This window comes from Eptatretus burgeri, chromosome 18 (genome assembly GCF_056783735.1).
Source record: "Eptatretus burgeri isolate ZD-2024b chromosome 18, Ebu_testis_v1, whole genome shotgun sequence".
Classification (NCBI taxonomy): Eukaryota; Metazoa; Chordata; class Myxini; order Myxiniformes; family Myxinidae; genus Eptatretus; species Eptatretus burgeri.
The window spans coordinates 497,864-569,952 of record NC_140978.1 but is presented as its reverse complement, the minus strand read 5'-3'; the positions used below and the strand labels follow the sequence as shown (position 1 = coordinate 569,952).

Sequence of the window (72,089 nt, the reverse complement as noted above, 5' to 3'; positions counted from 1 at the left end):
GATTCAGCCACCAAACATAGCTCCTCGCAAACGCCTTCATTCGCACCATGCGTGGGTGTGCTTTATGAAGCATTTCCAGGACTCTCGTTCTACCTGGTGAGGGAACAACGACCCTACTACCCCACAAGATCACACCATCTTGGACACTCAGTTCAGATTTGCGCGGTGAATACGCCGAGAGCCTTGTATCTGGTGAACCAGGCCAACCATTGGTTCTGCAACAGTACACGTGTGACAGAACTGGGACATGATCCATCCACTGATGAATCTCTTCAGCCGTTACTGGTGAAGAATCCAGAAATTCCATGAGTACAGTGTCTTCAGGAGTGGGCACAAATCTGGGGCTTTCCCATAAAGGCAAACAACTCGTGGGATCAGCATGCCCCATATCCTTGCCTGCCTTGTGCGAGAAAGAGTAATCATATGCTGCCATAATTAGTGCCCAGCGTTGTATCCTCAAAGAAGCTAACACAGGATCTCCGTTGGTAGCACTGAATAAGGACTGCAGTGGCTTGTGGTCGTTAGTAATTTCAAAATGCTGACCAAAAAGGTATGAATGGAATTTCTTCACCTCAAGAACCACAGCCAAGCCTTCTTTCTCGAGCTATGAGTATTTTCTCTCTGCAGATGCGAGGCTGCGTGAGGCAAATGCGATCGGTTTTTCGGTTCCATCTGGCATACGATGAGACAAAACTGCCCAAACGCCGTATGGTGAGGCGTTGCATGCAAGTAGTAGATCTTTCTTTGCATCAAGATGCACCAGAACCTTGAAAGAACTTAATAGATGTTTTGAAGCCTTGAAAGATTCATCTTGCTTTGGTCCCCAATTACAAATGGCTGCTTTAGTTAGCATCGTGTTGAGTGGTGCAAGTACTGCTGACAGGCCAGGTGGAAAACGCCCATAGTAGGTCAAGAGCCCCAGGTAAGATTTCAGTTCTGACACATTCCTGGGAACAGGAGCTTCCACCACTGCTCAAACCTTGTCAACTACAGGGTGTAGCACCTCTGCATCGATCCTGTAGCCCAGATACTCCACCTCATTGGCTTGGAAAACATATTTTTCCTTGCGAAGTCATTCCTGCATCTGAAAGTCTCCAGAGCACTTCTTCCAGATTTTTCGTATGGTCGGCCTCAGTCGCTCCCGAAATTAAGATGTCATCAATAAAGACACTGACGTGGGGAATAGCCTGCAGAAGGGTGTCCATGCTTCACTGTAAAATGGAGGGTAATGAGGAAATCCCCAGGTGGGGGGGGGGGGGAAGGGGGAGAGGGTGATATCTGAAAAGGCCATGATGAGAATTTATGGTTGTGCAATCCTTTGAAGCCTCATCCAAAGGTAATTTCAAGTAAGCACTGCTGAGATCAAGCTTCATGAAAGTCTGTCCTCCATTTAGGGTGGCATACAAGTCCTGAATCCGAGGAATCGGACAGCTGTGATGTTTTGCTGCTTGATTTACAGTAAGCTTATAATCACCACATATGCGAACTTGGCCATCACTTTTTAAGACGGGCACTATTGGTGCAGCTCAGTCTGAGAACTCTATGGGTTCTATGATTCCCTCCTTCTGTAGGCACCCAAGCTCAAGCTCGACCTTCCCCTTTGTGGCGTAGGGCACTGTCCGTGGTTTGAAAAACTTCAGCTGAGCCAATGGGTCCACATGGATTTTAGCAGTCATGTTCTTCACTCTGCCAAGTTCACTCCAAAAAAGTTCTGGGTATTGTTCCACTTCAGGTTCGTGTGATGCCGATGCTCCAATGTGACAAATCTCAGCCCATTTCAGCTTGAACACCTTCAGCCAGTCACGCCTTACAAGGCTTGGGCCGACACCGTCCACGATCATGAGAGGTACGGAGAATTTCTGGCCATCATATTGTACATCAACAGCAATCGATCCAACCACTTTCATCTCCTCACCAGTGTAAGTGTGTAAAACAGCACTGGATTTGTGCACTGCCAGGGATTTCCAGATCTCCAGATAGCCCAGATCTCCTTGTACAACTTTGCACTCATCATTGAAACAGAGGCTCCTGTATCAATCTGCATCCTGACCTTTTTACCATCTATGACAAAATCTGATACCAGAGGGTGGATTCCCCTATTCCCAGAAACAACACTGCACATGATATAAATGTCATCGGAATCCTCCACATCAACCTCAGTCACGTTGAACCACATTTGTTGCGTGTTGCCCTTTCTGCTTCCCTCCCTTGTGGAAAAACAGAGGCATTCGTTGCTTGAATATCTGTTGCATTTTTAGCAGCAACTTCCATCCCATGAGCTATTTCCATGGCTTTTTAAAAATCCAAACCTTTCTCTGACCACAACCTACATTGAACGTGCTCATCTTGGACACCGCACACAAGTCTATCCCTGAACATTTCCTCCAATGTCCCCCCAAATTCACAGTCCTCCGATATGTGCCTCAAATCAGCAACATCAGCTGTCATTGATTGTCCCGGTCTCTGAAACAAGAGTTGAATCTGAACCTTTGCACAATCGGCGATGGTTTGGGATGAAGATGTTCTTGAATGAGCACACAGAGTTTGTTGAAGGTTTTTTTTCAGAAGATTTCGCCGGTGACACCAGATTACGCATGAGACCATACGTTTTTGATCCACAAATACTGAGTAATATAGCTTGCTGTTTGTCTGCATCTACAATGTCATAGCGATGAAGTACTGGGCCAGTCGCTCTGTGTATTGCACCCAGTCTTCAACGTCCACATCAAATTCAAATTCATCTTTTCGAAAGACGCCATGATTCATACCAGAAATGAATTCACAGAAAATTCATTCACATGCCGTTTTATCCTTGTCACCAAATGTAAAATATCACTCAGAGACTCGACCTTCCAGGCAAGGAGTTTAATCACAGCTCACACAAGTGGCCTTGAGGATCACCGTCATTGTGGAACTTTCCTGACATCTACCCACCGCTTGTCCCCAGCCCGAACCACCGACGGCGATAGGGGGCGTATGCTTCAGGTATAAAAATATTTCAAAGGCCCTGAATATCCCTTGGAGTCCAGGCAAGACAATCATAAATAAGTGGAAGGCATATGGTACCACCAAGACCCTGCCTAGATCAAGCCACCCCTCAAAACTAGATGACAAAGCAAGGAGGAGTCTGATCAGAGAGGCCACCAAGAGGTCAATGGCAACTTTGAAAGAGCTACATCCCTTTATGGCAAAGACTGGTCACTGTGTGCATGTGACAACAATATTCCAAGCACTCCACAAGTCTGGCCTGTACGGTACGATGGCAAGAAGGAAGCCATTACTCAAAAAAGCACACCGTGAGTCCTGTTTGAAGTATACAAAAATACCACTCCGGAGATTCATTCTTAAGCCATGTGGCAAAACGTTTTGTTATCTGATGAAGCTAAATTGGAACTTTTTGGCCTAAATATAAAATGTTACATTTCGCACAAACCCATCACAGCACATCACTCAAAGAATACCATCCCTACAGGGAAGCATGGTGGTGGCAGCATCATGTTTTGGGGATGCTTCTCATCAGCAGGGACTGGGGCACTTGTCAGGATGGAAGGGAAAATGGATAGAGCAAAACACAGAAAAATCTGAGAGGAAAACCTGCTGCCCTCTGCAAGAAAGCTGAAATTGGGACAAGAATTCACCTTTCAGCATGACAACGACCCCAAGCACACTGCCAGAGCTGCACTGGAGTGGCTAAAGCATGAGTCACATTTGCTCTACGGCGAGGATACGGCGGCCGTACCCCCCCCCCCTGAATTGACAGAAACGTGCGGCGGCCGCAGTTTCTGAGGTGGCCTCAGGGTGGCCCTATGCCGTATGGCTATCTTTTACAGGCCGTAGGGGTCTCCGTGGAATTATAGCACGGACATAACTTTTTTCATTTCTAAGTTGGCTGCAGCAATTCGACAAGCCGTAGCCATGACATAGATGTGTTCCACGTCGACCGTACGTATGGCGTACGGTGGGCTTGCGTTATTCGTGCGGCTGCCGTAGGCTCTTTCAATGAAAAATGAATTTTGCCAACCCCCAAAAAATTACGGAGGCCGCACTATTATTGCTAGTGGCCATAAACTTTTTAGACCATATGGCTGCTGAGCCAAATTTGACTGAAGCATAAGGAACAAAAGGATAAATATCCTTGAGTGGCTCAGTCAGAGCCCTGACCTAAATCCAATCGAAAATATGTGGCATGACCTGAAAATTGTTGTCCATCAACGCTCCCCCACATAAACTTGACTGAGTTTGAACAGTTTTGTACAGAAGAATGGGAAAATATTGCCCAATCAAGGTGTGCAAAGTTGGTAAAGACCTATCCCAACAGACTCACAGCTGTAATTGCTGTCAAAGGTGCTTCCACCAAGTATTAACTCAGGGGGGTGGACACTTATCCAACCAAGATATTCAAGTTTTGTATTTTTAATTAATTTTCTGAAATTTGTGGAATTTGTTTTTCACTTGGAAGTTGTGCGTTACGATGTGTAAATAAAAGGTGGAAAAAGTCTGATATAATGCAGTTTGATTTCAGGTTACAAGGCAATAAAAGGTGAAATTTTTAAAAGGGGGGTGCAGACTTTCTATTGGCACTGGAGGCGATCAAGTGTTCCAGCAACATTTTCTCAATGCGGCGTTGTTGTTGATCAAACGCTATGAGAAACAATTTTAAAATCTGAATATCTTGCTAAGTAATTAACCAATTTTGCCGAGGTAAGGGCTCAAATGAAATGAAGATACGCATGTGGTATTTGGAGTTACATGAATATTAATGAATGCATGATGAACCAGAACTGATGAGGTGGAACCAAAAGTGACGTCAGCTGGCTGTCGAATGAGTGGAGCAGGAGTCGCCATTAAAAACGGTTGAGCTAAAGGACTTGCGTGTGGGCTGTCTTTACGACACAACATATTGGTGACGCGGATGGCTCACCTTGCTCTTATAACCACCTCCTGCATTCTTACCAAGTCCAGGTGAGCCTTCGAGACCTTTTACCTCATGGATGTGCATGTTCGAGAACTTCATGTTGGCAGTAAATGACGACGCACTTTCTGATGCGAGGAAGCGCTCATTGCTTATACACTTCCTCGGAACTGAAGGACAGCGTTTATTCTATAACCTCCTAGTTGATGGGGACACGTACTCTGCTGCTGTCGATGCATTAACAACCTTTTTCATGCCAAAGGTGAACGTTGTTTTTGAACGATATAAGTTTCGTCAACGAGCACAGAGGCCGGGTGAATCGACTGATCAGTTCGTTGCTGCTTTCCGTGAGATTGTGGTTAATTGTGAGTTCAGTGACCTCCCTGATGAAACGATACGAGATCAGCTGGTGGAAAAAGAACCCTTACAGTTCGTATACATGAACGGTTCCTTTTGGAACCGGAGCTTACATTGCAGAAAGCCCTCGTAATGGCGGGACAAATGGAATCAGCCATGGGGGAATCAAAAGCGATAACATGCGGGACGCCGACCTCCTTTCAGGATGTGAATACAATACCAGCACATACCAGCTTGGGGCAATACAAATGTGACCCATCCACAGCGACGCATCAAATGAACCTCCAAACTCAAAATTTTCACAAGCTCGACAGGTACGCCAAGAGAGTACTTGTTATCGTTGTGGATCTACAATGCACTTCGTCAATTACCCCAGATGGCCTGCAAAAGATGTAAATTGCAGGCAGTTTGGAAAATGTGGACTTTTCACGAAAGTATGTCGTAGTAAAGACCACAAATACCAAATGCAGGAAGTGACTTTTAAGGATAAACACACAAGCCTCTGAACAAATTATCGGGAACCGATTTTGTAATGTTCGTCTTTGCACACCTGATGGACAGGCATGCTCAGATAAATTGCTGGTGGACACAGGTTCAGTCGTTTCCAGACTTCCAGTCTACCTACCTCGACCATTTCAAGAATACACTTCTTACAGTACCAAAATGATACTTGGTGACTTACATTAAAAACGAAGCACTGTCGTTGGTTGTCTTCAAGTACAGGTGCAACACAACCATGTTTCTGTGCCTGCTGATTTCTTCATTGTGCCTTCTGGAACACATACTCGGCATGTACCTCTTCACTGCTCTCAGACTAAATATTGTTAATGGATGTGTTACTCCTGCATCAGTGCTAAGTACCTCTGTGCATCAAACCGGCTTGGCAAACATCTAATCCTAACGTCACTGGAACTCGAGGCTTTGTAAAAGGATTTGAACACAGAGTGAAGATAAGGCCTGATGTGGAGCCAATCAAGCAGAAGCTTTGCCGTTTACCTTTTGCTGTCTGTGATGCCGCCTCGCAAGAAGTGAAAACACTTGAAGAAGCAGGTATCACTGAGAGAATTGACTCTTCCAAATGGGTTTCACCTATTGTCGTTACTCGTAAAAAAAAGGGAGGTATACGGCTGTGCATGGATCTTCGTGAACCCAATAAGGCGATTGTAATAGACAATCATCCACTCCGACATATTGAGGAGGTATTCACAGAATTTCAGGGAGCGAGAATGTTTTCTCCTCTTGATCTTCAGTGCATTCAATCAAGTGCCCTTGCATGAGGAAAGCAGAGACCTTACGGCTTTCATAACACATGAGAGACTTTTCCCTTTTTGCCGTGTTCCTTATGGGCTTGCTTCTGCTCGCAGTGCATTCCAGCGAATGACGACACAGATCTTAGCTGGCCAGGAGGGTGTCCAGTGTTACCGAGATGACATAATTGTGTACGCTTCGTCTCCTGAGAAACATCTTCAAGCTGTTTTGAATCGTATAAATCAAGCAGGCTTAAAACTGCATTATGACAAAATAATGTCATTTCAGGAAGGCTGAACTTTCTTTTCTGGGTCACGTGATCTTAGAAAAGAGCAGGAGCCCAAACACCGACCATGTGGTGGCAGTAACACAAGCACCACCCCCAAAGGATGCATCTGCTCTGCATTCTTTTCTGGGTTTAACTTCTTAGTACTCCAAATTCATTCCAAATCATGCAACAGTCGTGGAACTGTGGAACCCCTTCATGCCTTACTGTGCAAGGATGCTGATTTCTCCAGGACCGAGGCTGCACACACTCAATTTAAAAGGTTAAAAATTGATTGCTAACAGTCCTGCACTTGCTTTGTTTGACCCTACTCTGACCACCATTGTGACCACAGACGCATTTGATTATGGACTCTGAGCAGTGCTCACTCAACTTCATGAGGACTTAACAGCCGAAACAGGAGCATTTGCCTCACGTACGCTCACACAATGCGAACGAGAACTCTACAGTAGAGAAGGAAGCACTTCCCTGTGTCTGGGCAACTGAGAAATGGCATAGTTAACCTGTGAGGTGGGAAATTTATCCTGCTTATAGATCACAGTCCACTGACCGCACTACTGTCTTCAAAAGGTCTCAGTCAAGCTGGAATGAGAATTGCATGTTGGCCTGCATGCTTACTGTCGTTTAACTATGAAATTGTGTACAACCTGGCCATCAAAATGTGACTGCAGACTGTTTATCGCAGTTGCCACTCCCCATGACACAACCTGCCCATGAACCGGATGTAGAAATGGTGGCTTTAGTGTCTGGTGACTGCGATGCTGTTCCTGTGGAACAATTCAAGGAAACTTGCAATAGATGCCCTTTTCTACAGATGGTGTGAGGATCCGTCTCCAGAGGATGACCTTGCACTGCGAAGGGCATTGACCCAAATGTACTTCCCTACTTTCACATTCGGAATGAACTCGCTGTGCAGGAGGATTACTTGCTTCGGGGCACTCACCCTGTGATAGTGCCGACAGAACTTCAACCCAAGTTAATCCAGTTAATAATATAGTGAGGCCACTTGATAATGGCCAAATGGACTGTCGCTGTGCCATTACCTTAATTGATTACTTCAGCAAATGGCCAGAGGTAGCATGTATGTCCCAAGTAACATCTGCTGCAGTTATCAAGTTCCTGACTCCAGTATTCAGTCGTGATGGAAATCCGCAGGAACTTATCTCTGACAAAGGATATCAGTTTGTTTCAACCGAGTTTGAAACATTCCTGCAGGAAAGAAACATCAAACACTGCCGTAGTTCTATATAATACCCACAAGCCAGCGGGGAGATAGAACACTTCAGAGTGTTTAAGGACTGTCTACATCATGCAAATCTCTAAGGTAAGCCCTGAAAATCATTCGGACCCAACTTCTTGTAAACGTTTCGAGCTACAAGACATGCAACAACTCATCAGACCCCTGCTGAACTTCTACATGGGCATACATTGTACACCTGCTGCAAGACTCGAGGTTGTGAGACACTGTGTTCGACAGAAACCTGAGACATCTAAACAATACACAGACAAGCGTCGGGGAGCGAAACCTTCCACCTTCCAATGTGGTTCTTTCGTGCGAGTTCGGAAACCTGGACTTCACCACAAAGGACAAAACAAGTTTACCCAACCCCTCACGATCAGTGAACAGAGAGCTCCTGCTACCTTCAGACTCTCTGATGGGAAAGTGTGGAATGCAATTCATCTGGCACCTGCAATTGAGACCTCAAATGGACTTTCTGCTGAAAGTTCGACAGGTTCTGAGGACTATAGGTTGCATAGACCTGTCCAACAAATCCCACCACAAGTTTTTTATCCCAGGTGTTTGTCGTGGGATGAGATATCGTCAAGCCCCTGAATGGACCAAGGACATTGTCATGTGACTTGTTATCTTGCATTACATGCTTACTATTTTTTGGGGGGAGCGGGGGGTGGTGGATGTGGGGGGAGGGAGGGATTTCATTACCAGTTGGTATTTTCACGAAAAAAGGAATAAGTGGTATTGGGAGTTGCATGAACATTAATGAATGCATGACAATTACATGCTTACGATGTTCTTTGTTTTTTTCATTATTAGTTATTATTTTCACGAAAAAGGAAGATATTATTGGGAGTTACATGGATATTAATGAATGCATGATGAACCAGAACTGAGGAGGCGGAACCGAGAGTGATGTCAGCAGGCTGTTGAGTGAGTGGAGCAGGAAACACCATTAAAATGGATGAACGAAAGGACTTAAATGTGGGCTGACTTTACCACACAAAACATGTTCTTTCATTTTGTGAAGTTATTTCATCGTTTTCTCTATTAGGTCAAAAAATGAAGAATGACCACGTATTGCATTATAATTTCCATTATATTTTATTTGACAATGTCATTCTTATATCCATCAGTAATTTTCCTGATGTGTAATCTCTTATTTTGGATTGCAGATTTCCCAGGGGCAACCCAGCGCTCATGAAAGAATGGCTGGTGAAGATGAGGAGAGACTATTGGACACCACACTCATACTCTACCATCTGCTCAGATCACTTTGAAGAGAGGTGCTTTGATCGTACTGGCCAAACAACACGTCTTTACAAAGATGCTGTACCAACAGTATTCAACTTCCCTGTACATCTACTGAAGGTATGGACTTGTGCTTGAACAAATATTTTACTGAATTGATGGCAGATTAAGAGATGTTATGGAGAGAGTTCAGGAATAATTTGAATCAGGATACTGATACAAGAGAAGTACAATTGGAGATCTGTGCAAAAAACAAAATGACTTCCTCAGATACATACAGTACATGTCCCATATGTGCCTACTCAAGCAATTTCTGTAATTTGCATAGGTAAGTATGATAAGCATGTAACATTCATATTTCAATGCATTGAATTTGAAAATACATGTAACTGGAAATTTGCTGGAAATGTGTAGTATTTTGTGTTTTCATTAATTGTTTCAGATGAAAGGAAACTGTATTGAGGAGGCATGGATGATGATGCATTTCAACCAGTCATTTCAAGTCTACTGCCATTTTAAAGCCAAAGTATAGTTATGGGAAGGGCGTTGAAATCAGTGGAATCATCTACTTTTCAATGTGGCTTTGTGATCACAAGTCTTCAGGACTATTTCTGGCTTCAAAATCCAAACGCTTAAAAGGACACTTAATACTTACAATGACTAGCAAGTTGCCCGGGCCCACGTGGGATTCGAATGGGGTAGGGATGAAGGCAGTAAAACTGCAAATTCCATCTTCTATAATCGAGCTGACAATCTGGGAGCACCAATTCACATTTTTGCCAGATCTGATGCAATTCAACTGCTCTAATGGCAGTGAGGTGCTACAGTTGAAACTGTTAGTTTGATATATGTAGCCTTTTGATGCTGAGTGTCCATAATAAAAAAAATTGGATTGGTGTCAAAGCCAATGACCAATTACAAATTAATAATAGGATTACAAAACAACATGATCAATTTATTTTTAACAATGGTAAACTTGAAATGCATTTGATACTGATCTGTTGATTTGGGGAAATAAACACTCACATGGGTTCTTTTTTCTTTACTTTCAATATCTAACTGTCTATCGATCTATCTCGATCTCTCTTTCTTTCTTTCCCTCTCTGATCATCATTTCCGTGACATTTAGATAAGTACAATTTTATTTCAGCAAAATTAAATCTCACATCCATTATTGAAAAAGAAAAGATGTTGGAGTTGAAATAGTTCACAGAAAGAACGTTTAAACAAATCCATACAAAAACAAAACGTATGCAGTAATAATTCCTTGTGTTTAAAGTTTTTTTCTGAAGGGTTTGATTAAGCTATAAATTAGATGTTAGTGTTACTTATCCAGATGTTCAAGGCTCCATGAATATAAGTCAATCTGTAACATTAACAGTGATTTTCTTCTCATTGTTTATCTTTTCAGACTGTAAGCCATCGCAAGCCTCCGTTTCCTCGAGACCTCTCGTCAAATGGCAAGAAACCTTTCCAGGCACCTTCTAGTGAAGTTACCCAACCAAAGAACCAAGAGCTAGGCAGCCAGCACCAAACTACGTCTAAATCTGAATCTTCAAATCACAACTCATCACAAAGAGATGGCAATAAACCTCCCCAGGCACCATCTTCTGATGTCACCCATACAAAGAAGCAAGAGCAAGGCATCCATCAAACTACATCAGAATCTGGATCTTCGAATCACAACTCATCACAACGAGATGGCAATAAACCTCCCCAGGCACCATCTTCTGATGTCACCCATACAAAGAAGCAAGAACAAAGCATCCATCAAACTACATCAGAATCTGGATCTTCGAATCACAACTCATCGCATCAGAAATGCCTGCCTCACATGGTGTCAACAAGAATGGACATGGAAGAAATGGAGGATACCAACCACCTTCCTGATGATTCTACACTCCTTCCTGGTGACAAATGCATTAACAAGCACCCCAACACACAAAATTTTAAAACTTCACATCAAGCAACACCAAGGAGACAGACCGCACTGGAAGACATTACCCACTCCAACATAAATGTGCCAATAACCCCAGCAAAGAAAAGTGCAACAATCCATGATCACACATACAGCATTAACGAGAGTCCCAGAAGTGTAAAACGCAAACTTGACAGGATGTTTGACCACACCACCACACTTAAAAAACGTTTGAAGAGTTCTCAATCAAAGTCAAGGCATCTACGCAAGAAAGTTGACACATTAGAAAATATAGTGAAGACACTACAATATAATAATCTTCTGACCGAGAGTGGCCTGGAAATGGTTAAAAAAACCTGTGAGGTGCCAATTGAAATCATGAAGAGGATGGTGAAGTCAAGGAATGCAAACAAGACATCTAGGGAAACGTGTCACCCTGCACTCCGTGCATTTGCCCTCACACTTCATTTCTATTCTCCTGAGGCATATAGATATGTGCGGAAGACATTTGACATCTGGCTGCCCCACCCCACTGCCATCCGCAACTGGTACAGTGCCACTGATGGCAAACCAGGGTTTACAGAAGAAGCATTCAAGACTCTGGAAATGAAAGCAAAAGAGGCGAAAGAGAGCGGCCATGAGCTTGTTTGTTCCTTGATGCTTGATGAGATGACCATTAAGAAGGATGTTCAGTGGGATGGGAACAAGATTCATGGTTATGTCGATATTGGCACAGAGTGTTCCGATGACAGCAACCCAGTTGCATCACATACCTTGGTCTTCATGGTCATTCCACTAAACTCGAATTGGAAAATTCCTGTGGGCTACTTCCTAATCAGTGGAATGTCAGGAGCAGAGCGGGCGAACCTCATCCAGCATTGTCTCAGTAAGTTAGCAGATATTGGTGTGTGGATCAGGTCACTAACTTGCGATGGCCCGTCATGCCATTTCACAATGTTAGATACATTAGGAGCAACCATGAGAATGCCTGACCTCATCCCTTCCTTCCCTCACCCTCTGGATCACAACCACCAGGTGAGTGTGTTTCTTGACATCTGCCACATGCTTAGGCTGATGAAGAATACTCTTGCATCGAATGGCATCCTGAAAGATGGTAAGGGGGGCTTCATCAAATGGGAATACATCAAGGAAATACACAAACTGCAGGAGGAAGAGCGACTAACATTAGGTAACAAACTATGCAATTCTCCCATTGAATGGCAGAAACAAAAGATGAAGATGAATTTGTCAGCTCAGACACTTAGCCAGAGTGTTGCAGATGCCCTTGAATTTCTACGTGATCAAGGACTACCTCAGTTTAGGGGCTCTGATGCCACAATTGATTTCATCAGAACAATAGACCATCTCTTTGATGTGCTGAATTCCCGCAGTCTTTTTGCTCGGAACTTAAAAGCTCCCCTACGACCTGTGAATGAATGTGTGTGGAGGCCTTTCTTGACTGAAGCATTCGACTATCTCAGCTCACTCATGAATGCTCAAGGACAGAAAATGTGCATGACCAGCCACAAGACACCCTTCATTGGCTTTCTTGCCAGCATCAAAAGTGTAGAGAACATGTATGACAAGCTGGTTGCTGGAGATTTTCCCAAGCTGAAATATCTCCTCACTTATAAGATGAGTCAGGATCACCTTGAACTTTTTTTTCAGACCATGAGGTCATGCTTTGGCTGCAATAGCAACCCTACTGCTTGTGAGTTTTCAACAGCGTACAAGAAGCTGCTTATCAGGCATGAAATTCCAGGTGTAGGTGGTAATTGCTCATCTCAAGACAAGACCATCATCCTGCATGCATCAAGTAGCAACGTAGACACTGATACATACACCAGCGACGACATGCTCTTAATAAGGAAGTATGACCTGTCTACACAGAGTCTTGCCATCTCTGACCACGAATATGCAGATATCCCTCATGTCTATCAACTGTCTTCTTACAAGAAAGCAGGAATCTCTTTCTTGGCTAGATACGTTGTACACATTGCAAGAAAATGCCAATCTTGTGAGGAGTGTGTTGGTGCCCTGGCAACTGGTGAAGTCGTAGAGGGAAGTTTCCTGGCAAAGAAAAACAGAGGTGGTTTGGTGAGACCTGCTCCAGATGTAGTGAAGGTTTGCGAAACAACTGAACAATGTCTCCAAATATCGTTGAAAACCACAGGACGTGAGCTATCACAGTCAGTAGGAGTTATTCATGCTATGTGCACTGCTGTCCTGGGTGAGGTTGGTCATCTCAACATTTTCAGCAGTCTGTCAGACCACATGCTTGATTGCCCACCGGACCAAAATCATGTCTTCATGCTCATCAAGTGTCTCGCAGCTTCCTACCTGAAGATTCGCATGTATCACCTCGCCAGGGAGTTAAATGAAAAAGTATGTGGACCAGTTGTTTGCAAACAGATGATGCAGCTGGTCTTGTTAAAACATTAGTAATCACTGCTGTAGGAGGTGATGTGCATATTGTGAAATATGATGTACATTAGGTTTTGAGAGCACAATATTACTGTCAAAACACTTTTTACACATGTGCTGTAATATGTAATTCAGTCATTAAAGGTGCCATGCAGATACATTAAATTGATAGGGTATCTCCCATGTAAAGAAACACTGTAACAACCTGAAATAGCAAACAATTTGAACATTCACCCAGTATAAATTGAGATTTGGTCATTGCAAGTGAACACTCTCAGTGGATATCGAAAGTGGCATCTTCTAATGTAATGAAGCTCCCACTTCCTTTGGATGGAGTATTAATGTAATAAAAACAAAATATTGACTACGTGCTGGTTTACGCTTAAATGCTTAATTCGTACTGACTCAATGTGTACTTAAATCAGTCAGCTGATCAATTTATTGGATTAGCTTATTGCATTTCACTTTGAATGCATGCCACACATCTTGCCACTTGAAAAGATACTTGCCATGATTGCTCGTTTTGTTTTGTTTTTATTGAAGTTCACCCTAAACAAGGCTGAAAGCCACTGTTTGTAAAGGGCTGCAAAGAAGAAGAAGAAGAAGAAGAAGAAAAACTTGCAAAACCTTGTCCTAGTCCCGAAACAAGGAAACCTCTTCACATGACCACTGTGCAAGAGGTGGTAACTAGGCCAGACGGAAAAATACGTTTTCCTACCCCCATTGAATATTTTTTTAGGAGACACCATCTCTGTGCTGGATGGCCGTTGACTCCCAAAGGGAGCTCATGCGCCCTTTAGCAGGTGTTGCTTTTCATCCTTGCAGGGTGTCACAGTCACCCTCCCCACTAGCAAAGCCAGTGAGGGGTATCGGCTTAGTCACTGACAACCTGACCAAGTGCCAGGTAGCACTTGGTTACTTGTTAGCAGTGGCAGTCCCAAAAGACTGACCTGACAAAAACTCGTAAACCTACAAATATCAAGCCTGTTCCAGTGCAGCAGTAAATAAATAATTTGAGGTAATGTGGAATACACTATGATAATGACTTGGAAAGTTGAGCTTTTTATTACCTCTATCACCGAAGGTGGACGGAGGTTCATATGTTTTAATCCCTGTCTGTTTTTCTGTCTGGGAGCAGGATACCTCAAAAAGTTATTGCCAGATTCGGACGACATTTGGTGGGCAGGTTGGGTGTGTGTGACAAATACGAATTGATTAGATTTTGGCTGAAGATCCGGATTTGGATCTGAATCCGAGAATTTTCAGTGCTTCGTCATGCATTGAGTTATCGTGCCAAAAACGATGTATAGCGCAATATCTCAAAAAGTTTTGAACGGATTCGGACCAAACTTTATGGGCAAGTTGGTTGTGTGATGAGGACAAATCTATTTGATTTTGTTGAAGATCCGGATCTGGATATGAGAATTTTTTTTAATTTGCAAGTGATTCTACACCATTGAGAGATGGGGTTAAAAACGATATATAGCATGAGATTTCAAAAAGTTGTGGACGGATAATGACAAAACTTGGTGGATGAGTTGGGTACGTGACTAAAATAATTAGGTAATCCAGTGAATCAGGACAAGAACAGGTGGGTATGAATAGGTGGGTAAGAATGGGTGGTAAGCCGATTCAATTTTGGTTCAGGTCTGGATCAGTGTAACCACTCCTCATTTTCATAAATGCCAAGGTGAGCCACCGAAAAAAGCCAAGAATTCACAAGGTTTCGGAAAAGCGATGATAATAGAAAACCTATACGCCAAGAAAACCTATAGAAAACCAAGACGCCAAGGTGAACAACGAATAGCCAAGATCTTGTGAAAAAAGCCAAGGAGTGGTCACACTGGTCCGGATCCAAATCAGGAATACAAATTCCTATCAGTGGAATACAAATCGTAAACTGTTCAGCTTGGCGGAGGTATGCACTCTACCGAGTGCCGTTATAGTTATGTTTTATTTGTATCGCTTTGCTTTGAAGATGATTATTTGCATAAATTTTGAGACATCTCAAATAAACTCAAATACATTATCTGCATTCTGATACATGTAGACAAATGCATTCCAAATTTGTTATGCATGTGCTTGAATTTTTGGGGTGTTGAAAGGATAATATTGAATTTTCTTTCTATGTTCCACATTTTTTTGTTGTTGTTGAATTAATGTTGATGTACAATGGCATTTGTTAAGGGGAGGTGTTTTCCAGAATTGAATTAAATGTATTGCACAGTTGAACATCCCCACAAAAAATTGGGGGGTATTGTAATCGGGTCTGTCTGTCCGTCCATAAAGCTCGCTCCTCATTTTAAAATTTTATTTTTTGTGTACATTGTCGAGACTAGTATGACAGCTAAACAATGCACAATAAGGGGGGAGAGGGAAGGACAAAACAGTTGCGAACAGAGACATTAGGACAGTGGTTCCCAACCATTTCTATGCCCCACACCCCCAGGAAATGTTCGATTAATGTTCGCACCCCCACAAAAGTAATATCACATTTGAAGATGAAGAAGTCTAATTTATAATTTTTGAACCACAAATTGAACCACATACAATGCTGCGGGTGAACAAATTCAACTTAAAAAATAAGCGTTTAATCAGTGCATAAAATGCAAGTATAAATTGAGCAATTAGATTCTAATTTATTCAGAAAAAATTGAAAACAGTAAAATCAATCCCAATTGTGAACATAAAATTCAATGACTTCTTTGCTCCTGCTTCTCATTCACGATTTTGTCAAAACGTGGAACTTTATTGCTGACAGCGATCCATAGGTCTCCTCAGCGACCCTCTCATCCTTGAGCTTGCCAACTTCCAGCCTCGGCTGGGATGGTACCATCCTCCTGGATTCAAGCTGCAACTTCAGAGTTGCTGCAACAAGCCTGTGGTCAGTGTTGAGGAACTGAGCACTCAGTAGACCCTGCAATTCCAGATCATCCTCCAGCCACTATCAACTAGCACATAGTCCATCTCCTTTGCCACACCACCAGCGTTGGAATGCCAAGTCGAGCCTATGGGTGCTGAGACCATGAACCAGCCACCCTAAGTCCATGACTTCTTGCAAAGTCAAGGAAATTAGTGCTATTCTGGTTCACAGTTCCAGACCCATGGGGACCAACACATGTCTCATAACCATCCCTATCAGTTCCAGTCGATGCATTGAAATCCCCGAAGACTAGAAGAGTATCTCGCCTGGGGCACTGATCAATGACAGACTCGAGCATGGTACAGAACACGTCCTTCGTGGTGAGATCACTCGCCTTAGTCGGAGCACACACAGAGACAAGGGAAATGACACCCAAAGAGTGATGAATCCTTAGTCTCATAATACGCTTGTTGACCGGTGTTACCTCAATTATCATGGGAGTCAGCTTATTGGACACAGCAACTCCTTGGGCATGGTCACCATCAGAGCGACCAGACCAATAGTAGGTGTAACCACCCACCATGATCTCGCCGCAATCCGGTCTCTGAACCTCAGAGAGTGCTGCAATAACGATGTCCAAACGCTTGAGCTCAGATGATAACAGACAGGTGGTCATCCTCTCTTGGGGATAAGACATTCCAGGCATCCACCCAAAGGGACCACCTCAGGTTAACCCAAGGAGACCACCGTCTGGTGGACGACACCTCAGCACCACCCCGACACACACTACCACAGTCTGACCTGGAGCCTGTGGTTTCCCTCCTATTATTGAAGATTTGGGGTCCCGAAAGCTTTGCCCCAATCCCGTCATCTGATGAGCTGCCCTGCAAAGGTACTCCCATGGAGTGGGTTTTCAGATTTTTGCATTTGCATGCAAACTAAGAAACTTTGCATGCAAACTAAGAAAACTCAAAGGATGTGCCTGACTGAAAATTGGGTGTTTGGGTTAATTAAAACACCCCTTATGAAGAGAATTAACGGCCTTATTTTATTATATCCTATATCAGGCGCATCCTCGGACACCTCGATAGGGGTTCCTAATTCGCCATTTTGTTCAGCCTATTCAAACATGCCTCGATTTGGAAACACGATCTTCTCTCATGAACTAATGAAAGTATATAATCGAAATATTTTGTCAAATTTGAGAATCGGATCTGGTGGACAAAATAAGTGTCGAAATGTGGAGTGAAATCCGAAAATTTTAACAAGTTCGCGATTTTTTAACTTCGTGTATTTATTCAAGCAAAGCATTAAACTTAACTTTTCTACTGTTCGTACGATTCTATTGAGTGAAGAAAACATTATGGAATGTGCAGAAAGTGTAACTTCATTGAGTGAAACGCCGTGCTTCATAACCTGCTTTTGTAATCTATGAATTAGTCCACAGTCCACAGGGGTCCTTTTTTTGCAATTACATACGCAGTTTGCTATTTCTGTTTTGGGCGATTTGCTTACATTTCAAAATATTAATATAAATATACTATTATAGTTCCACCAATATATTAATAGTCGGTAGTTTCTGCAAGCAAAGAGGTACTTTTTTGTTGCTCCAGGTGAAGAGGCATTTTTTTTGCTTTCCACCGTTTTGTGCATGCTCTCATGACAAAATATTATATCAATATACTGATAGCTACTGCAATATATGACTAGTCAGTAGTTTCTGCAAGCGAAGAGGTACATCGACAGCACACATGGATGTGGTAGAAATGGGCACAAATAACTCCGTGGGGTGTGTGCGTGCCTGTTCTTGGTTATGTGTGCGGTGTGCGGGTTTCGCGGGCGTGCGATCTGCACTCGAATTCCGGGCCTATAGTGCATGGCACTGTGGAGGATGTTATGCGGCTGTCTCACGAACCATGTGAGTCTGCAGTGCTGAAGCCTTGTAGAGAGCAGACGTGCTGCGGCATCAAAGCCACGCGGGACATGCCACTGTGCAGTGCGGGTGTGGGGAAATCCGTGTGAGTGAAAGGTTGAGTATATCGCTGCTGCTCGTGCACATTTACCATAGACAGTGAGGAGATTGGGAGAATGTGTGTGTGTGTGTGTGTGTGGGGGGGGGGGGGACCAGGTGCAAGCAGGCCTTTACCAAATAGCATTCGTTTTGATTACCTCCACCACCGAAGGTGAAGGCGGTCATGTTTTCACCCCCTTTCTCTCTGTTTGTTTGTGTACAGGATATCTCAAAAAGTTGTTGATGGATTCGGACGAAACGTGGACATGTTGGGTGTGTGACAAGGAAGAAATGATTCAATTTTGGTGAAAATCCGAATCCGGATCTGATCTTTCAAGTGATTCTTCACCATTGAGAGATTGGGCCAAAAACGATACAACGCTGTATTGCATGATATTTCAAACATATAATGGGCACGATATGTTCTCGTGGATCAGGCATTGTGTGGCGTAGGTATACGCTCTAATGAGTGTCCTAGTTTTAAATGCTACCGCCCGGTTTTATATAGAACACGGTGGTTAGAAAGAAAACTCTGCTGTTTGGGCGTGTGTAATGCGCACAAACCCAGGTAATGCGCTGTTATGCTGCCTTCCCCATCCCTACCCTCAAACTGCTTTCCCATGCCATTCCCTCCCACTGCCTTCTCAATTCCCTTCCCTTACGCTGCCTTCCCATTCCCTCTCCTCATGCTGTCTTCCCATTCCCTCCCTTCAAACTGCTTTCTCTTGCCATTCCTTCCCTTCAAACTGCTTTATCTTGCCATTCCCTTATGCTGCCTTCCCATTCCCTTCCCTCACACTGAATAATGTTGTATAAGTAGCATACTGTATAAGGAAACCAGGTAATACTTAATAACATATCATAAAAGGTTAAAAAAAACTCCCTAAAATATGATTAGGCCTGCCATTCATCCAGTGATGTTGATCTGCATGCCTCAAAATTAATCCTGCCTCACACTTGCCATAAAGCCTCCATCAGCGTTTGCACTTCATCAGCATTTCAAAAGCAGTGTTTGCTATACACAAAAGCAAATCAAGGCAAGGTTTTATGATTTGTTCAGCAATTTTTATAAATAGATGCACATTGCTATCAGAACAACTTCAGCGTTACTCTAGTAATGGCCTTCTATAACCTTAACATGAGAGAAAATAGGATTTTCTTTTACTTTTCTCAGATACATGGTCATATTTCACCCCATGATTACCATTACCATTTATTTACCTCTGCCACCGAAGGTGAAGGAGGTTGTTTTCACCCCCATTCTGTCTGTACTGTTTGTGTGCAGGATATCGAAAAAAAATTGTGGACGGATTCGGATGAAATTTTGTGGACAGGTTCGGTGTATTACAAGGACAAACTGCTTAGATTTTGGTGAAGATCTGGATCCGGATCCGACTACTAGAATTTTTAAAGTGATTCTTCACCATTGAGAGATAGGGCCAAAAACGATATATAGCACGATATCTCAAAAAGTTGTGAACATATTTGGATGAAACTTGGTGGACACGTTGGGTGGGCGACAAGAACGAATTGATTCGATTTTGTTAAAGATCCGAATCCGGATCTGGATACGAGAATTATTTAAGTTTTCAAGTGATTTTTCACCATTGAGAGATAGGGCGAAAAACGATATCACACTGTATAGCATGATATTTCAAACATGTAATGGAACCGATATGTTCTCGTGGATCAGGCATTGCGTGGCAAGTCCGGAGTCACTCCACCGAGTGACCTTCTAGTTTTCGGCATGAAAAGGTGTGTTTGAGATGTTGGCATGTAAAATGTTTATTTCTTGTAAATTGAGAGATACTAGCATAGGAAATGTGTATTTTTCATTCTCGTCCAGTGATGTCACAGAAAGATATAAAAAGAATAAAAAGTTTGTTGTGAATAATATTCTGTTAAAACTGAATACTGGACACACACATTATTATATACAATATATATATATATATATATATATATATATATATATATATATATATATATATATGTATATCTTCTTCTTCCTCTATATATATAATATAAATATATATATATATATATATATATATATATATATATATATATATATATATATATATATAATATAAATATAAATATATCTTTTATTTTTAATGAACAAGTAGGGGTTTCCAACCAAAAGTAAAACAAGTAGAGGTACATTCAAAGTACACCACCCTCATGCCAATTAAATAAATCCTCGAAGCACGACATTGCGGTTCCCCAGTAATGCAGCATGTGGAGACGGAATTGGGAGGGAGCGGTGTACTTCTGAGGTAAATATGGACAAATGATACTCGCCATGCAGCATAGAGAGACGGATTTGGAGTGAGCAGTGTGCAATAATTGATTGATTCAGTGATTAATTGCGTATTTAAAATAAAGTCATCATAAAATAATTGATTTCTCAATCAGTTGCATAATAGTATAACTAAACCACTATTGTTTCATCCAATACTGCAACTCTTTGAGATATATATATATATATATATATATATATATATATATATATATATATATATATATATATATATATATACACTAGGAGTAATGCCCGGCATTGCTCGTGCTAGCAATAAAGCCCGGCGTTGCCCGGGCTTTCTTGCAAATTTCCTGAATAGCTGTTAGCGGTTGGCGGTTAGGGGTTAGCGGTTAGGGTTATTGGTTAGGGTTAGGGATGCAGTTAGGGTTAGCGGTTAAAGTTAGCGGTTAGGGTTAGGGTTAGCGGTTAGGGTTAGGGTTAGGGTTGCTAACCCTAACCCTAACACTAACCCAAACCCTAACAGCTTGGCGTAGCGGAGGTAAACAGCGCCCGGGGCAAAGTGGAAATTTGAGTCCCCTGTAGGCCTTAAACTTGAGTGGATTTGAATGGAAAATCCCATAAGGGATATCGATTTATCGATTTTTTCGAATATCGGAAGTGTTATGGAAAAAATTTATAGCCAATGACCTAAGTTGGACCAAAAGCCATAATCGTACCGAATTTGAATGGAATCCGTTGGAGTTTGTGAAAATGCATCAAAACGAATTTTGAGGGGCCTCTTAACGAAGACAATAATATCATTAGTATATATGCCAAATCTTGTTTCATTTCATGTCGTAACAAAAATCTAATGGTGGAACAAAGAAAGGGGCATGCCGAAATATTAATATATATATATATATATATATATATACATATACATATACATATACATATACATATACATATACATATATATATACATATACATACATTCATATATATATACATACATACATACACACATATATATATATATATATATATATATATATATATATATATATATATATATATATATACACATATACATACATACGAGGTCCGTCGAGAAAGTAAAACGGGACTGACTTCATCGAAATTTTATTCCAAAAAAATATATTGAAATCACAGCTTGTCCCCTTCAAAATAGTTTCCCTCCAGTCTCACACTTGTCCATCCTCTTCTTCCACACTTCGATGCACCCCCGGAAGACTTCTTCTGGAATCCTCCAGAGGTCCATCGTCACGGTCCTTTTAATGGCCTCCACATCAGGAAATCGGGTCCCCTTGATCAGCCCCTTGAAGGCCCAGTCACACCTTGACGTTTTAGCCAGCTTATGCCGATTTTTGAAAAATTTGTCTAAAACGCTGGCACACGTCGAATACGTTATAGGTAAATTTTGGAAACATTGAGAGCATGCTGAAAAACACTGCCATACGTCGTAGTACGCTGGCTTTCATCGTTGTACTTTGCGGTTGTCCTCAAATTTTGGCATGCTTGAAATTTGTTAGACTTATGCCAGCGTATGACTCACAAGTTCCGCTTCGCTGGCCATAAGTTGTAGGCACGTAATGCGATCGTTGACACACGTCGACGCACATTAATTGTAAGTTAATCATAAATCGAAACACGTCGAGGTAATGTTTAGCGTACCCGAAACTTATTTCTAACCTATGAGTAACGTGTTGTTGGCACGTTACGCGATCGTTGACACACGTTACCTGTCATGTACTCATAACTCGAAACACATCAAGGTAATGGTTAGCGTCAGTGTTTCAAACTCCCTGGTTTTATTTTATTTTATTTTTTTCTGCGGTATGACAGTGATGTTGACACTTCGATTTCTCGTGTGGTTATGATTTAAATCGTTGAGGGCAGCCTATTAATTATATTATTTTATAACCGCACTAGAAATTGAAGTGTCAACATCACCGTCATACCGAAAAAAAAAAAAACCAGGGAGTCTGGAACACTGACGCTAACCATTACATTGATGTGTTTCGACTTATGAGTAACTTTCAAGTAACTTTTGTCGACGTGTGCCAACGATCGCATATCGTGCGTACAACTTATTCCCATCGCATGCGGAACGTGTGAGGCATATGGCAAGTATGTCGTAAAATGTTTAACACGTTTAAATTTTCAAGACGTACTCCACTTACTACGACGTATGATAGCGTACTTTAGCGTTCTATTCACGTATACCAAACTTACCCATACCGTATTTGACGTGCGCCAGCGTTTAAGATGCATTTTTCAGAGGTCGGCATACGCTGGCAAGATCGCCAAGGTGTGACTGCGATGTTGACACTTCTCCTTGAACACGTATTGATTCACTGTTTGACCCTGTGCTAGAAACTCGAAGTGGAAGATGCCCTTGATGTCAAAAAACACGATGAGCATCACCTTGACCTTCAACTTTGACGTCCTTGCTTTCTTTGGTCTTGTTGATGCCAGATTTTTCTAACTGACGATTCTGCCATTTGGTCTCGGGATCGTGTTCAAATATCCACGATTCATCGCCAGTAATGACTCTCCCGAGCAGGTCTGGATCGTCCTTGAGGCGCTCGATAATGTCTTGACAAACAGTGACTCTTTGCTGTTTCTGGTCCTCGGCCAACAGCTTGGGGACCATCTTTGCGCACACCTTGCGCATTTCAAGATTTTCAGTGATGATGCTCCATACAGTGTCCTTGTTGATGGAAAGTTCCTCAACAATCATCTGCACCATGAGTCGACGATCTGTGCGCACCATCTGCTTCACACGCACGATGTTGTCCACTGTTCTGCTCGTTGAAGGTCTTCCAGACCGTGGATCGTCTTCAACCTCCTCCCGTCCCTCTTTGAACCTCTTGTGCCATTCAAATGCACGTGTACGTGACATCGTTTCTTCCCCGTAGACTTGCTGCAACATTGCGAAGGATTCGGAAGGTGTTTTGCCAAGCTTGGCAAGAAACTTCAGATTGGCTCTCTGCTCACGACTCTAAGCACGATGACTCAGACTAGACAATGTGTAAAGCACGACCTGTAAATAATCACACAATGAGCACAGTCAACCATCACCAATCATATGTATTGCTGGAATGTTGCGAAAAACTGTGACGCAACCCGTTCATTCAAGTTGTGTCAGTGGAGCACACAGCAGGCTCAGTCCCGTTACTTTTTCGATGGATCTCATATATTACATATATATATATATATATATATATATATATATATATATATATATATATATACATATACATATATATACACATACACATATATACAAATACACACACACACACACACACACACACACACACACACACACACACACACACACACACACACACACACACACACACACACACACACACACACACACACACACACACAAGTTGGACTGCTCAGTGGAAAAGTTGCATTTGCTATTAAAGAGATATGTAACAAAAAAAAAAAAATTTTTTTGTTCAATTATTGAGAAATAAAATAACTACCTTTGAGTTGTCGAGTCTGGATGCAATTCCTGACCCGACTATATAACTTTTGGGTTAGTGCTTCACTCGTAAGGGTTGCATCACAAAGTGACCGTCCCTGGGATGGACGTTAAATGTGGTGTCTATTCTGCTAGTAGCAGAAGAAGGATGTTAACTCCAAGTTACCACTCAATTCACCTCCAGTCAAATATCCAGCCTGCCCATCTGGTTCATAAAAGACTTGGGCCAAACATAACCCAAAGCCGACTTCACAAGGAGAGATTAATTGTGGTCATAAAACTAGCAGTAGTGGTGGTGGTAGAAGTAGTGGTTGTATAGTTACCTCCATCACCTAAGGTGGATGGAGGTTATGTTATACCCATCCCACCTGTAGTCTTTCAGACTTTTTCCCCCCATACCCCTTAACACATTCAACTGAAACTTGATACTTGGCTTTATTATGATATGTTCCAGATCAAGTTTGAGTTCCAGGGCGTTTCATCAATTTTTCACAGAGTTATGCCCTTTTTCAACTTCGAAAATATCACATTGGTAGGGGACATGCATTGCAAAGCAATTCTTGCTCTTGTTGATTACATGGTATGTGAAGCCACTGACTTTATGATCACACACACCTGTATATTATGAAGTAGTACAATTCAAATGTTACCTACATCCTCCTCATCCCATAAAACAAGAAAACGGAATGTACGCCTATGTAAAGCTACATTATTGAGTTGCAGCAAATGGTCAGTTTAATCAATGTACTTTCAGATGAACTACTTAGTTTTTGTTTTTTATTGAAATACCCAAATGCAATGTTACCAACTACGATGCTCAACTTCCAAGGACTTCACAACCTTACTTTATTCACACACTAATATTATTTCTTTAAAAAAAAGTTGGGTACGGATGTGAGATCAGGTGCGTTGGGACACGCCCAACACACGGTGAGACAATCCGAGGTGACGCGGTACGATCACATCCCAGATCGAAGTGAATGCAATGCGTTGCTTCAGGATTTCTCATGTCATTGCCTTCGTGTTTGGATCTCTTCTAGTGACTATTTTCATGTTCATGAAGCCAGGTTGGTTTCATTCAAATATATTTTAGAACTTTTGAATGTTTTAGTCAATTGATCTGAAAACAATCTCATTGCAATATTACTACATGAAATTATTCATCTTTAAAATTATGAGTTGACAGTTGTTTATTTTTCTATAATAAACAGCTCAACGAAATGAGTGTGCACATGATCTGATGGAGTTAAACCTGGTGTTTGCTTGATGGTTAAGGTGGCTGGCTTAAGATCTTAAGGTCCTGAGTTTGAGCCCCTGTCGTGCCATGGAATCAACACCTTCTGTAGTTGGCGAAATGAGTACCGGTGTACTGGTAATCAGTGTGACCACTCCTCGGCTTTTTTCACAAGATCTTGGCTATTCGTTGTTCACCTTGACGTCTTGGTTTTCTAAAGGTTTTCTTGGCGTATACGTTTTCTATTATCATCGCTTTTCCGAAACCTTGTGAATTCATGGCTTTTTTCATTGGCTCACCTTGGCATTTATGAAAATGAGGAGTGGTCACACTGCTGGTAGCAGAGGGCATTACGTCAGTGGCACTGCCGTGCCCCCACGACATGAGGCAACCAGCATCCACAGGCTGTGTGCATGATAGTTAGATAGCTATCTGATGGAGTTGTTTTCTCAATAAACCTAACTATTTAAAGCTAATAATCAAAACGAGGTTTAACAGTTCTAACTGGTATTCACAAAGAGTCATTGACTCGAAAGCTTTTTCAAACTTGAACGGCACTCGTAGAGTACATAGTGTCGCCTCACACGCTCATTCTGAACAAAAATGCTACTGTTAAGTGGACAATACTTTTATGGCCATATACCCGTATCATCCATGCACCCTATCATGTTACATACATTGCCATTATCCATAGCTTAATTAGCCCCCGTTGAACTTAGTCCAAAATGGGGGGGCTTATGGATAGGGTCTCAATTTTCCTGTCCGTGCATGTGTGCGTGCATTCACAACCAAGTCTCGGAAATGTCTGGATTGATTTTATTCGTACTTAGCACAAAGACATGTGCACGTCTTTTTTTTTTTTTTCAACAGCAGATCCAAGATGGCAGACTGGCGGCCATTTTAGTTGTAAAAAAAAAACCCCGGTGTTGAAAACCTCCTCAACTGTTTCTCGGACATGCGTTTACCGATGTTGTTTAAACTCGGCATACAGAATAATGAATGATGGCTTACACATGCGCGTCATTTTTTTTTCTAAATCAAATTCAAGTTGGCTGAATGATGGCTATTTTGTTGCTTAAAGATGTCCCCAAATATTTCTCAGACATGCATGGTCCGATTTTGTTCAAACTTGGCACAAGCCCAGTACATAATGGCGTACACGGGCTCCTCACTTTATTTTGCGATCTGATCAAAGATGGCGGACTGGTACACTGGTGGCCATTTTAGTTGTACATAAATATGGGCGAGCCCTTTAACTCCAGAAAGCAAAATTACTAAAACAATGGGGGCTATCACATTTTATGTCTTTTTTACTAGTTAATTATTGATTAATTATGAGGATATTTAACAACCATTTTGTGCATGTTAAGGCTAAATTGCCTCAATGAAGGTCACGTCAGGTATGGTATGGGAGCATGCACTGGAGCAGCGTGTCACCGCAACCACTTTCCACCTGGACTCCAGGGGCTTTCGTCTGGCCATCCCCAGGCAGATGTCTGGCCCATCCCCAACTCCTTGAGATGCTGATCAACGTGCTGCAACCATGAGCACATTGTCGGTAATTTGGTGAGTAGGATCAGCATCAGGAAAATGAGCCACATGTCCATACAGCCGAGGCTGGGACTCACAGATTATACAGGTAACAAATCTCATCTGCGTCTCTCAGCAAACGCTCATTGGACACAGTCTGAACAGCGATAGCCAAGAAATCTTTGAAGAGACATGGTACCAACTGAAGGAGTTTAGTCTTTGTCTCAGATCCTTGATCAAAGTCCAAGTCTCACATCTGAAGAGCATGACTGGGAAGCAGCAAGGAATTAAAGACTCAGACTTTCATCCTGTATAGGTACTGACAGCGCCACACCCCATGATCCAGTCATTCCATGATTCCCCAAGCCAGACACAGACATCTATCAACCTCTGGTGCACAAATGTGGAGACATGAATATCACTCCCAAGGTAAGTGAATATCTCTGTGACCTCAACATCCTTGCCACAAATGAGTACAGGCAAGATAGCAACATCCAAGATGTCAATGAAAGCTTAGATCTCAATTTTGACCCAGGAGACCCACAATCCCAGTGACTCACACTCCTCACTCATCGCCTGAATGGCCCACATTAGGATATCCATAGTTTCCACCAAGATGACTGCATGATCTGTGATATCAAGGTCAGTGATCTTGACATTCCCAAAGAATGCACCGTAGCTTTATCTCTCTGACATTTCCTCCAGAATCCAGTCCATCCAAGCGCTCAAAAATGTGGGGGCCAATACACACCCCTGACTAACTCCAGTAAGAAGTGGAAATAAGTCAGAGATGGAACCATCACACCTCACACTCGCAGCATTCTCAGTACCAGAATATAGTTCAGAAATCAGATCGATCAGTATTGGTGGCACCCAACGAAGAATCCTCCAGAAAGCATCCCGATTCACTGATTTGAACGCTTTGCGAAGATCAACATCCAGGCTGTGAGCATCCAATGCCGAAACTCTCATCTGCAGTGAGTGAGGACCCGAAGAGCAAGGATATGGTCAGTCATTGACCTCTTTGGTGTAAAGCCTGACTGCTCTAGGCATTGGTGCTCAAGCAGATGGTGGCAAGCCCTACAAAGAAGTATCCAAGCAAAGACCTTGCCCAACAATGAGAGCAGCGTTACCGCTCAGTAGTTGTTGCAGTCCTGGCAATCACCCTTCCCTATCCAGAGAGGGACAAGGCCCCTCTTCCAGTCAGTTGCGATGATGCCTGTGCTCCAAACAGAGCACAGAACTGCATATAACAACATGAGTGAAGCATTTCCATCAGCCTTAAGAAGTTCAGTGTGGATGCCATAGATCCCAGGTGGTTTACTCCATTTCAACTGGTTCACCGCAGCTTGATTGCCCAAACGAAGATGGTTCAATGATGTTTGATTCGGCAATGGGGATAGTAACACCCTTGACATTCAACTCAACAGCTGGTGGGGTCAACCTGGTGCAGCCGCTCAAAGTAACCGGCCCAGCGGGCCTTCACTTCGGATTCCTCTGACAAAAGCTCACCTCCCACCGCTTTAACTGCAGTACACCGAGGGATGCGCTTGGAGGAACACAATGCACAGATTATTCTGGTGATGACAAAGTAGGATGAGAATCACTTAACCATAGGTGATGCTCGACCATTTTACAGATTCCTCACACATAGGCCTCCTTCTCCGCCCTCAGCAAATGTAAAGTTTTACGCCTCAGCTCCCTGAACAGCTCAGTTCTGCCATTAAGCCTGACCCTGTGACTCTGATCAATGGTATCCAGTGTCCCATGGGAGAAAAAGTTCCTCTTCGCCTGATGGTATATCAGATCAGACCTGATTGTCGATAAGGTATATGAAGTTTCAGGTTTTTTTTTTAGATGAAGATTTCAATTCAACCAATTATGGATGAAATACCACTTCACCAATGACATTACCATATTATATACCTCCTGGGGAGTTGATGACATTTGGCAAGTTTCAAATATTTTTGTTGAGTTGTTTCAGAGAAAAATATATCCAACTTTTTTTCCTTTTAATCCAATATTGATGCCATATGATACCATGTGACCTATGACGTCAGAGACACTGCAATATTCTCGCAACCCCTTCTGGGAGAGACTGATAAGTATTGATTATTTACCCTCATCTCAATGTTGTCTTATATTACTAGCAAATTTTTCTTTGCTGATGGGAATACTAAGAGTGGGGTGGAGAGAGAGAGAGAGAGAGAGAGAGAGAGGAGAGAGAGAGAGAGAGAGAGAGAGAGAGAGAGAGAGAGAGAGAGAGAGAGAGAGAGAGAGAGAGAGAGAGAGAGAGAGAGAGAGAGAGAGAGTAAGAGAAGAGATGGGGAGAGAGGGGAGGAAGGGGGGAGCTAGGAAGGATGGAAGAAAGAGGAAGGGGGAGAGTAATGCCTCACCACACGTCTCCATTAGCCTATGACTGCCATGGCCCAATAGGGAACTGATACTGTGCTCGCGTCAGACATATGTATAGAATATTAAATTCATTCAAACAGAACCCAGGCAGCGCCGGGTGCATTCACCTCATACATATACATATATATATATATATATATATATATATATATATATATATATATATATATTTATATATTGTTGTGGTTACCAAATTCGCAAACCACCATTCAGGTCCCTTAGGTGAGATATCTCGGTAAGTATATGTGTAGTTAGGCCCAAACCCATGGTCTAGTGGGAATACATGTCATTTATGCGTACTGCGACTCTTCAGGATAGCCGTTTTTCTTTTACTATCTTTATTTTGGACCTACCGCCATGATTACCACCACCAACCACGTCTCAACAGTCGTCACAACATCAACCACCCACCACAACGCCGCTTCACCACAACAGCCACGACCTTTACCGTCACACCTCGCAACCGTCGCATCGCCACCGTTCTTGCGCCGCTTGTGGGTACCGGTATTGGACTCGTGCAAGGCGCGCGCCGAACAGCGTGTACAAAACCACGGACTTTCCGCTCCAAAAACGGATCAAAAACGACTCACGCCCACTTTTGTTCCGTCCAATCGGTGAGCAAGGGGCGATTTGGCTCCGCCTCCAGGGCGTTGGAGGGCGGTCGCTATATGCAAATTCATGGATCAAAATGCACTCACGCCCACTTTTTCTCGGGCCAATGGGGAGCGAGGTGAAAGGTCGAAGGCAGGGGGTCAAAGGCGAAGCCACGGGGCTTATATAAGCGGCTGCGTTCGTCAGAAAAGGGTCGTCGTGTGTGCGTTGGAAGGAGTTCGCAGGAGGAAGAGTTCGGAGTTGGAGTCTGAGCGAAGAGGACGGAGCTGTGGAGAGGCGGCGGCGGCGAAGGCAGACGAGGGGGTGCTCGCGTCGGTGCCGGGAGCTGCACACCAGGGAGGCCGACGGCACGACCTGGTCGAGGTGGAGACGCTCGTCGCGGGACCCGAGACAGAGTAAAAAATCCTCCTTTCCCCGAGCATCAGCAACCCCTTCCTGTTTCCCCCCCGCGCTGAGATAGTGCGACCAAGGGGGCCCCCTTCCCACCCCCTACCAAACACTGTCCGCGAGGCCCGCGGAGTTGAGGCACCACCGCCGCTCCGCGTCTCATCACCAGACGGGTAGGCCCGACACGGTCTCGGCCCCAGGCCCGCCTACCCCCTCATCCTGGAGGGTGGTTCTCTTTTCTTTTGCTTTGGGAATGTGTGTTGTCGGCGCCGTCTGTGAAGTAAAATTGTATAAGTGTTGCCGTGTGCTCGCGTAATCGGTATTAGATCTGCATTGTCGCATTTGCTTTTTGTCTTCTTTTTTTATGTGCTTTTGGTGGAATTGTATATGCGTGCTTTCCGTTCATCGCGAATAAATGTGCTTTATGTTGAACTGTTTCCCGCTTCGCTTCGTCATTTCTCTCATTGAATCCTCATCTTGCTTCACGTAAAGGGTTGGTAGTGGGCTGAATACGCCCGATAATTAATCGAACCGTCGAGGCCGACGATAACACCGCTCGGTTATCCCGATAGTACGGAACGGGTCGCTTAAGCGGCCCGTGTCCGAAGTCGACCTGCGGCGAGGTGCGATCGCCCGGTCTACCCTCCGTGTGGGTACTTAGGTAGGTCGAATTTGGCGAGCAACCCTATCCCACGCGGGGGTCGATTGGCTCGATCGCGGTGAGACCGAAAGGTCCACCCGTGACGAGGGGTCACAACTGGATTGTCCGTCCGGTGGGCGACGTGCCGCGATTCGAGTTACGTGGCCGTCAGCACGCCGGCGGGCGCGAATCCGTAACACTGGTGTCAGGTCGTGCGATATAAACCCATCGCCCTCCTCACGGCACTGGTAACGGAGAACGGGAAAACGGGCTCTCCTGTCTCCAGCTAAATTCACGGGAATCGGTCCAGGGGTGAGAGAAGCGACCCCCGATTCCCTCCAAATTACGAGCGAGCTAAATTAACCCTTTAAGAGAAGCAAGATGGCGTCTCAAGGCGAGCGGGAGCCGGGGGTATTAGAAATGTATATGTGTAGTAATGTGTAGAATCCATGGCTCAGGATGAAATCCCCGTGCAGGAAATGTTGGTTGTACAGGAAAACGAACTCGCCCAACTGAACCCAGAGGCCGAAATGGGTGCGGCAGCGGCCGCGGTGTATGACACCTCCCCTCCCCCTCTCCACCAAAACCCTTCCCCAACCCCTGCCGAATCGGCTCACCCAAGCGCACCCGACATGGCCCAGCTATACGCCATGCTGGCGGCAATGAACAAGCAAATGGAAACGAATGCGCATGAATTTATAAACGAAATGAAAGGCATGACCAAACAAATAAACGAAAAGATGGATACAAATACAAATGAAATGAAAAACGAAATAAAAGGAATGAAGGAAAAGATGGATGCAAACGCAAATGAATTTATAAACGAAATAAAAAGCATGAGCAAGCAAATGAAGGAAGAAACGAAAAAGCTGCGGGGTGAGACGCAGAACATGGGCCGATGCCTGCAGGCGGGCATGAAGGCCGTGACCAGGGAGCTGGGAATGGCGACTCCACGTGTGGGAGCAAACGAGCTGGAAGGGGGTGCAACGGCCGACAGGCCCGCGGTGGAGGCGGGTAAAAAAATAATTCGGGGGGCGTGTTGGGCGTGGGTCGTGACAGAAGAATCGACGGTGACCAAAAGGGAAAAATTAAATGGGGAGACCAAAACGTGAGACGAGACACGAGGTGACGACAACGGAAATAATAGTTGAGACAAGGGAGGTAAAGGGTGAAGAGTTGGCAGAGACACGGGAGACAGAAAAAATAGAGGGAAGACTGCACGATGAAGACGGGGTAAGTGACGCACACACACACACGGAGGTCGTGGAGGATAATGGGGGTGAGCTGGCGGACTGTGTAGGGACCCAGTGCGAGCACCTGGATGGCCTCCTCCAGGAACGAGGGGAGGGAGTATGCCCCTTGATGCGAGTCACGACCAGGTGGGTTCGGTCGTGCTTTGCGAGGTCGAGGGGACGGGTGCTGTGGACAGGTGCACGGAGAGCTTGGGGGTATAGAGGCCCCGGAGACCCTTGTGGGGACACAAATCCCCAGTGTGGTTGTCCCTGTGTGTGTGGTGCAAGGTGTGAGTGCGTCCCCGTGTGTGGAAGCGACCCCGTGTGTGAGTGGTGTGGTGGCGATGGTGCCGGAGTACGTGCTTCCCAGCACGCCGTGTGTGGATGAGGCACCGTGTGTGGAAGAGGCCGTGTGTGTGGATGAAACGGCCAGTATGAGTGAGGCACCGCGGGTGAGTTCCCCGCGTGTGTGAGTGAGGCACGGTGTGTGGATGAGGCGCCGCGGTTGAGTGCCCCCGCGTGTGCGAGTGGTATGGTTTGTGTGAGTAGTGAGGCACGCGTGAGTGAACGGCCGAGTGCAAGGGAGACCGTGTGTGTGAGAGAGCGGTATGTAAGGGAGATGTCGGTTGGCATGCGGGAGCACGCAGCCGCGTCTCCCGGTGTGAATGTAATGGTGTGGAGTGTGAGCGTCGTAACACGCAGGTGTGCGTGTGTTGAATGGCGACGACGGCGACATGTGAGGAAAGAAAGCCGAGTAGCGGCTGTAGTTGTTTCGGGGACCGTGCCGGGTTCACCCAGCAGTGAGCACGAGGTCCGTGCTGTGCAACGCACGAGACCGCCACGTGCTCGCTTGCGAGAGTGAAGTCCCGGTCCGGAAACGCCAGCGGTGGATTTGCCGATCCCGCGGACGGACAAAGTTTAGGCAGGTAAACGGATTTGGACCGGACGGGTTCTCCACGCGATCGTGTGTGTTAAGCTCCAACGGGCAAAGCACATGTGTTCGCGTGGGGAACCCCTCGAGACGTGGGGCTTGTTTTTTTATGCGCACGGTGACGCCATGGCTGCACGTGGGGTTGGAATCCGGCAGGAGGGGTATCCCTGCCGGATGGTACCGTCCAAGAAGGGACGAGGTACACGTGCAGCTGCATGACGTCACGGGCAGGTGCAAAGTGCGCGAGCTCGGAGTTACCGCGCTGGCGATGCGCATGTAAAAAAAAAAAAAAAAACAAGCCTCACTTTCGGGTGCACAGGATTCCTGGGCAAGGGGTGGAAGACCCCTTACCAGGGCACAGGATGGAAACCAGTTAGGGGAAGGGTTAGCTTAGTTAGACCGACTCCATGGGGCAGGGGTAAGTCCTCATGGAGTCCGTGGAATGGATTAGTTAGAGGGATTGTAGTCAGATTTAGGTTGGGAAATGGATTAATGGGATTTATTTGGAGACAGTGACAGACTTTGGATGTGTAGAGGGGACGTAGCTTAGCTACGTAGTGTTAAAAGGAATGTGCTATAGTTTAAGGGACGACGTGGGAGCACGAGTTAGTTAGGGGATGCAGATAGAAGGATGGCAGAGTTCAGCGGTGTGTGTGTTGAAGAGTTGGTGAGTTGTGAGGTGAGTACTTGTTGAGTGAGTGAGGCCAGCGGGTCTGTGTGAGTGGAGCGAATGGGGAATGCATGGTGCGATGAGTGATTGGGGGGGAGGAGTGACTCCCGCCCAAGGGACCCCGTGGTCAGTGTAAAGTGAGTTTGGGGGTTAGTTAAATTGAAAAATGGAGGTCGTTTTGCTGTTGGTGGGAGTGTAGGCTCGAAATCCGTTTGGAGGGGTGCAGGAGCCCTGTTGACGGGCTTGGGAGCATGGCTGCGAAAGGTGAGTATCGCTGAGTGGGTACCCCGGGCACCAGGCTAGTCGGCCGTGGTAGGCCAAGGGCCCATGGGGGGCCGGGATAGCGTAGTGGGCACGGGTGCCCCTGCTTGGTGCGGGGGCCCGGGGCGCCATTAGCCGCGTGAGCAGTGTTGTGGGCATGGGTGACCCTCGGAAAGGGGCCCGGGAAGCCAGCCTGCCACGTGTGCGTTTCAGGGGAGGTGCCATGGGGGACACTCCCCGGTGTTAGGGAGCTGGTAGGCTCAGAGGCAGTGTAGTGCCCGGGGGTGCCATAGCAGGAGAATCGGCAGAGGGTCGTGCCTGCCAAAGGGAGCCAGGTGTCCCAGCCATGAGACCGTGTGAGGGCACGGAGAGAAAATTGGGGGGCGAGGCCCGAAATTGTGAGGACACCAACACAGGCGACGGGAATCTGGGTTGTTAGAACCAATAGTTTAAGCGAGAGGCGCTTGTTGAAAGCCCCGGGGTAGTTTAACAGTTAAATGGATAGGGTAGATTAGGAAGTGTACCCCTCCGCACCATCTATCCCCTCGCTGTCGTTGTGGGCCGCTGGACCCACTTTGGTTATAGATCGCCGAACTCTGGGGAGGCCATTCTGAGGCTTCGTTGGGCCTCGACACAGGACGTTAGCTCTCCCTTACTCCCCTCCGGGAAGGGAACGTAGGGGTTAGGAGTAGGCTAGGTGACAGGGTAGGTTAGCCGAACAAGGACAGTACAGGGGGTTAGGGGACGATTTATAGTGGGGAAGTAAAAATAAAAAAAATTAAAAAAATAAGTTGGGGCTAAATTGGGGTTTGACAAATTAAGGGAGTGGGTATGTACAGTGACAGGCAAAGGCGATAGGTTGGGAGGGAGACAGGTAGGTAGGTCCGAGCCCGCCTTCCAAGTGGCCAGCACCACCGCACTCCCTCCACCAACCTCCACTGAACGGCAAAGACTGGCCAGCTTCATCTGCTGGCTGCGTTGCTGCAAGGCAGAGGCCGGCCAACTTCATCGGCAGCTGTTGTTTTGCTGCGAGGCCTGTGCCGGCTGGATCGTCTGCAGCTGCTGTGCTGCAAGGCCTGTGCCGGCCGGATCGTCTGCAGCTGTTTTCTTCAAGGCCTGTGCCGGCCAGTTCATCTGCTGGCTGTTTTTCTTTAAGGCCTGTGCCGGCCAGTTCATCTGCCGGCTGTGTTTGCCTGCAGCGGCCTTCTTCTGCGGGCTGTGTTCGCCTGCAGCCTTTGCCATGCCCACTGCCCACGTTCACCAGCCCCGTTCAATTTTTGCTTGGCCCCCCCTGTTCATTTCCATGTGCGCCAGGATCAAGGCAACAGTTTGCAAGCTGCGAGAACTGCCCTGTTGGCAGCTACAACACGGGCCTGCAGTGGCGGCCCGTGCACCGTGTTTGTGTCCATCCATCCATTCGTTGTGTTCATTGCGTGTGCCACTTGAGCTGGCACGGAGACTGCGTTGTGCAGCCCATGCACCGTTGTGGTTCACTGCGTTCAGTTCAAAAGGGAAGGCCTTGGACTGCGTGTGAGCAGCCAGCCACGTTCCCTGTCACCTGCATTGTTTTGAGCCAGAGACTGCATGCGAGCAGCCTGGCTCCCTGCTAACTGCTTTTCTTTTGCAGAGTTCAGTGATCCTGGGCCATGGTTTAGTGTAAAATTTGTAAGTTAAGGTAAGATGTACTGTAAATATGAGTGCGCCCCGGCATGTCTGTCCTAGCGCCGGCAATTTTATTTAAGTCGTCCGTGTGAGTGAGTTTGTTTAGGTAGTTACGCAGCCCTCAGGTTATTTATTTTGGGGACACGAATACCATGAATGTCGCACTCAGGGATCCGTAGGTAAAATGTCCTAGGGGAAAACTACACATGATGGCACACGAAAATTTGACGACTCGGGACGAGTCTGTAAAAAGGGGAGGGGGTAGTGTTGTGGTTACCAAATTCGCAAACCACCATTCAGGTCCCTTAGGTGAGATATCTCGGTAAGTATATGTGTAGTTAGGCCCAAACCCGTTGTCTAGTGGGAATACATGTCATTTATGCGTGCTGCGACTCTTCAGGATAGCCGTTTTTCTTTTACTATCTTTATTTTGGACCAACCGCCATGATTACCACCACCAACCACGTCTCAACAGTCGTCACAACATCAACCACCCACCACAACGCCGCTTCACCACAACAGCCACGACCTTTACCGTCACACCTCGCAACCGTCGCATCGCCACCGTTCTTGCGCCGCTTGTGGGTACCGGTATTGGACTCGTGCAAGGCGCGCGCCGAACAGCGTGTACAAAACCACGGACTTTCCGCTCCAAAAACGGATCAAAAACGACTCACGCCCACTTTTGTTCCGTCCAATCGGTGAGCAAGGGGCGATTTGGCTCCGCCTCCAGGGCGTTGGAGGGCGGTCGCTATATGCAAATTCATGGATCAAAATGCACTCACGCCCACTTTTTCTCGGGCCAATGGGGAGCGAGGTGAAAGGTCGAAGGCAGGGGGTCAAAGGCGAAGCCACGGGGCTTATATAAGCGGCTGCGTTCGTCAGAAAAGGGTCGTCGTGTGTGCGTTGGAAGGAGTTCGCAGGAGGAAGAGTTCGGAGTTGGAGTCTGAGCGAAGAGGACGGAGCTGTGGAGAGGCGGCGGCGGCGAAGGCAGACGAGGGGGTGCTCGCGTCGGTGCCGGGAGCTGCACACCAGGGAGGCCGACGGCACGACCTGGTCGAGGTGGAGACGCTCGTCGCGGGACCCGAGACAGAGTAAAAAATCCTCCTTTCCCCGAGCATCAGCAACCCCTTCCTGTTTCCCCCCCGCGCTGAGATAGTGCGACCAAGGGGCCCCCTTCCCACCCCCTACCAAACACTGTCCGCGAGGCCCGCGGAGTTGAGGCACCACCGCCGCTCCGCGTCTCATCACCAGACGGGTAGGCCCGACACGGTCTCGGCCCCAGGCCCGCCTACCCCCTCATCCTGGAGGGTGGTTCTCTTTTCTTTTGCTTTGGGAATGTGTGTTGTCGGCGCCGTCTGTGAAGTAAAATTGTATAAGTGTTGCCGTGTGCTCGCGTAATCGGTATTAGATCTGCATTGTCGCATTTGCTTTTTGTCTTCTTTTTTTATGTGCTTTTGGTGGAATTGTATATGCGTGCTTTCCGTTCATCGCGAATAAATGTGCTTTATGTTGAACTGTTTCCCGCTTCGCTTCGTCATTTCTCTCATTGAATCCTCATCTTGCTTCACGTAAAGGGTTGGTAGTGGGCTGAATACGCCCGATAATTAATCGAACCGTCGAGGCCGACGATAACACCGCTCGGTTATCCCGATAGTACGGAACGGGTCGCGTAAGCGGCCCGTGTCCGAAGTCGACCTGCGGCGAGGTGCGATCGCCCGGTCTACCCTCCGTGTGGGTACTTAGGTAGGTCGAATTTGGCGAGCAACCCTATCCCACGCGGGGGTCGATTGGCTCGATCGCGGTGAGACCGAAAGGTCCACCCGTGACGAGGGGTCACAACTGGATTGTCCGTCCGGTGGGCGACGTGCCGCGATTCGAGTTACGTGGCCGTCAGCACGCCGGCGGGCGCGAATCCGTAACACTGGTGTCAGGTCGTGCGATATAAACCCATCGCCCTCCTCACGGCACTGGTAACGGAGAACGGGAAAACGGGCTCTCCTGTCTCCAGCTAAATTCACGGGAATCGGTCCAGGGGTGAGAGAAGCGACCCCCGATTCCCTCCAAATTACGAGCGAGCTAAATTAACCCTTTAAGAGAAGCAAGATGGCGTCTCAAGGCGAGCGGGAGCCGGGGGTATTAGAAATGTATATGTGTAGTAATGTGTAGAATCCATGGCTCAGGATGAAATCCCCGTGCAGGAAATGTTGGTTGTACAGGAAAACGAACTCGCCCAACTGAACCCAGAGGCCGAAATGGGTGCGGCAGCGGCCGCGGTGTATGACACCTCCCCTCCCCCTCTCCACCAAAACCCTTCCCCAACCCCTGCCGAATCGGCTCACCCAAGCGCACCCGACATGGCCCAGCTATACGCCATGCTGGCGGCAATGAACAAGCAAATGGAAACGAATGCGCATGAATTTATAAACGAAATGAAAGGCATGACCAAACAAATAAACGAAAAGATGGATACAAATACAAATGAAATGAAAAACGAAATAAAAGGAATGAAGGAAAAGATGGATGCAAACGCAAATGAATTTATAAACGAAATAAAAAGCATGAGCAAGCAAATGAAGGAAGAAACGAAAAAGCTGCGGGGTGAGACGCAGAACATGGGCCGATGCCTGCAGGCGGGCATGAAGGCCGTGACCAGGGAGCTGGGAATGGCGACTCCACGTGTGGGAGCAAACGAGCTGGAAGGGGGTGCAACGGCCGACAGGCCCGCGGTGGAGGCGGGTAAAAAAATAATTCGGGGGGCGTGTTGGGCGTGGGTCGTGACAGAAGAATCGACGGTGACCAAAAGGGAAAAATTAAATGGGGAGACCAAAACGTGAGACGAGACACGAGGTGACGACAACGGAAATAATAGTTGAGACAAGGGAGGTAAAGGGTGAAGAGTTGGCAGAGACACGGGAGACAGAAAAAATAGAGGGAAGACTGCACGATGAAGACGGGGTAAGTGACGCACACACACACACGGAGGTCGTGGAGGATAATGGGGGTGAGCTGGCGGACTGTGTAGGGACCCAGTGCGAGCACCTGGATGGCCTCCTCCAGGAACGAGGGGAGGGAGTATGCCCCCTTGAGGCGAGTCACGACCAGGTGAGTTCGGTCGTGCTTTGCGAGGTTGAGGGGACGGGTGCTGTGGACAGGTGCACGGAGAGCTTGGGGGGTATAGAGGCCCCGGAGACCCTTGTGGGGACACGAATCCCCAGTGTGGTTGTCCCTGTGTGTGTGGTGCAAGGTGTGAGTGCGTCCCCGTGTGTGGAAGCGACCCCGTGTGTGAGTGGTGTGGTGGCGATGGTGCCGGAGTACGTGCTTCCCAGCACGCCGTGTGTGGATGAGGCACCGTGTGTGGAAGAGGCCGTGTGTGTGGATGAAACGGCCAGTATGAGTGAGGAACCGCGGGTGAGTGCCCCCGCGTGTGTGAGTGAGGCACGGAGTGTGGATGAGGCACCGCGGGTGAGTGCCCCCGCGTGTGTAAGTAGTATGGTTTGTGTGAGTAGTGAGGCACGCGTGAGTGAACGGCCGAGTGCAAGGGAGACCGTGTGTGTGAGAGAGCGGTATGTAAGGGAGATGTCGGTTGGCATGCGGGAGCACGCAGCCGCGTCTCCCGGTGTGAATGTAATGGTGTGGAGTGTGAGCGTCGTAACACGCAGGTGTGCGTGTGTTGAATGGCGACGACGGCGACATGTGAGGAAAGAAAGCCGAGTAGCGGCTGTAGTTGTTTCGGGGACCGTGCCGGGTTCACCCAGCAGTGAGCACGAGGTCCGTGCTGTGCAACGCACGAGACCGCCACGTGCTCGCTTGCGAGAGTGAAGTCCCGGTCCGGAAACGCCAGCGGTGGATTTGCCGATCCCGCGGACGGACAAAGTTTAGGCAGGTAAACGGATTTGGACCGGACGGGTTCTCCACGCGATCGTGTGTGTTAAGCTCCAACGGGCAAAGCACATGTGTTCGCGTGGGGAACCCCTCGAGACGTGGGGCTTGTTTTTTTTATGCGCACGGTGACGCCATGGCTGCACGTGGGGTTGGAATCCGGCAGGAGGGGTATCCCTGCCGGATGGTACCGTCCAAGAAGGGACGAGGTACACGTGCAGCTGCATGACGTCACGGGCAGGTGCAAAGTGCGCGAGCTCGGAGTTACCGCGCTGGCGATGCGCATGTAAAAAAAAAAAAAAAAAAAAAAAAAAACAAGCCTCACTTTCGGGTGCACAGGATTCCTGGGCAAGGGGTGGAAGACCCCCTTACCAGGGCACAGGATGGAAACCAGTTAGGGGGAAGGGTTAGCTTAGTTAGACCGACTCCATGGGGCAGGGGTAAGTCCTCATGGAGTCCGTGGAATGGATTAGTTAGAGGGATTGTAGTCAGATTTAGGTTGGGAAATGGATTAATGGGATTTATTTGGAGACAGTGACAGACTTTGGATGTGTAGAGGGGACGTAGCTTAGCTACGTAGTGTTAAAAGGAATGTGCTATAGTTTAAGGGACGACGTGGGAGCACGAGTTAGTTAGGGGATGCAGATAGAAGGATGGCAGAGTTCAGCGGTGTGTGTGTTGAAGAGTTGGTGAGTTGTGAGGTGAGTACTTGTTGAGTGAGTGAGGCCAGCGGGTCTGTGTGAGTGGAGCGAATGGGGAATGCATGGTGCGATGAGTGATTGGGGGGGAGGAGTGACTCCCGCCCAAGGGACCCCGGGGTCAGTGTAAAGTGAGTTTGGGGGTTAGTTAAATTGAAAAATGGAGGTCGTTTTGCTGTTGGTGGGAGTGTAGGCTCGAAATCCGTTTGGAGGGGTGCAGGAGCCCTGTTGACGGGCTTGGGAGCATGGCTGCGAAAGGTGAGTATCGCTGAGTGGGTACCCCGGGCACCAGGCTAGTCGGCCGTGGTAGGCCAAGGGCCCATGGGGGGCCGGGATAGCGTAGTGGGCACGGGTGCCCCTGCTTGGTGCGGGGGCCCGGGCGCCATTAGCCGCGTGAGCAGTGTTGTGGGCATGGGTGACCCTCGGAAAGGGGCCCGGGAAGCCAGCCTGCCACGTGTGCGTTTCAGGGGAGGTGCCATGGGGGACACTCCCCGGTGTTAGGGAGCTGGTAGGCTCAGAGGCAGTGTAGTGCCCGGGGGTGCCATAGCAGGAGAATCGGCAGAGGGTCGTGCCTGCCAAAGGGAGCCAGGTGTCCCAGCCATGAGACCGTGTGAGGGCACGGAGAGAAAATTGGGGGGCGAGGCCCGAAATTGTGAGGACACCAACACAGGCGACGGGAATCTGGGTTGTTAGAACCAATAGTTTAAGCGAGAGGCGCTTGTTGAAAGCCCCGGGGTAGTTTAACAGTTAAATGGATAGGGTAGATTAGGAAGTGTACCCCTCCGCACCATCTATCCCCTCGCTGTCGTTGTGGGCCGCTGGACCCACTTTGGTTATAGATCGCCGAACTCTGGGGAGGCCATTCTGAGGCTTCGTTGGGCCTCGACACAGGACGTTAGCTCTCCCTTACTCCCCTCCGGGAAGGGAACGTAGGGGTTAGGAGTAGGCTAGGTGACAGGGTAGGTTAGCCGAACAAGGACAGTACAGGGGGTTAGGGGACGATTTATAGTGGGGAAGTAAAAATAAAAAAAATTAAAAAAATAAGTTGGGGCTAAATTGGGGTTTGACAAATTAAGGGAGTGGGTATGTACAGTGACAGGCAAAGGCGATAGGTTGGGAGGGAGACAGGTAGGTAGGTCCGAGCCCGCCTTCCAAGTGGCCAGCACCACCGCACTCCCTCCACCAACCTCCACTGAACGGCAAAGACTGGCCAGCTTCATCTGCTGGCTGCGTTGCTGCAAGGCAGAGGCCGGCCAACTTCATCGGCAGCTGTTGTTTTGCTGCGAGGCCTGTGCCGGCTGGATCGTCTGCAGCTGCTGTGCTGCAAGGCCTGTGCCGGCCGGATCGTCTGCAGCTGTTTTCTTCAAGGCCTGTGCCGGCCAGTTCATCTGCTGGCTGTTTTTCTTTAAGGCCTGTGCCGGCCAGTTCATCTGCCGGCTGTGTTTGCCTGCAGCGGCCTTCTTCTGCGGGCTGTGTTCGCCTGCAGCCTTTGCCATGCCCACTGCCCACGTTCACCAGCCCCGTTCAATTTTTGCTTGGCCCCCCCTGTTCATTTCCATGTGCGCCAGGATCAAGGCAACAGTTTGCAAGCTGCGAGAACTGCCCTGTTGGCAGCTACAACACGGGCCTGCAGTGGCGGCCCGTGCACCGTGTTTGTGTCCATCCATCCATTCGTTGTGTTCATTGCGTGTGCCACTTGAGCTGGCACGGAGACTGCGTTGTGCAGCCCATGCACCGTTGTGGTTCACTGCGTTCAGTTCAAAAGGGAAGGCCTTGGACTGCGTGTGAGCAGCCAGCCACGTTCCCTGTCACCTGCATTGTTTTGAGCCAGAGACTGCATGCGAGCAGCCTGGCTCCCTGCTAACTGCTTTTCTTTTGCAGAGTTCAGTGATCCTGGGCCATGGTTTAGTGTAAAATTTGTAAGTTAAGGTAAGATGTACTGTAAATATGAGTGCGCCCCCGGCATGTCTGTCCTAGCGCCGGCAATTTTATTTAAGTCGTCCGTGTGAGTGAGTTTGTTTAGGTAGTTACGCAGCCCTCAGGTTATTTATTTTGGGGACACGAATACCATGAATGTCGCACTCAGGGATCCGTAGGTAAAATGTCCTAGGGGAAAACTACACATGATGGCACACGAAAATTTGACGACTCGGGACGAGTCTGTAAAAAGGGGAGGGGGTAGTGTTGTGGTTACCAAATTCGCAAACCACCATTCAGGTCCCTTAGGTGAGATATCTCGGTAAGTATATGTGTAGTTAGGCCCAAACCCGTTGTCTAGTGGGAATACATGTCATTTATGCGTGCTGCGACTCTTCAGGATAGCCGTTTTTCTTTTACTATCTTTATTTTGGACCAACCGCCATGATTACCACCACCAACCACGTCTCAACAGTCGTCACAACATCAACCACCCACCACAACGCCGCTTCACCACAACAGCCACGACCTTTACCGTCACACCTCGCAACCGTCGCATCGCCACCGTTCTTGCGCCGCTTGTGGGTACCGGTATTGGACTCGTGCAAGGCGCGCGCCGAACAGCGTGTACAAAACCACGGACTTTCCGCTCCAAAAACGGATCAAAAACGACTCGCGCCCACTTTTGTTCCGTCCAATCGGTGAGCAAGGGGCGATTTGGCCCCGCCTCCAGGGCGTTGGAGGGCGGTCGCTATATGCAAATTCATGGATCAAAATGCATTCACGCCCACTTTTTCTCGGGCCAATGGGGAGCGAGGTGAAAGGTCGAAAGCAGGGGGTCAAAGGCGAAGCCACGGGGCTTATATAAGCGGCTGCGTTCGTCAGAAAAGGGTCGTCGTGTGTGCGTTGGAAGGAGTTCGCAGGAGGAAGAGTTCGGAGTTGGAGTCGGAGCGAAGAGGACGGAGCTGTGGAGAGGCGGCGAAGGCAGACGAGGGGGTGCTCGCGTCGGTGCCGGGAGCTGCACACCAGGGAGGCCGACGGCGCGACCTGGTCGAGGTGGAGACGCTCGTCGCGGGACCCGAGACAGAGTAAAAAATCCTCCTTTCCCCGAGCATCAGCAACCCCCTCCTGTTTCCCCCCGCGCTGAGATAGTGCGACCAAGGGGGCCCCCTTCCCACCCCCTACCAAACACTGTCCGCGAGGCCCGCGGAGTTGAGGCACCACCGCCGCTCCGCGTCTCATCACCAGACGGGTACGCCCGACACGGTCTCGGCCCCAGGCCCGCCTACCCCCTCATCCTGGAGGGTGGTTCTCTTTTCTTTTGCTTTGGGAATGTGTGTTGTCGGCGCCGTCTGTGAAGTAAAATTGTATAAGTGTTGCCGTGTGCTCGCGTAATCGGTATTAGATCTGCATTGTCGCATTTGCTTTTTGTCTTCTTTTTTTATGTGCTTTTGGTGGAATTGTATATGTGTGCTTTCCGTTCATCGCGAATAAATGTGCTTTATGTTGAACTGTTTCCCGCTTCGCTTCGTCATTTCTCTCATTGAATCCTCATCTTGCTTCACGTAAAGGGTTGGTAGTGGGCTGAATACGCCCGATAATTAATCGAACCATCGAGGCCGACGATAACACGCTCGGTTATCCCGATAGTACGGAACGGGTCGCTTAAGCGGCCCGTGTCCGAAGTCGACCTGCGGCGAGGTGCGATCGCCCGGTCTACCCTCCGTGTGGGTACTTAGGTAGGTCGAATTTGGCGAGCAACCCTATCCCACGCGGGGGCCGATTGGCTCGATCGCGGTGAGACCGAAAGGTCCACCCGTGACTGGTTCCCGGCGTTAGTCCGAGAGGGTCACGACTGGATTGTCCGTCCGGTGGGCGACGTGCCGCGATTCGAGTTACGTGGCCGTCAGCACGCCGGCGGGCGCGAATCCGTAACAATATATATACATATGGAGGAAGGGGGGGGGTTAGCAAAGAGAATGATATGTTGTGCTTAAGGACCATAGTGTGTGTGTGTGAACACACACACACACACACACACACACACACACACACACACAACTGCAACTGTTTGCCTTTAAACAGAATTCTTTAAAAGAGAAATTCAAGTGTAAAATTAGCAAAATTCAATTCAAAAATATATCAAGCCAGAGTTCGTATTGGGACCCATGCACAAAAACAAAAACATCCCTAATTTCTTTACATTTTCAGATTTCACTCCAGATTTTGGCACGTATTTAGTCTACGAGATCTGATCCTCATGTCGGAAATCATATGTTGACTACAGTATACACTTTTATATTTTCATGAGAGTAGATCCTGTTTCCAAGGCAAGACTTTTTGAGTCGGCTGAATCAAAATGGTGGCTAAGACCCTGAGGTTAAGTTGGGCTGTCCAAGGATAAACCTTTCTTGAAGGTAAGCCATTAATTATGTTTAAAAGGGATGTTTGATGATGTTTATTATTATAGATGGCAGGATTTCACAGTAAATAAATAAATCCAAAACCGTGATTTTTTTTTTACCCCTGTGAACCCCTCCCCTATCCCCAAGCCTTCCTTCAAATTTCCATTTTTCTTTCCTTCCTGAGAGTTTCCTTCTGTATCCATCTCGTCCATCCCATGCATCCTCCCCTACTCCTCATTCCTCCCCACACCCATTTTGTCCAAATAGCCCTCCATTTTGTCCTTCAACTCAGCTGTTTGTGTCCCCCCCCCCCCTTCCCCTTCTTTGTGCTGTTGCATCCTGATCCATTCAGTGTTCTCTCTCTTCAACGAGTCTTGACTCTGTATACAAAAAAAGCTCTATATTGTCTCCTGGAACCTTCCCCATCCACATCTACAAATACCATTCGTGTTCTCGTGGAGTCGATGTAGTCATCTTCTTCTTTGTTTCTTCTTCTTCTTCTTCTTGCATATGGCAAATTTGCTGCCAGGTAGCTATCATTTTGTTGGAGCATGACGATGCCGCTGATGCTGTTCCCCGATACCCCGATACTTATTTCACCGACCTCTGAAGGATGACCCGGTGAGTCAGCCCATTCTATTCCATTGGGACCATACTCTGTGCAAAGCGTCGGTGCTGCCGAAGTAGTCTCCTGGGCTATTGGGCACAATCCTGGATGGGTCACCATTCCAACGCAGGATACTCGAATAGCTCAATCATTCCAGCAAGCTGGTACTCATTTTGCCGATATCGGAAGGATGATAGGCTGAGTCCACCCCACGTGGTATTAATTAAACGTCTGAGCGGGATTTGAACTCGTTCTTGCCAGATGGTGGTGTACCTGCGGGAGGAGTACCTGAGGGAGCCAAATGGCGAACCGACACAGTGGTCTCCCTACCATCCGGGAGCCTGACATGAGCATACTCTGGATTAGTATCGATGAGTTCGACCTCTTCCACCATGGGTTCATACTTGCTTTGTCGTACCGGGCGTTTCATGAACACTGTTCCGGGATGGGTTAGCCAGTTGGGCACCGATTGGCCATCAACATAACGCCGCTGGTGAGTAAACATTCGTTCGTGAGGAGTTGCATTGGTGGACGTGCAGAGCAAAGAGCGTATGGAATTCAGAGCGTCGAGAAGGGTAATCTCCCACTGCTCGGCCCCCAGTCCTCTCGATTTCAGCGCCAGAGTTACGGCTTTCCAAATAACTCCATTATATCGTTCCACCTGCCCATTACCCTGTGGGTTGTAACCCGTCGTTCGACTAGTTGCTATGCCGTGCTCTAATAGGAATTGTTTTAGCCCGACCGACATGAAACACGGCCCTCTGTCTGAATGTATGTACGAAGGTTTCCCAAACATAGCGAAGAGGTCAGACAGACATTTCACGACAGTGCCCGAGGTCATATCCGAGCACGGAAATGCGAAAGGGAACCTTGAATATTCATCAACAACAGTGAATATGTATCTGTTGTCTGTCTCGGTCGGCAGGGGCCCTTTGAAGTCAATGTTTAGTCTCTCGAAGGGAGAAGTGGCCTTGATCAATCTGCCAGAAGCCGCGCCATAGAATCTGGGTTTTAGTTCAGCACAAACAGGGCATGAAGCATTCATTTGTTTAATATCTTCAATAGAATAGGGAAGGTTTTGTCTGCGCACGAAATGTGCCATTCTGGTTACCCCCGGGTGGCACAGAGACACATGGAGGTCTTGCAAAGCCCGACTGATTGTCGCCGAACAGTAGACCCGAGAGAAGGTGTCTGCAGCAGGGTTTTCCCTCCCAGGCCGGTATACTATGTCGTAACTAAAGCAGGCTAGGTCTATCCGCCATCTCATAATTTTTTCATTCTTAATTTTCCCGTTATTTTTCCCATCAAACATGAATTCCACGGATCGTTGGTCCGTGACGAGCATGAAATGGTTTCCCAGTAAATAGTGTCTCCATTTACGTAGGGCTTCGACAATGGCGTACGCTTCCTTCTCTATTGCCGAGTGTGTCTGCTCGCTTCCAGAGAGAGTTCTCGAGAAGAACGCGACCGGTCGCCCAGACTGATTAAGCGTAGCAGCTATCGCGTGATCAGAAGCATCTGTTTCCACCACGAAGGGCACCGAGCTATCGATCGATAATACCACAGAATTACTGATATCATCTTTGAGGCTGTGGAAAGCTTTTACTACAGCGGCATCTGGTGGGAAGTTTTTGCAATGCACTAGGGGATGTATTTTCTCGGAGTATTGGGAAATCCATCTTGCATAGTAAGCGAACATGCCGATCACCCGGTGCATTGTCTGCAGGTCCTGAGGTGGGGGTAGCTCACGAAGTGGGCGCAATCGTTCAGGATCTGGCTTAATCGTGCCGTCGGCTATTGTGGAGCCGAGAAGGTCAATTGACCTTGCCGAGAATACGCATTTCTCGTAGTTGAGGGTCAGATTGTATTTTCTAGCAATGCTCAAGAATCTGTCCAGATTCATATCATGTTCCCCCTGATCCCTACCACACACTGTGACATGGTCCACGTAAACAAAAGTGTCTTTGAGGTTTTCATCTGAGATGATGTCGTCCATAAATCGTTGGAAGCAAGCTACTCCATTCGTGACACCGAACGGAATCCTGAATTGGTAGAGGCGTCTACCTGCCTGGAATGCGGTGTAAGGTTTGTCTTCCTCTCGGATGGGAATTTGATGATAGGCGCTTCGCAAATCGCTGGTGCTGAATATCTTATAATTGGCCACGCGTTCGACCATCTCGTCTATGCGCGGCAAAGGGTAGGCATCGAGTTGGGTGAAACGATTGACCGTTTGGGAATAATCGACAACCATTCGTTTCTTATGATTCTGATTGGCAGTGACCAACACCTGTGCGCGCCATGGCGAATCGCTCGGTTCTATAATTCCTTCTTCCAGTAATCGCTTGGTCTCTGAAGTGATGAAGTTCATATCAGCAGTGGTATATCGCCGCGATTTGATCGCTATCGGTTTACAGACCGGCGACAAGTTAGCAAACAGCTGGGGGGACGTTACCTCTGTGGTGGTCAAAGCATTTAAAATTAGACGAGGTTTGCTTCCTCCAAAGGGTATTTCGACGCTCGTGTGCTGCTTGAGGACATTATGACCCAGAATTACGTCTGCGCATAAATCACGAAGCACCAGTACCCTTACATCCCGATGCGTGTACCCTTTTACGTCCAATTCAACATTGCAGTACCCTCGTATGCGGGACTGTAGTGATGTGGCGGCCATGCATACCGTATTGTCTGTCGGGTGGATCTTCCATTTCCTGCCCTTCACTAGCGAGCTGTTGACGAAACTTTCAGAGCTACCGGTATCAATCAGAGCCTCAGCCATATGCCCGTTAATTCGTACGTTGATGATAGCCTTGGATAGATTCCCCGGTGAGGCTGCAGTTAGTTTCTTTTGTGAGTAGAGAGCCACAGAAGTGGGTTTATTTCTCCTTAGGGTAGATTTACATACCCTGGCATAATGCCCTTTCTTGTCACAATTCATGCATGTGGCATCTCTGGCGGTGCATTTGTGGCGGGGGTGTCTTTTGTACCCACAAAAGAAGCATTTACCAACCGGAGTAGTTGCTGAGGAGTTTGACGAGGTCTGGGTATCCGACTCCTCAGGTTTTTCTCCATCCCCTGTGTCAGGCTGTGTCTGTGTCTGTGGGGTTCCTTGAGTTTCCACCGTAGCGGCGTTCATTAGCAGCATCGGTGTCCCAAATGACTCAGATTGCTGCTGAGCCGTATCCATCGCTCGAGCCTGGTCGACTACCTTTTCAAGAGTGGGTTGCGCTTTCTCTAGTAAGCGTTGCCGTATGTGGGCTGATCTGAGTCCTTGGATAAATGCCTCCCGGGTCGCTTCATTTCGGTGTTCCTCGGCGTTTACGGCCCGGAAGCTGCCGTCTTTTCCCAGCTGTTTCAGAGCTTGCAGGAACTGATCGATTGTCTCCCCGGCTGCTTGCTTGCGTGTGTTGAGAAGATGTCGTATGTATACCTCGTTCTTGCGCTTCACGTAGAGTGCCTGCAGCACGTCGATCGCTGCTTCGTAGGTGTCACACTCCGAGAAGAGCCTGTATACGCTGGGCGAGACATGATTCACAAGGGCGGCCAATTTGTCGGCTCCCTCTTCGATGATGGTCAGATAGTGTGAGAAGGAACGGAACCAATGCGACCATTTCATTTCTGAGTCAGTCGCGTTTGGGTCTGTGTCGAACCTCTCTGGTTTGTAGATCTTGTCCATCGTTGGTTGAGAGAGCCGAGAAAACCAAATGGAATAAATTGAAATGAAAACGAGAGAAGAACCTTCAGAGTGTAGGCTTTATTCCATTTGATTGAAGCCGCTTCTACGGGCACATCAGGGGATACAGGTGCAGCAAGGAGTACATAAGCAGTAAGGTATACACGTGCAACTAATCACCGCAAAATAAATCAGTATAAGCCCGGAGTCCGATATACTCTCAATTCTCACCATTCAACGAGCACCAAGTGAACCGCCGCCGTAAACGACAATGCCCCTGGGACAATCCCCCTGACCGAGCGGAACCTTAGCTTTATCTATTCCGTGCTCGAGCCGTGCAACATGTGATCACACGTCACGACCTTCAATTCACCACACTTCTTCTTCTTGCATATGGCAAATTTGCTGCCAGGTAGCTATCATTTTGTTGGAGCATGACGATGCCGCTGATGCTGTTCCCCGATACCAGTACACTGGTACTTATTTCACCGACCTCTGAAGGATGACCCGGTGAGTCAGCCCATTCTATTCCATTGGGGACCATACTCTGTGCAGAGCGTCGGTGCTGCCGAAGTAGTCTCCTGGGCTATTGGGCACAATCCTGGATGGGTCACCATTCCAACGCAGGATACTCGAATAGCTCAATCATTCCAGCAAGCTGGTACTCATTTTGCCGATATCGGAAGGATGATAGGCTGAGTCCACCCCACGTGGTATTAATTAAACATCTGAGCGGGATTTGAACTCAGGATGTGAGGATCCTCAGCCTGCCACCGTAACCATTCCATCCATCCATTGGGACCATACTCTGTGCAGAGCATTGGTGCTGCCTAAGCAGTCTCCTTGGCTATTGGGCACAATCATGGACATGTCACCACTCCAACACAGTATACCAGCATGCTGGCACTCATTTTGCCAACCTCGGGAGGATGACAGGCAGAGTCAACCCCACCTCCTATTAATTCAATAGCTGAGCGGGATTTGAACTCAGGATCCTCAGATCCCAAGCCCACCACCCTAACCATCAAGCCAACATCAGGCATACCATAACCATAAAGGATCCATTAAGCCAACACCAGGCTGTCAAGTGTCGTGGAAGTCTTTAACAAACTGGCTGGCCAGGCTTGATGTTCAACAGGAGCTGATTTGGACAAGATGCCGGTGATAATTCTCCCACTTCATTGCAAAAGACACCATGGGATCTTTAACATCCACAAGCTAATACTAGCAGATGGGACTTTCAGTTTACCATCCATTTGAGGAATGGTACACTTTGTGATGCAACATCTTGGTTGCGAAGCATCAATCTGACAGTTTTATAGTCAGGTTGGGAATCAAATACAGATCAAAGGTAAGTGTGATCACTACCTCTGCATACTAACCTGTGGCACACAAACAAGGCAGATAGTTAGAATTTAGCTCGGATACTTTTTTGAAAGGTACTATGCAATCTTGAACATCAACAAATACCAGAAGACGAGACAGCCAGCTTAACATCGTATCTCAAGAAGGGCTCACCAGTTAATGAAATGACGTGCCTGCAAAGCACCAGGGTGGCAAGTTATAGTTCGGTTGCGAATTTAACCCAGACTAGACAGCTCAACGCCGATTATACCATCTAATTGAGTTATCCCATCAGGCCCATGGCCAGGATACCGGCACGTGATTGCGACACCTTTCAAAATGTGCTATTGGGATTTTAATATCTCAGGAATAAAATTTTTTGCAGATGAGGCAGCCTGCTTAAACATCCTCTGAAAAGAACGGAACACTTTTTACTAAAACACCATTCTGACAAAAATCAAAGGATGAAAGTTTGTAGTCAGATCCGAGCTACACATACAAAAACAAATTTCACATTGTTAAAAAATACATTTCAAGTTCTATATTAGATCATTGATGAATCTTTCAATGGTCATTTTCTGCGATAGTTATGCATCTGTGGCTCTTTGAGCCTTGACCGCAATAGGAATGCCTTTTAAAAGGAGGAGAAGAGGAGATTGGGACCATACTCTTTGCAGAGCGTTGGTGCTGCTTAAGCAGTCTCCTTGGCTATTGGGCACAATCCGGGACGGGTTGCCGCTCCAACACAGTATACCAGCAAGCTGGCACTCAGGCATGTTATAAAAAAAGGCATATCGTGAAATAGATCATTTTTGAGTGCTGATTTATTTTACATTACTACAATTTTTTCCCTTTGGATTATTGTTTGAAAACGTCCTATTTAAGTTTCTATTCATCGAGATTTACAAGCAGATCCAATATGGCAAAAGTTTTCCACATTTCTACAAAAACAATGAACGAGGCTCTCTGTGAAGGACTGAGAAGACAAAGGAATCAAAATATAATTGTCTTGTGAAATCTTTGTCAATCCTTAGCCACACCAATTTGATGCTATTGCATTGCCTAGATCTACTGGAGCGAAACCTGCAGGTCAGGCGCTACAGCCAGAGGTTATGTGGACGAGGAACACAGCTCGGTAAATTAATTGTGCTGTGCGAGGATCTAAATAATTGCACGGAACTGCTCCGGCTTTGTGTACCTAAGTCACCCCCAAGGTAATGCTTTGGTTATTTATGTAGCTTCCAACTTTCTTGTTTGCTTTGCAGTATTGCTTACCTTTCCAAACTTAATTTGTTGAGCCTCAAGCCAAAATCCATCACGATCAGCAGGTGAGCTCCACCACATTGGTAAACCACATGAAGGCAGAGTTGGAGGAAATTCACTTCGTCATTATATATGCAGGTAAACACTGCTGTATTAGTAAACCACACAAGACCTTTTTTGCAGTTGATTGGTTGTTGGCTGCAGCAATACAATACAGTGCACTTCAAACTAGCCTTTTGCTCTGGGACAGCACTCCTTACCACAGGGTCAAAATAATTCCGCAACATCCCAAACTTCCATGTATTCACCATCTTTCACTCCTCTGTCAGAGCTGTTGATAAAAACTGAAGTTTTACTACCTTGCTCAGTGAAAGTAAAATGCATTACACAAAGAGACTTTGTACATACGAGCATTTCCACACACTCTTACATCACATTTGAATCATACTGTTTTATATATATATATATACATATATACATATATACATATATATAAAAAACAGTATGCCACCTCCGTGTGTCACCAAAACAGCACCGACCCGCCGAGACATGGACTCCACAAGACCCCTGAAGGTGTCCTGTGGTATCTGGCACCAAAACATTAGCAGCAGATCCTTCAAGTCCTGTAAGTTGTGAGGTGGAGCCGCAGTCGATCGGACTTGTCGGTCCAGCACATCCCACAGATGCTCAATCAGATTGAGATCTGGAGAAATTGGAGGCCAGGGCAACACCGTGAACACTTCATCATGTTCTTCAAACCATTCCCGAACAATGTGTGCAGTGTAGCAGGGCGCATTATACTGCTGAAAGAGGCCACTGCTATCAGGGAATACCATTGCCATGAAGGGGTGTACCTGGTCTGCAACGAGGTTTAGGTAGGTGACACGTGTCAAATTGGCATCCACATGAATGGCCGGACCCAGGGTTTCCCAGCAGAACATTACCCAGAGCATCACACTCCCTCTACCGGCTTGTTGTCTTCCCACAGTGCATCCTGGTGCCATCACTTCCCCAGATAAACGGCGCACACGTACACGGCCATCTACATGATCTAAAATGAAACGGGACTCATCAGACCAGGCAGCCTTCTTTCACTACTCAAGGTCCAGTTCGACACTCATGTGCCATTGTCGACGCTTTTGACGGTGGACAGGGATCATCATGGGCACTCTGACTGGTCTGCAGCTATGCAGGCCCATACGCAGCAGGGTGCGATGCACTGTGGATTGTAACCCATTCCTCCCATGACCACCATTACAATTTTCTGTGACTTGTGCCACAGTAGACCTTCTGTCGGTTCGGGCCAGACGGGAAGCCTTCATTGTCCTCGCACATCGAGGAGCCTTGAGCGCCCAACACCCTGTAGCCAGTTTGTGGTTTGTCCCTCCTCGGATCACTGTCGGTAGGTACTCACCACTGCTGACTGGGAACACCCCACAAGCATTGCCGTTTCAGAAATCCTCTGACCCAGTCGTTTGGCCATAATTTGGCCCTTGTCAAAGTCGCTCAGGTCTTTACTCCTGCCCATTTCTCCTGCATCCAACACATCAACTTCAAGAACTGACTTCACTTGCTGCCTAATATATCCCACCCCTTGACAGGTGCCATTGTAACAAGATAATCAATATTATTCACTTCACCTGTCAGTGGTCATAATGTTTTGGCTCATCAGTGTGTGTAACAAGTAGGATTTTCACAGCAGACCCTTGGCATCCTGTGAAAGACTCATTTTGTCATACTATTATATTGGCATCAGTTGCATGCTATCCATTCCGTTTTAAAATAATTCACTTGTCTCAGAACAATTCAAATTGTCGGTTTTGATTGATTTTTTTTCATTTTCTAATAAAATGCAATAAAATGGTTATTACTTTTAGATATTCTGTAACTTTTGCAATAATGCTGGCAGAATAATTTGATATAAAACATAGGTAATGTATATCACAGGCCTGTGTGACACCTCTCCTCTGAGATGACATTCAGGATCTTAGCACACGTGACCTCTGTTAGTCCTTGATGAAGACCACGATGCAGCTGAAGCATTCGACTTTTCCAAGCGTCTCTTTTTTGACAATACCTCAAGTTAGTTGTGTACTTGCATTTCCTACCCTGTGTTACTCTCAATTTTGCTGATCATGGATTTTTAGATTCTCGTGGAGGATCTCTAAGTCTTACTCACGTTGTTGTTCTTCTGCTTCTTCTTGTGGACTTTTTGTTTCACAGCCTCCAGTTTTCATCGAAACTTCCTGAAACTTGGCGTATATATGTAAAAACACCCTGTGCAGAGAGTAACTGTCTCCGCTTTTGAAAATTCCTCCTAGAAAAAAAGTTATGACGTCAAAATATCTCTGCTAATGGAAATCGCCTAAAAAATAATCTCCGAAACTAGGCAAGCTTTTTGGATTCTGTTTGCGGAAATCAAACAGGGCATTAGCAGAGATGAATTACCGCACATATGATACATCACCATGACGTCATATCAATTTTTATGACGTCATTCCTATTTTTTGACATTTTTTGTTTCACAACCCAGAGTTTTCATCGGATCTTCGTGAAACTTGCTATGTATATGCAGAAAGCCCACGCGCAGGCAGTAATAATCTCCGATTTTGGAAATTCTTCCTAGAAAAAAAGTTGATGCCATAATATCGCCGCTAATGGAAATCGCCTATACCATTATCTCCGAAACTAGGCAAGCTGTTTGAATTTTGTTTGCGGGAATCAAGCCGGGCATTAGCACAGATAATTTATTGCAAACCTGATACATCACAATGACGTCATATTCGTTTTTATGACGTCATCACTAAGAGGACGAGGATCTTAGCTCATTTGAGCTTGTTTTTTCAACTACAACTGTTCTTTTACTAATCGATTAAAAAGGAATGATTATATATTAGAGAAACACATTTTGATAAAAGCTGCACATCCACAGTATCATCTTCACCAAAATGTGAAATGGAGCTTTCACAAATGTTGTTGGGTTTTTTTCCTCAAAAGTTTTTCAGGTTTGTCTTCGCTAATTGGCTTGACGATCTGTCATCATGAAACTGTCTCATATAATTTGACCAAATCCTAAGTTGCCTTTGAAATGATGCATTGCCTCTAGTTCATGCTCATAAGTTGGAGGAAAATGTGTCATTTTTGTGGCTCAAATGAATACTTGCTGCTGTGAAGCAGCAGGAGATTAATGATGTGAGAATTTTTTCATCATCGTTTCAAAGGGTCCAAACGAGAGATACTACTACCAAAGTGAGAGAAAGTCTTTAACGACATTTCAATAACATTTACTCATAAGAGAACATTCAACAGAGGTTAATAAGTGCCAGCTTGCTGGTATCCTGTGTCGGAGTGGTGACCCGTCCAGGATTGTGCCCAATAGCCAAGGAGACTGCTTAAGGCCCGGTCACACCTTGACGTTTTAGCCAACGTATGCCGATTTTTGAATTTTTTTTCTAAAACGCTGGCACACGTTGAATACGTTATGGGTAAGTTTTGATAACATTGAGAGCACGCTGAAAAACACTGCCATACGTTGTTGTACGTTGGCTTTAAACGTTGTACTTTTTGGTTGTCCTCAAATTTTTTCATGCTTGAAATTTCACGACGTATGCCGGCGTATGACTCATACGTTCCGCTACGCTGGCCACAGGTTGTATGCACGGTCTGCGATCGTTGACAGACGTCAACACATGCAACTTGTAAGTTAATCATAAGTTGAGACACGCCGAGGTAATGTTTAGCGTACCCGAAACTTATTTCTAACCTATGATTAACGTGTTGTTGGCACGTTACGCGATCGTTGCCACACATCGACAGACGTTACTTTTAAGTTACTCATAGGCTGAAAGACGTCGGTATAATGGATCGTCCTTGCGTCAGCGTCCACGGCCATGGCCAGGACACTTATTTGCAGCATTCTTCAAACTTTTCTTCGGCATGACGAGGATGTTCACACTTCGATGTCTAGTTTGGCTATGATTCCAATTGTCCATCGGCAGCGTCTATTTAAAATAGTCGAGTTTGAGCGTTTTAACACGTTCAGAAGAAACGCTTCAAATTTCCAAACCCCAGCGTCAAAAAACAGGCGAGTGACAGCAATTTAAATCGTTCATTGTAAACAATGAAAATAGCAGAGTGGTACCGTTTAAAAGTCGTTGAGTGTAAAAAAAAATCCAATTGTTGAGCGCAAGCATCTACTTTCAATAGTGGAGATGCAGCCATTTAAATCGTTGAGTTTATCATTTAAATCGTTAAATTGTTAAACGCAAGGACGATCCATCATAACCCACACCCTCCCTCACACTCACCTACTACTGCCAACATGAACAAACTACTACTAATACTGATACTGTTACTGCTGACATGGACATCGACTCAAAAAGGACTCGAAAACACTGTTGGGTTCCCCTTTTATGAGCAGCATTTTTATATACCAATTCCCAAAACCGCTGGGAACACGTCTTTATATGGCAGTTGTAAGCTAGAAACACGTTAATTTTTTTTTTTCGACCGGAAGACGTCATTGGAATACGTCTACATACGTCGATGTGTGTTGGGACTACGTAAAGAATTGGTTCAAAGCACGTCAAACATAAGTTAGAAATAAGTTTCGCGTAAAAAAGACATTACCGCGACGCGTTTCGACTTATGAGTAGCTTATAAGTAGCCTTTGTGGACGTGTGTAAAACTTATCCTCATCGCATGCGGAACGTGTGTCATATGCCGAGTACGTCGTAAAATTTTGAACATGTTTAAAATTTCTTGACGTACTCTACTTACTACGACGTATGATAGCGTACTTTAGCGTTCTACTCACGTATACCAAACTTACTCATACCGTATTTGACGTGCCCCAACGTTTTAGACACATTTTTCTTAGGTCGGCATACGCTGGCAAGATCGCCAAGGTGTGACCGCGATGTTGACACTTCCATTTCTACGGCAGTTATGATTCGAATCGTTGTGCGTCAGCCTTTTAATAGGCTACGTCACGACATCGGCGGCGATGCGTGCAACGCGCTATGCCTAAGTTAGACTATCGTTGGGCATCGGTTGTGTAGGCCAACAACAGGTTCAGCATTCGTTGGTATAAGTTATCTATAACACAACGAAACATTCTGTGTCCGTTACCAATGCGTTATACATAAGACCAAGTCGCTATGAATACGTCCGAATCTTTAAAAAAAACATCAAAAGTTCAACGTAAGCCAGCGTTTTAGATACATTTTAATACGTTGCCATCGCTGGCTAAAACGTCGAGGTGTGACCGGGCCTTTAGGCAGCTCCAACACTCTGCACAGAATACGGTCACAATAGATGGATGGTTGAATCCTGACATCCTTTTGCATTAAAAAAATTTTAAAAACGTTTTTTTTAATTGTTTCTTTGCCTTTTTTTTGGAAGTATATACTGTATAGATGTTCTACAACTGATTTACAAATGTTGTAGAGCAAACTTAATGGATGTGCTCACATTATAATGGCTTGACATACTTTATAGATGATCTAACATTCTAAATGGTACATGAGTGGGTTGTTGCTTTAACCAACTTCCTGATAATATTCCACTGTTAACCACACCCATATAGGTCTGATTGGACCTTGGGCAAATATGTCTGGTGGCCCCACCTCAATCAGGCAGATTGGCAGTCGTAGTCCCACCCACTCCTCTGATCCCTTCCTCGTCCTTCACAAAGGAATTCAGTTTTGCATACTTTTCATGCTATTAAAATTGCAATACCAAAGGATGCTGCACCAAGTAAAACTCTGTCGGATGGTACCAGAGTAATTTCCATTGAGAGAGGCAACTCGGAAAGACGCCGTCTAAAAATGATTATGAACGAGAAGAAGATTTTCCAGTTTTGCCCAATCTTGGCTTTTTTTTGCTTTTCCATGATCTGGAGAACTGAAAAGTGATTCCTGCTCAGACAATCAGCTGAACAGACCAGATAGGCTCTCATATGTAGCCGGTGACTTTTTAGAGAAGATACTCCAACTTTAGTTTTGTATGTAGTGGGTGGGACCAACATTTTTTTTTTCAGTGCCATCCCTACACATGAACATTGGTACACTCTGGTACTTGAACACTGGAGAACACAAATCACCTTTTGCCACTTCCAAAAACCTCCAGTTTTGCAGTACTTCGACATGTTAAATAAGGTGGTGATCAGACTGTAAGCTTTTGGAATTTTTCTTATACGACCTTTAAAATCATTTTATTTCATTTAAATTATATATTCTAACATTATGTGGGGTAAGGTGTTCTTTGAACCCTCCAGTTTTAAATTTTGACATTCAGCAAATGGATAATGTGATGGCTTTGAATTGATTATAAATGAACAATGGGTTTGAAAATTATGTGGAAGATGAAAAATAATGATGTTAACAATGTCAATTGCAAATATATTTCTTCCTTGAATCACAACTAATTAGCCACACTTTCAACAGGAAATAACTTGGTTCTTTAACTACATCTTATGTACTCCTGCAGGCAAGCTTGTAATTCTACTAAAATAATACAAATTGTGTTTCAGATCCTGTTGGAAGCAAGCGGGAGGTTGACACACAGCCAGAAATGCAATTGGAACAAATGAGGCGGAAAGCCATTATCGATGCTGTCTGCAGGCAGAATAACAATCAAAAAAGGTAAATGCAAATTATAGAGAACACACATTTATACAGCAAAGTCTCCTTCATTGTAACACTATTTGAGATGAATTTTAATAAAAGAACAGCAAGTAAATAAATTAATATTTAAAAATATTTAACTATTATCTCAGGAAAATTTTTGTGAAAAAACTGTTCCTCTAAATTAGACTCAACAGTATATAATGTATTCTTAGATTTAATACTTTCCATGTCTCCATTTTCTGAAACCAGTGAGAATGTGAACCTTCAGAAACTGGAAAGAATATTTGTTGAAGAAAACTTTCGGCTGCTGTACTGTGAGGTGCCCAAGGTGGGTTGCTCCAACTGGCGTCGCTTATTTCTTGTACTTGGTGGTCATGTGAAAAGCCCTCCTGAGTCACTCTCAAGAAACTATGTACACACCACTCCAGTTCTGCGCTCGCTTTCCTCTTACAGTGAAGATGAAATACGTGTACGGCTCCATAACTATACCAAGTTCTTGTTCATACGTGAACCCTTCAGCCGCATGGTCTCTTCTTACCGTGATAAGTTGCAGCGACCCAATCCTGTTTACCATAAAGCTATAGGTCGTTGGATCTTAAGAGAGTTTCGGCCCAATGCTGATAAATCTTTACTTGCCACTGGTGATAACGTAACTTTTCGAGAATTTGCCCAATTTGTCATCAAATATAATAATTTCAAGGATAGGCACTGGATTCCCATTGAAAAGATATGTTATCCCTGTGATATCAACTATGATTTCATTGGAAAAATTGAACAAGTTGCTGTTGAAGCACCGTGGTTCTTACAGAGTGTTGGAGTGTCTCTTTCATACCCAAACCATCAGGAGACAAATGATTCAAGGACTGGTGTGGACATGACAAAGCAATTTATGCAACAACTTAGCCATGAGCAACGTGAGAGTCTATATAAATATTATCAGCGGGATTATGAGATATTCAACTATTCCCGTCCAGAATTGTAGGTTTATAACCACAGATACTGCAACGTTTGGTGTTGTTTGAGCATGTTAAAGTCAGAGGCTAATGAAAGCAGAATGCTCTTAAATAATAGTTTTATGATCATTAAAAAAACATGGATATTTTAACCTGCATTAGGTGATAATAATTGATTGTGTGAATTTGAGAGATGAAAACACAGGGGAATACAACAAAATATATGAATTTGTTCAGAAAAAAACATGTTATTTGATGTGGTGGAAGAAAGAAGAAGTGTTACACAATTACTGCAATCACATGGAGAAGAGCTAATCAATGAAGATCTGAAGCAACTTGAGATGATGAGAAAAAAACAACTGGAGATGATGATCTTCAATTGTTTGTTTTAAATGATTTAAAACTTATACTCTATATGTAAATGTCTTTAGTCTGACGATAAATTTTTTCGCAGGAACCTTACCCCCCCCCCCAATTATTTACATTAACTCTTATGTGGAAATTAGATTTGCTTTAAATCGTTTCAGTTAAAGTCGCACCTTTCAAGAAAGTAACTACAGCGTTAAGCAAGGGTTTACTGGACAATACTGTAAAGGGTGGGAACTTTTAATAACCTCACCCACTTGGAGTGGTGCTACACGGTACACATTAACATAGAGAACTTGCGTCACCCGCCCCCACCCCCATCCCCGCCCTTCCACTCGATCCTTCAAAAGACCACCAGCAAAGATAAAAACACCCCATGCCCTAACTGGGGCCATGCCGATCCTACGTAGCAAGTCTGGATGTAATTGGCCCACAACTGTCGGAGTAGTTGCATGACAAACAAACAAACAAGCACAAACTAGAAGGGTACTCGATAGAGCGCATACCTCCACCATGCAATGCCTGATCCACAAGAATATATTGGGCTCAACACATTTATGAAATATCATGCTATATATCATTTTTCACCTTATCTCTCAATGGTGAAGAATCACTTTAAAAATTAAATAAATCTCGTGTCCAGATTCGGATTCAGATCTTCACCAAAATCGAATCAATTAGTCCTTGCCACACACACAATGTGTACACCAAGTTTCGTCCAAATCCGTCTCAAACCTTTTGAGATATCGTGTTATATGTTGGTTTAGCTCTATCTCTCAATGGTGAAGAATCACTTTTAAAATTATAGTAGTCGGATCCGGATCCGGATCTTCAGCAAAATCTAATCAGTATAGGTCTGATTTGTCACACACCACCGAACATGCCCTCCAAATTTCATCCGGATCTGTCCACAAGTTTTTGAGGTGTCTTGCACATAAACAGACACACAAACAAACAAACAGACAGACAGACAGACAGCAAGGGATGAAAACAACCTCCTTCACACCTCTGATGGCGGAGTTTACAAACACCAGTCCGTAAAATATAGGAGGATTAACTACAATAATGATTGTATTTAGGATCTACACACTACAAGGAAATGTTTTAATAACATTTTTTGTTCATGTTGATCTAAATGTTTGTACAATTACTCCTGTTTATAAATAGATCCTTTGATGACTTTTTGGGAAATCCAAACCCAAACTCTATGTTTTTGTCCTTATTCATGAAACAGAGGGTATAGATTTTGTGAATAATTTACATATCTAAAATAAGAAAAGTTCTGGATGTGATGGGATAGAGAATTTTCTTTGAAAAAAAAAAGACATCTTTTTAGAAACTGCACAGCCATTTGTTTTGAACTTTGAATATATCTGTTAGTATTGGTGTTATACCTGAGAAAATGAAGATAACTAAAATGATCCTAATTTTTTAATAAAGTACAGTAAAATGTACAGGAGTTAAGCAATTATAGACCAATATTTTTGCTGACCTCATTCTCAAAAAAGTTGATTCTTCACAAACTGTTATTCTTAAAAAGTCTTTTTTTTGTAACTCACTATTTGGTTTTCGAGAAAAACCTAACACTTCACATGCTGTTTTGACTTTTATTTATAAAGTAGCCAACACCATTGACAAATTATCTTGTACAGTGGGTAATTTCATGGACTTTTCCAAGGCTTTTGATCCCAATAATCATGATATTCTGATAGTTTATATATCACCAAATTCAGAGGTGTGGCCTTGGAGTGGGTCAGGAATTATTTACAAAATAGGAAACAATTTGTCTTTCAGAATGGCTGTAGTTCCTCTGTGATAGGCCGTCAGGTGTGATGCATCACATGGGTCCATTCTTGTTCCTTTATTTATGATTTATATTTAACTTTTACGATTCAATGCTACATCTTTTTTTTTTTTTTCTAATTATTCAAAAGAAAAAATTCTCCCATCGAGACCCACATGTTCGCATGACCATTAATTTGCAATTGAAATGCATTTCTCGCTGGATAAATGCTCATAAATTATCACTTAATTTACAGAAAACAAATTATATGTTGTTTAGTAATTCCAAAACTACCCTCCCTGGGAATGTTATGATTGACAATGTAAATGTAAACAAAGTTTTGTGCCCCAAATTCTTTTGTTCAACAATTGACGATAAACTGTCATGGAAAACCCATATTGACAACTTGTGTAAAGATTATTTCAAAAATGTTGGTGTTATGAATAAATGATATTATACTGTACTTCACCTGTGTTATTCATGTTGTATTCCACATTGATTCTGACTTATTTAAACTATGGTATACTCACCTGAGACAACTCATCGAAAACTCAAAAACTTACGGAGAGCTTGTGAATTGATGGGTCCCCGAGTGAAACAAACTCGAGGTGACCAAGTCGTTTGCAGAGCTTTCAGGAAAACCAACTATCGAGAGCACAATGGATTTTTCACTCCTTGCAGTGCATCATGAGCTGATCCAGCCAACTGTCAAATTTGCACCAACTCGTGGAGCTGTTTCGTCCACCCTTCCTGTCCTGATTGAAGGAACAGACATCAGTTCAAATAACATTGCGAGAGAAATCACAAACTCATCCAAACATCACAACCTCTGATTGGTCCAGCAGGCAGAACACTTATGCCCTGGCATTTAGACTGTACAATTACGGCATGGCCTGGGACTTGGCCTGGGTCACACGTGACACGTATTCATATTTCGGGGCTGTTAGATTTGAACTTCTATTGTATTCCGAAGCATATTGGAATTGAAGAGATATGAAATATAAATAAAGGTCACTGATCAATATGGTTTTGATATGATAGAACCAAGTGAAAAAAATTTCTTGCTTTGATATAATTTTAAATTACTTTTTTTTTTTTTTTAATGTTTGTGACCATCAACCAAATCAGAAGAACAGAAAAGGGGGTAGCGAAATGAACATCTGCTGCCATTAAAATTAGCAGTCATCTCATGACATCATTTCCTTGGAAATGTAGGGAACAAAGGATGTCTCATCACATTACTGTCTGAGGATCGACAACGTGTCAAAACAAAAGTGAGACAGGCAGCCAGTGATGTGGACACTGATGGTCTCCACTGCTTTAGCCTTTGCTGGTGAAGGCCATCCTGTTTCTGTGGTGGAATCTGACACAGATATACTCGTGATATTGTCGCCTTGACACCCCAACACTCCTGTGTGTTTCTGTTGAATCCAAGCACAAGCAAAGCTCCACAGAAGCTGTTCGGCATGAAGTCAATCCAAGAAGCAATAGGTGACCAAACGCACAACCTCCTGTTCCTTCATGCTGTCACTGGCTGTGATATGTCAGCTCCATACTGACAAGGGAAGAAAACAACATTCGAGGTTTGAAAGGGGAATGAGCACCTAAAGCAAGTGGTCAAGGTCTTCAATGATAGTGTGGAAGAAAAATAATTATATTCATGGATTGTACTTTCAATTATTTAATTGATGCTGGTACTTTATAAATTTAATTTCTGTACTAGAGTCAAATTGGCTGTCAGTATTGTTTCCCTTTTCCCAAGTCTTTTGACCTGCACATTGATAAGAGGAATATCTTACCATGAAAAAGGCCTTGCTCGCTGCATCGGAACCAGGTGACCTGGTTGATAAGACTGCAAACTTTTTTTCCATGATTGTGTCATTCTCTCCCTCCCACCCAAAGTGGACACGTATTGCAGTTTTAAGTTATTTTGCCTCGTGCTTATCAGCTAATCCTGTAGTTGAGTTGCCAAATGTCTCACCCTCCCATTCTTTGGAATGGCAAATTGTGTATAACAAGAATTGCTTCGGGCTTCACTTTCAGTGAAGTCCATTCGAATGGTTCAGTGAATCATTCAATGTTCTTCCTCTGTATATATGAAATTAAAGATTCTCTGTATGTATGCTGATCCAACTTGTGGAAATTGAGTTCTTTTCCATCATAATTTTGGCTGAGGAGATGATTGTTTGTTTGTCAAAATAAAGATAGCAAAAGAATAACGGCTAACTCAAACATGCACAACCCGGTTACATGAATATTTCCCATTAGACATTGTGGGGAAATCTACCTGGACACACTTATTGACATAACTGATCTCCAGGGTACCTGAATGGTGTTCTGTGAATTTCCACAACCGGAACACTACCCCCTCCCCTTTTTACAGACTCGTCCCGAGTCGTCAAATTTTCGTGTGCCTTCATGTGCAAGTGTTCCCCTAGTACGATTTACCTTCGGATCCCTGAGTGCGACATTTGGTGTATCCTTGTCCCAAAAGTAAATAACCTCCGGGCTGAGTAACTAACTAAACAAACTCACTCATACAGACGACTTAACTAAATTGCCGGCACTACGACAAACATGCAGGGGGAGCAACTCATGTACAATTTACCCTTAACTTAACCTTAACCTTATACATGGTACACTAACCATGGCCCAGGACTGATGGACTCTGTGGGAAAAAGGGCATGGCAAAGTTAGTCATAGTTTGTGAGGGTGAGCGCCCCCGCAGCAGAAGGTCGGATGTCTTCGGGGCCTGTTCAAAAGGCCCCGTTGTCTGTCACAGAACATTTTCATGTATTCAGCTGCTGGAGGCAACTCACCCTAACCCGGCATGCCATATGCCATCCCACAGGCCATTTTTGAAGCAGGGAGCCAGGCTGCCCAAATGCAGTCTCTGGCACATGAAACAAATGCAGGTTTCAACAGGGAATGTGGCCGGCTGCCCCATGCAGTCCTCGGCCTCCCCCTTGAAATGAGCGCAGTGAACACAAAAACGGTGTATGGGCTGCACCAATGCAGTCCCCGTGTGTGGCTGCCTGCAGGGTAATACCTGCAGAATACTGAAGGGCACCGACGCAAGCAAACACAAAAATGAATGGTGCACGGGCTGCATCAATGCAGTCCCCGTGTGCAGATGGATGGATGGATGCAAAACACGGTGCACGGGCTGCTCAATGCAGTCTCCGTGTGCGGCTGCCTGCAGGGGAGTCCCTGCAACTTGCGCAATGATCCTGGCGCACATGGTAATGGATGGAATGGGGCAATGCAAATAGGGTAGCAGGCATGGGGTCAAGGCAGAGGCAGGCAGACAAGGCATGGCAAAGCAAGGCCGGAACAGGCCATTCAGCAAAAACAGGCCGGCATACAAAGCTGGCAGGCCTCTTGTCTCGTTCTGGAGGTTTGTGGAGGGAGTGCGGTGGTGCTGGCCGGTCTGAAGGCGGGCTCAGACTTACCCTACTGTCTCCCTCCCAACCTATTGCCTTTGCCCGTCTGTCCATACCCAGTCCCTTAGTTTGCAAAAAAAATTCCAACCAATTTAGCCCCATCTTATTTATTTATCTTTCCTTTATAATTAGTCACCCTAACCTCCTTTATTGTCTCTGTCCGGCTAACCTAGTCTGTCACCTAGCCTACTCCCAACCCCTACGTTCCCTTCCTGGAGGGGAATAAGGGAGAGCTAGCGTCCTGTCTCGAGGCCCAATCAAGCCTCAGAACTCAGCGATCTAACCCAAAGTGGGTCCAGCGGCCTACAACGAGAGCGAAGGGATGGATTGTGCAGAGGGTTACACTTCCCTATCTCCCCTAACATTCCTTAACCTTAAACTACCCTGGGGCTTTCCAAAAGGGCCTGTCGCTTAAACTATTGGTTCTATCAACCAAGATTTCCGTTGCCTGTGTTGGTGCCCTCACAAATTTGGGCCTTGCCCTTCAATTTTCCCTCGTGCCCTCGCACGGTCTCATGGCTGGGACACGTGGCTCCCTTGGCAGGAACTACCCTCTGCCGATTCTCCAACTATGGCACCCCCGGGCCCTGCGACTGTCTCCGAGCCTACCAGCTCCCTAAAATTTGGGGAGTGCCCTCCCTGGCTACTCCCCCTCGATGCTCATGTGGCAGGCTGGCGCCACGGGCCCCTTTCCCCGGGTGCCCGTGCCCACGACACTGCCCACGTGGCTATTGGCGCTACGGGCCCCGCATCATGCGGGCCCACTACGCTATCCCGGCCCCTCTTGGACCCTTGGCCGACCGCGGCCGACTAGCCCGGTGCCCGGGGTGCCCACTTAGCGATACTCACCATTCGCAGCCACGCTCCCAGCCCGTCAACAGGACTCTTGCACCCCTCCAAACGGGTTTCGAGCCTACATTCGCACCAACAGCAAAACGACCTCCATTTTGTAAATTTGGCAAACCCACCATCTACCATTACTCTGACCCTGGGGTCCCTTGGGTGGGAGTCACTCCTCCCCCCAATCACTCATCGCTCCATGCATACCACATTCGCTCCATACACTCAGGCCTGCTGGCCCTCACTCATTCATTGTGTTTGTTTCTCAACTCGCATCGCTGAACACTGCCATTGTTCTTCACTAAATCCCACAACTACCTTGTGCTCCCTCGTCATCCCTTAAACTCATGCACATTCCATTTACTCTACGTAGCTAAAGGGGCTGTCACACCTTGACGATTTAGCCAGTGTATGCCGACGTATAAAAAATTTGTCTAAAACGCTGGCACATGTCGAATACGTGATGGGTAAGTTTTGTATACATTAAGAGCACGCGAAAGCATGCTGGCATACGTCGTGGTACACCAAGCTCGTCGACAAATTTTAACATGCTCAAAATTTTTAGATGTATGACAGCGTATGAATCACACGTTCCGCATATGCTGGCCATAAGTTGTGGGCACGTTACGCGATCGTTGACACACGTCGACACACGTTACTTGTAAGTTACTCATAAGTCGAAACACGTCGACCCATGACGCACTCCCACGTGCCATGACGCTTACACACCTCTCCACGACACTCTCACTCGGGCACACGGTTGCGTGTTTCCGCATACCGACCGTCATCTCCCTCTCATACTGCGACCTCACACATGCAATTTCTCACACACACGGTTTCTCACACACACGCTGTTTCCCTCACACACAGCCTTTCCCCCACGCTATGCGCGTGTTTCAGCATACATTCCGCCACACTCGTAAGCACACACACCGGGACAACCACGCTGGGAATTCGCGCTATCACAAGGGGTCCCGGGGCCTCCATACCCCCCAAGCTCCGCATGTACCCGTTCACAGCACTCGCCCCCCTAACTCGCAAAGCTAGACCGGAGCCACCTGGTCGTGATCCGCCTCAAGTGATCCAGCGTACTACGAAAAAAGCCAGCCTACTACGACGTATGCCAGCGTGCTCTTAATGTATACAAACTTACCCATAACGTATTCGACGTGTGCCAGCGTTTTAGCCAAATTTTGCATACGTCAGGCATACGCTGGCGAAATCGTCAAGGTGTGACAGGGCCTTAACCAAGGATGCCGGTTTTCAAATTCCATAGCCTGACTCTCAGTCCACAAGGCTGGCCAGGAGTTCTCATTAAGAAAGGAACAAGGAGATACAGTGTGATCACAGCATTGTATTCTGTTGATTACTGGACCCACACAAAAACACGCACACACGTTTTCTTGTGGCGGATTTTTCTCTTCAGATCAATATTAATCCACAGGAGGGGAGTCTCTCGTTTTTGCACGCCGATGGAACTGTTAGAGACTGGAATAGTCTGAATGCATCAGGTGTCAGAACCCCCATGTTGACACTTCCAAGAGAGCATTGTGCTGCTAGTTTGCATGTAATCACCAGGTTCAAGTGCACGAGTCTTCAGCATTGAAGTTAAGTACGAAATTGGATGAAGATTTTCTTTATTTTAAATAATGAGGTATGCTGTGAACAATAGCACTATAAGGATGAGGCATAGGCCGAAGCCAAACTCAAGGGAAGGCAATAGCACACTAGGCCTAATAGTCATCCTCATGGGCCAATCAATGGTTCACAGCGAACTGACAATATTATTGCCTGGACCTGAAACACATATGTATATATATATATATATATATATATATATATATATATATATATATATATATATATATATATATATATATATATATATATATATATATATATATATATACATACATACTGTATAATCTGAAAACAGAATTCAAAAATAACTTTCCGTTCGTTCGTGAGAGCCGGTAGAGTGAAACTGCATCACAGCCATAAGGCCTAACGTTAATCGAATAGCCCAGCGGCGCGAAGTCCTTTTTTCGCTCATAACTCGACAACACAAAGTCACACAAATTCAACACACACACACACATCATCGTGCAGGTACTAACGTCAGGCATCCGGCGATATCAGTTATAAAGGTGAAAGAAGCCATTTTGGTCGCTAAAGGGGCCCCGAACCATTGCGGCCTACAACTGTCCTAGGCGTGACGCTCCGGGCCGCGAAGCCGCGATTTCTTTAAACACTCATAAAATGACGATACAAATTCCGAAAACGTCCAATCATACCTCAAAATGTTCAGGTAGTTTTCCGTCCTCCCTGAGCTCGCCTTAGGATAGACCAAAAATTTAATTGGCCAATCCCCCACACCCCCCTCTATTTATAGAGAGATTAACTAATTTGTAGGCGACTTTCACTTGCCAGGTGTAGCGGTAGCATCAGGCTGCTCCTTTTCTGTAGTTTCTGTAGTGTCATCCAAAGGGGCAGTAACTTCAGGGCCAGGCTTACGAAAACACTCAAAGAGTGTAGTTTGCTTTCTTTTCATAATGTTAGCTAATTAAAAACTTGCAACGCTAGCTACTGTCAAACACTTGTTCATCCTTGGTAGGTGCGGAGCGTGAGGTCAGGTCTAGGTCAGATGTCACAGCCAGTGAGCCACCGCGTTTCACGCTTTGTAACAGCACCGCACTGGAGTGGGGGTGAATTTTATGAATGGAGATGAATGAAGTAGATGGCTTCCCCTGCAAGGCTTATTTTATTGCAGTTATACTCTACCCGGTATGTGGGAACAAAATCAATGAACTGAAAGTTCTGTCACAAAACTATATCGTTACGTATCCTTGCGCAGTTTTAAGTGGGTATACGGAAATCCTGGAGCTTTCTTAGTGGGTATACGGCGTATACCTGCATATCACAGACTACACCACTGAGGTGTACCACAACCAACTTCTTCCTGCCATGACCCGATACAATGTTTACCCTTCCTTTAATGCCCCTAATGACTGCTCCCTCAAAACACCACACAACTCATGTCTATGATCCTTCCTGCAGATTGAAGAATGTACACATTTAATCGTCTCATCAACCACAAAACCTGTATCCCACACCTCATTCCTACCAATCTCTATTGCTGCACCTTCACCACTATATGCACTCGCTGCACCCTCCTCACTGTGGGTACTCACTGCACCTTCCCCACTGCCTGCATCCGCTCAACCCTCCCCATTGCCTGCACTCGTTGAACCCTCACCACTGCTTGCACTCGCTGAACCATCACCACTGCATCATCACCCCTGCCTGATCCTACTGCACCCTCACCCCTGCTGCATGCACTCACCATTGCCTGCTCCTGCTGCACCATCACCACTGCCTGCTCCCACTGCACCATCACTGCTGTCTGCTCCCACTGCACCATCAGCACTACCTGCTCCCGCTGCACCCACACCACTGCCTGCTTCCACTTCAGCCACATCACTGCATGCACTCTCACCATTTCTTGCTCCTGCTGCACCCTCACCACTTCCAGCTCCCACTGCACCTTCACCACTTCCTGCTCCCGCTGCACCTTCACCACTGCGTGCTTCCGCTACATCCTCATCAGTGCCTGCTCCCACTGCACCCACATCACTGCATGCACTCACCATTTCCTGTTCCCATTGCACCATTACCACTGCCAATATCCTCAGCTACCTCATTCCACAACCGTAACCAACTTATTATTTCTCACATTGTCTACAAATTCCTCACATTCTGTTATCTGCTGCAAATTATCCATCTGTTCCTCCTTCCACCAAATAATAAGTATCCTCAAGTAGGCTATTTCCTCACATTTCTGAGAACACCGAGTACCCTCTGCTTCTCATATTCTTGAAGTGGGCCACAATGAGCACCTATCACATCTTATGTACTCCTCTTCCTTTCTCCGTTGCTCTCCATTTATACCCTTTTTCACCACCATACTCTCAAGGCCCCAACTGACTTAAATGCAAAAATTAATACAAGGCCTCCCCCTGTTTCTTTAAAGAAACTAACACACAAATATCTGTTAAAACTGTTAGAAACACAACTACATGCTTTATAAATACAAAACCCACAACCCCCGACACAAATCTCAATAACAAAAACTAGAACCGCCCGTTCTGAAGCTCACCTGGATCAGGAGCAACAGTCACTCAAACCCCCACAAACCCCCTTAGACCCTGAATTTTTCAATACTGTGAACAAACTTTGGTACATCAATGGTGATGAAGGTTGTGGACAAGTTTCATCGAAGTCGTGTGTGTAGTTTTGGAGAAGAGAGCAAATACATATTTGGGGAGATGGGGGGGGGGTCAAAAAGACCCCCCCCCCCCGTAGACACCTTTAATTTGTGCAGATTTTGGTGCAGTCAATAAACCTTCGTTAGGCATCAGATATGAAGCTTGTGGCCAAGTTTCATCAAAATCGTGTGCTTGGTTCAAGCGACAATGACTGAAATGTTTATGAAATGACTGATTCACTTACCTGTTGCTGCTATGGGCACTGCTCGATCGCATAAGCTCACCTGACTAAAGTCTAGGTGAACTAAAGTACTTATCTTGATGTGTCCTCGGAATTTGAATTTGATTTTATTGACTCTTCGACCCCTTTCAGGGCATGAGAGCAAATAAAACACAACAACAAAACGTCCACCAGACGAGGAGCTTACACAACCGCGTGCGAAGAACCGGAAGTGACGTCGGAAGTCTACTGGCACTGAGTGTTTGTGATAAGTCACTTCTTTTGAGAAGACAACATGGGATATTTGATAGCCACCAATGACAACGTTACATGTGGGATACACATTTTAACTTCCGTCGGAGGGATGGCACACATGATGACAGACAGCTCAGAGGTGATTGCTTAGGCTAAACTCCTAGCTCTTGAGTTGGTGATGAGTTGCCATCTTGAACAACTGGAGGAAGGAAGAAACTGTAACAACTTGGCCAATTTTTGCACAGCATTATTAGGAGCTGAGAATATGCAAAACTTAAAAAAAAAATTGGCTCTAGGGAGCACTCCTGTAGGTTACGAGCACACCTGGGGGCCAGTTTGAATTGTGTTTGGTGCCAGAAAAGCAGGACATATTTCAAATGTTTCATCAGTTCCTTATCTTCTTCAGATAAACAGACAGTGATGCAGCTGCATTGTGGTGAGGAACTCAGAATTGAGGAACTGTCTGACGGAGATGAAAAATTGAAGTGATCAGAAATTCTGGACATTGTTATAGGGTCATGAGGAATGGATGACCAAATTAATTTGTATGACTTGGTGGAGTTTGGGTTTGGTAAAATGACAGAGCACTATGCGCAGATGGAGGAGGCTGTACGTGAGGCAGTGAAGGAATGCATGGCCACCGATCTGTAAGTTGCAAACAAAAAACAGATCTTGCGCATCAAAACAGATATTCCCACGAAGAGATGCTAATTACCTAAGAGCAATGGATTCCATATGTTATATTCCAAGTGATTTCTCTCCCTTCAATCCACCTGCCACTTTCTTTACTCATACTGTCATACTCACCTCACTGGCCTTCTATCTTTGTTCACATTATCTCTGCAACTGCAATATTGTTGGTGGACTGACCTTACATTCTTTGTCACTGTGGTATTGGGAGTTACATGAATATTAATGAATACATGATGAACCAGAACTGATGATGCGGAACCGAGAGTGAGGTCAGCGCGCTGTTGAGTGTGTGGAGCAGGATAAGCGATTAAAAATGGTTGAGCGAAAGATCCTTCGTGTGGGCTGTCTTTACGACACAACATATTGGTGACGGGGATGGGATCACCTTGCTCTTTCACCACCTCCTGCATTCTTACCAAGTCCAGGTGAGCCTTCGATACCATTTACCTCATTCGATGTACATGTTCCAGAACTTCATGCTGGCGGTAAATGATGACGCACTTTCTGATGCGAGGAAGCGCTCATTGCTTATACACTGCCTCGGAACTGAAGGACAGCGTTTATTCTATAACCTCCTAGTTGATGGGGACACGTACTCTGCTGCTGTCGATGCATTAACAACCTTTTTCATGCCAAAGGTGAACGTTGTTTTTGAACGATACAAGTTTTGTCAACGAGCACAGAGGCCGGGTGAATCGACTGATCAGTTCGTTGCTGCTTTCCGTGAGATTGTGGTTAATTGTGAGTTCAGTGACCTCCCTGATGAAACGATACGAGATCAGCTGGTGGAAAAAGAACCCTTACAGTTCGTATACATGAACGGTTCCTTTTGGAACCGGAGCTTACATTGCAGAAAGCCCTCGTAATGGCGGGACAAATGGAATCAGCCATGGGGGAATCAAAAGCGATAACATGCGGGACGCCGACCTCCTTTCAGGATGTGAATACAATACCAGCACATACCAGCTTGGGGCAATACAAATGTGACCCATCCACAGCGACGCATCAAATGA

General features: G+C 45.7%; 1 protein-coding gene across 1 annotated transcript; it reads left to right on the top strand.

Moving 5' to 3' along the window:
- Positions 1–24,292: 24,292 nt before the first annotated feature.
- Positions 24,293–63,488, top strand: LOC147008447 (carbohydrate sulfotransferase 9-like). The gene is made up of 3 exons (XM_085863708.1): positions 24,293–25,336; positions 58,162–58,273; positions 58,508–63,488. The coding sequence occupies exons 1-3, from the start codon at positions 25,255–25,257 to the stop codon at positions 59,238–59,240; spliced, it is 927 nt and encodes a 308-aa protein (XP_085719834.1). The 5' UTR covers positions 24,293–25,254; the 3' UTR covers positions 59,241–63,488.
- The last annotated feature ends 8,601 nt before the right edge of the window (positions 63,489–72,089 follow it).

What these genes read in the sequence shown, in the direction of transcription:
- LOC147008447 (XM_085863708.1), top strand. Translation starts at nt 25,255, where the DNA reads ATGCGTTGCTTCAGGATTTCTCATGTCATTGCCTTCGTGTTTGGATCT. An exon ending in TTTCATGTTCATGAAGCCAG is followed by an intron (nt 25,337 to 58,161) that starts GTTGGTTTCATT and finishes ATTGTGTTTCAG; the next exon opens with ATCCTGTTGGAAGCAAGCGG. An exon ending in CAGAATAACAATCAAAAAAG is followed by an intron (nt 58,274 to 58,507) that starts GTAAATGCAAAT and finishes TTCTGAAACCAG; the next exon opens with TGAGAATGTGAACCTTCAGA.